This window comes from Sinohyriopsis cumingii, chromosome 10 (genome assembly GCF_028554795.1).
Source record: "Sinohyriopsis cumingii isolate HCF-2022 chromosome 10, ASM2855479v2, whole genome shotgun sequence".
NCBI lineage: Eukaryota > Metazoa > Mollusca > Bivalvia > Unionida > Unionidae > Sinohyriopsis > Sinohyriopsis cumingii.
In genome coordinates, this window is record NC_142970.1 from 109,762,582 (window position 1) to 109,834,670 (window position 72,089).

Sequence of the window (72,089 nt, forward strand, 5' to 3'; positions counted from 1 at the left end):
ACAAAAAGGAAAACGAAAAAATGACCCGGGGAGATACGTTTAGCAATATAAATACCCCAGAGGCACACAGAGCCCTTCAGACTTGTAGTTGTCACCTGCAGAAGGCGTGGTGACTAGCGGATGGTAGCGTTGTTCCATTTTTAGTGTATATTGATAATTTGAATAATGTTATTTATTTCTTGTTGCTGTTGGTCTTAAACGTAAAAAGCACCAAAAAAATTAAAATTACTTATAAAAGCAAGAAATACATTTTTCTGTTAATTAATATATTTCCTTAGTTTATCCCTAATTTTCCCACTCTTAGTAGAGACACACGGATTTGTGGGGAATTAGTATGGAAAAACTCTAAAATTCGAAGAATTATTGTGAGCGTTACATTTGAGGACAAGAACGAGGACCTAAAACGATGGAGGAGATTTATTCATGTGAAAGGACCCCATTTGGCGAGGATTGGTGGTAAAATGTACACTGTTACATCCAGTGACAAATTCTACAATCCACAGCGATTCCGTCAAGGATTTAGTGTACATAAGGACTGTTCACCTTTCCGGAACGTGGATTGAAGGAAGGATCACATCACGAAGAAAAGATTAGTATTGCTATTATTCATTTTCCTTTTCATATTTTCACACCTTTTTTCATATTTGTCGCACATTTTTGATAGTTTCAAATTGTTTTTATCACGATATTTGCTGCAGCTCCAAAATTGTTATTGAATACACTTACAGGTAAAGTAATATTAAATTTTACAGTTCAAAGAAACAAACAATTTTTATTCACGATAAAATAAAACGGTCAGTGACGAAGTTCTAACGGAAACAACTTTCGGAGTTCCAGAAATCCAAATATTGAAGTTATCGAGTTGTTTTTTCAAATTATTAAGGCTTTGCATCATTTAAACGTTTTGTGACGGCAAGCAAACGGCGAACACAGGACACAAGGATTTGAAACACAGGTTTCCTATGTGGACAGGTTTCTTAAACCGGCCCAATGGAACCCAAGACACTTTTATAAATTGCAAAACTTAAATAGAACATGGGTAACCAAAGTCGCTCAGACATTATCGAGAACGAATTTCGGAATTAATGGGGAAGATTGCTGGCTACAGCTTTGCGGACTGGAAGATTAAGGCTCTGTCGCACCGGGCACATAACTGGGCGAACAAGAATTTGACGAGAAAACTTAAACTGGAAACTATCCAGGAATTTCAGTCAGTCTTTAAGACACCCCTGCCGGGGATTCCTAAACGAAATAATAAAATAACTTCGATTTCAAGCTTGACATTGATTCCCCAGGCATCATCCAATCTGACAAATGAACCAGGCTGGACTTCAAAAAAGCCCGAAAAGACCCAGCCTGAGAAAATATCCATTGGAACCGACCGTAGTGACGATTACGCTCATTAATCGCTTTCTACCCATTCAGCCACTTACTACACAGCCGATTAGAGCACCTTTGAAGTGGGGCATATCACACTCTCCCGTACTTGGGACTACAGAGACCCAAAAACGACAACGTGATCCCACGCCAGATAAGGCACAGAAATATCTAGGCGATAAGTTTGCTTCATCAGCGAAAGGTCCTGAAAAATCTTTAATGTTATGCCCTCTGTGAAGCCGTTATAAAACACGTTTAAATGTATGTCTTTTCCATCCATCCCATCTTTAGTTTGTAAACTAAGTTCAAGTTCACCTTCCCCGGTTCGCCGCTCCCTTTCACCGAGAAACTCACCTTCGGGATCACCCACGATCCCCAACCAAAGATGTGCGATGGTGGTAAATGCTCCAAGAAACTAGGGCAAATTACCAAGCACCAGCGTTAATAAACGGATAGGGCAATCCCGAAAATTACCTTTCTAACCTTGGTAATCGGAGATTCAAACATCGCCCGAATAACCAATGTTGACGATAAACATATACAAATAAAAGGGTTCCCGGGAGAGAACATTTCGCACGTCATTCAGCTGCTCCAAAATTAGAGATACGAAGACAAACCAAAGAGAATTGTCGTAACTCTAGGAATTAATAATAGAGAGAATGTGAATACAAATAAGACTTAGCAGAAAATGAGGCAATAATGAAAAGTTTTCAAATTCTGAAATTGTTGTGGTCAAAACACTCATCTCGGAGCATCGTCAGGTAAGAAAGTCGAAGCAAGCTTGGAACATAAAAATTCTAAATGCAAACCTCTCAAAAATGCAAATAAATGGAGTTAAAGTTCCCAATCCAGGGATGGCGAACGAGGCTTCGTTTCATCAAGACTAGATTTACTGGCCTCCTCGATCAGATAATATGATTTTGAATGACTGGCCACAACAAATTGACTCAGATAAATGCGATTTTCCCATAGACAAGACGATACACGAAAGTATATAGGACAAGAGATAGGGAGAACGGTCATTAACCTTACCAGTAGGAGACTTACGCAGGATGAATATGATTTCCAAAACAAGGGGTTAGAAAGCACGTACACAAATATTCACAATAAAGAGGGCTTGAAGGCGGTGTGGAATTGCTTTACGAATAACCCTGACCCGAAGAGACCGGATAATGACATTTTGGAGTTATTGAAACTGGGTTTAGAAAATAACGACTCTGAATCCAATGTTGACTGGTATTTCCAAATTTCTGGGACAGCCATGGGCAAACAATTCGCCCCGAGCTATGCTAAAATCTTTATGGCGAACTGGGGAAAGAAATGTCAGTTTCTCTCTATGGTCTATTTTAGATTCCTAGACGATATTTACCTCATTTGGACTTATTCAAGGGACGTGTTAGATAGACTTTTCGTGATTTTAAGTAATTTGCATCCCTAGATTAAACTAAAGGCAACTGTAAAGGAAAATATCATTGATATTCTAGATACCATCTTTTCTGAAGGGGTCGATTTCGGGAAGACCGGATTTAGACACTAAACTCGTTTTTAAACCCACGGACACGCACCAACTACTTCATAAATACTCCTTCCATCCTAAACACGCGTTCAGTTGAATTCTAAAACCCCAAATTATTAGGTTTCACAGACCTTGTACTAGACAGGAAACTTCTGAAAGTGCGACAAATACAGTATTTAGATCACTTCTCAGAAGGGGTTATTCAAGGCGATTTCTGAGAACAATTAAAATTAACACAATAATGGGTTTTCATCCGCACACACATACATTCAAAACAGATAAAGCCTGCTGCAGCAAACGTTACAATAAGTGCCCTGTTTATGGAAGAAACATGCCAATCAAACAAAAATGGTCCTGCAATTCGACAAACGTTATTTACCTGATCTCGTGCAAAAAAAGTGGAAAACAATATGTTGGGCAGGCTACTCTCACACTAAGAGGCCGCTTCACCAGAAATAGATTCGACATTAATCTCGAAGAAAAAGTCAAGTCAAGTATCCTCGAGTTTTTCGGTACAAACTTGTTACAGGATACCGGTAAAATGAAACCCTATGTGATATACTTACTAGGAACAAAATAAGGATCGCAAGTAATTCTCCCTAGGCCAATGCTCCTAGTAACCTTATTAATTCCTACATTATATTCCGTTCTGCCTAACCCTAACCCTAAACCCTACCCCATAACCCTAGCGCTAACCCTTTTATTTACGACAATGGCAAACGGCCAGGACCGAGGTCATTAGGGAAACAACTTTCGGAGGTCTAAAAATTCAAATGTTGAATTTGTCAAGTTGTTATATCAAATCATTCAGGCTCTGCATCATTTAAACGTTTTTAGACGGCGAACACAGGGCAAAAGGATTTGAAACACAGGTTTCCTATATGGACAGGTTCATTAAATCGGCCCAATAGAACCCAATACACGTTTATAAATTGCAAAACTTAAATAAAACCTGGGTAACCAAAGTCGCTCAGACATTATCAGAACACTATCGAAAACAAATTTCGAAATTAATGGGGATGATTGCTGGCTACAGCTTTGCGGACTGGACAATTAAGATTTTGTCGCACCAGGTGCGTTACTGGGCGAAAAAGAATTTGACGAGAAAACTTAAACTGGAAACTATCCAAGAATTACAGTCAATCGTGAAGACACTCTCGCCGGGAATTCCTAAGCAACAATTTCAAACAATTTCGATTTCAAGCTCGACATTGATTCCCCAGGCACCTATCAATCTGACAAAAGAACCAGGCTGGACTTTCAAAAAAAAACGAAAACACCCAGCCCGAGAAAATATCCATTGGAAATGACGGTAATGACGATTACGCTCATTGATCGCTTTCTACCAATTCAGCCACTTGACACATAGCCGATTAGAACACCTTTAACGCGGCGCATGTCACTCTCTCATGTGCTTGGGACCACATAGACCCAAAAACGAAAACGACAAGGTTGCCCCGCTTAGATATGGCAAGGAAATCTCTAGGCGATAGGTTTGCTGCATCAACGAAAGGTCCTGCAAAAATCTTTGATGTTATGCCGTCTGTAAAGCCGTTACAAAACATGTGTTTTTGTTTGTCTGTTCCATCCATCCCATCTTTAGTTTCTGGACTAAGGTCAACGTCACCTGCCTTGGTTCGCCGCTCCCTTTCCATTAGAAAATCACCTTCGGGATCACCGACGATCCCCAACCAAAGCTATGCGACGGTGTTGAAATGCTTCAAGACACCGGGGCAAATTACCAGGCATCAATGCCAAAACACGGATTCGGCAATCTTGAAAATTACCTTTCCAACCTTGGTGATCGGGGTTTGAAACATCGCCCGAATAACCAATGTTACCGATAAACAAATTCAAATATATGCGTTCCCGGGGGCGAACATTTCGCATATCATTCAGCCGCTCCAAAGTTACAGAGACGAAGAAAAAACCCATATAATTATTGTAAATGTTGGAATAATAATTGGGGGAATATTAATACAAATAAGACTTAGCAGAAATGAGGCAATTATAAAAAATTACACAAGAAAAGTTTCCAAACTCGGAAATTTTTGTGGCGAAAATACCCATCTCTTAGCAACTACAGGTAATAAATTCGAAGGAAGCTTGGAACATTACAAAACTACATGAAAACCTATCAAAAATACACATTAATGGAATTAAAAGTTCTTAATACAGGGATGGCGAAAAAGTGTGCGTTTCATCAACACGGGATCGAATAGTCTCCCTGCTCAGCTAATCTGATTTACAACAGACTTAATTAAACGGGGTTTTCCCAAAAACAAGACGATACACGAACGTATATAGGTCAAGAGATAAGTAGAACGGTCATTAACCTTAGCAGTAGGAGACTTACGCAGGATGAAAATGATTTCCTAAACAAGGGGTTGAAATTCGTTCCTCCACCGAGATAGGTAGATGTTTCGACGCTAAAAGGACCGGTTATAGAATTTACTAGAAAATTAATGATTAGTGGCTTTTTCCGTTCGGGCATAAACAGGGAAAACGAACCTTTCGTGGAGAAAATACTTGTTGTCGACCACCCTCAACACTTTCTTAAAAAATTAGACAAATAACCGATAAGGTGATGGTACAAATCTCTAAAATGCGATTTAAACGAGAATACCGAATCTCAACAAGGAAGAAATAAATGCTATAAACAGTCTTAAACAAGATGAATCCATTGTTATTAAAATCAGATAAAGGTTCGACAACAGTGATTATGGATAAGGAAGACTACATACGGGAAACTGAAAAATTGGCAAACGAAAAGCATTACAGAAAAATAGACAATTCAATCTTCCCAGAGACTAGTAAAACGTAAAAGAAGTTGTTAATCGATTGGTAAAGAATAAATTTATTAATAAAAAACAAGCGGTGTACTTAACAATGCCAGTAAACCCAAGACCTAGGCACATTTACAAATTGCCAAAAAGACATAACGGTCCGGAATTGTGGTGGGTTCCTTTTAAAATTTCCCCTGGAAGGCCGAAAATACCAGATGAGGAGTGAATCTTATAAAATATCCGAATATGTGGATTGCTTTCTAGCGAAATTAGCAACGAAACGTCCATCTTATCTCAGAGATACGAACAATTTTTTAGATAAATTAGAAGCATCGAAATTCCAAAAAGTTCATGTCTAAACTGCTTTACGTTGTATAGCCATTCAACCCATCCCTTATCATTTGGGAAACAAAGACCATGCACACAAATACCATAGAAACTAGAGGCCCTATGATTTATTTAGCAACCTTTTCTGACTCCAAATTTATGTTCTCTACTTTGTCTTCTTGAACGGCTACCCTTCTTAAAAGGTGCGAAAATGGTCTCTTAAGCTGGGAGTTGCTTTATTTCATGATGCGGATCTCTTGGTTTATCAATTTAAGCAATCATAAATATCAAAATGCATCCTATGATGAAAATATCTGCTTGTGCTGAAATTTTAATTCATGTGACCATATAAAATATAAACATGCTTAAACATGTATAGCTAAGAAGTGTTCCATACAAGTGATATACTAACAAATATTCTCAACGTCTATATACCCTATTTACAATTTAAGTAATACAAGATGGTGACAACCACAGACGTATAATCATACTTTGGTGTTTAGAGATTAGATTATACTAAGTAGCCTGATTACGGTAATCACCTGTTCAGAGGCAGAAAACTGAATGCCCAATAGCTGAGGCAATTAAAATTATTGTTCGAACTATTAAATAAAATGTGAAGGAATATTTTTTTCTTTCTTGAATTATTTCATGTTATTCTAAATTCTGGACAAGTAAGACATTTAAGGAGTCTTTAAATTTATTTTTCTTGTACGCCTTCATGTTATTTTAAATTGTGGCAACAAGACATTTAAGAAGTCTTTAAATTTAATTTTCTTGTATGCCTTCATGTTGTTCTAAATTGTGGAAATAAGACAGATAAGGAGTCTTTAATTTTATTTTTCTTGTATGCCTTCCTGTTATTCTAAATTGTGGCACTAAGACATTTAAGGAATTTTGAGACCTGATGTTTATAATGATAATACATACAGAGTTTTATCTTAACATATTTTGGGATATTCGAAATACTCCTGAAGGAATGCATCAAGTTTATAACAGAAGAATAATATTGTAGTCATTACTTTACGACACACACACACACACACACACACATTATATATATATATATATATATATATATATATATATATATATATATATATATATATATATATATATATATATATATATATATATATATATATATATATATATTGTTAAAAGCCAAAGATCTTTGCTTGACCGAGCGGTGTCAAACTCTGGCGCGATTCCCGCTAGAAGTCATAAATAAGTTTACCCCAAATTTCCAAAGACTTCCATATAACTTAAGTTGTGAATTAGAACGACAGACATGTCCGTACTATAAATAAACTTTACTCGTATCAATGCAAGACCACAAATCAGACAACCTGCTAAATATATATCAACCATACATTCGCATGGTTCCTCTTCGCTAGGTTTCAGTACCGCCAGGAATTCACGCGGTAGAAACTATACAACTATCCTTGAACACAGAGAAATATTTTAACTACGCCACCTTAGGCCAATATATGGTTTCCAGCCACATTTTGCCAAAACAACTGAATCACATTGGCCACCATGGCGACATAAACGGTATCTTCCGATTCCCTTCTTATTGGTTCCATTATGTATTTTACCGGTTTCCTACCGTAAATAGTGCCACTGCAGTCACACCACCAATGTACACCACTAGATTTTAGTAGGGACTTTGTTATTCCAGGGACACTCATTCGGCTTTGACCTGAATTCACTACTAATGAATCATGGAATCATGGCCACTCACTAACACTTTCCTACGTGACATTTGCTCCTTGTAATTGGCATATTATTTCGGGCAAAGGAATATTTCTATTGCACCGAATTCCAATAATCAGACAAGTAATCACAAAAAATCTAAGAATTCCTTAAAACGGGGTGCTATAACCTAATGCGCATATTCCCAATTTATTACAATATATATATATATATATATATATATATATATATATATATATATATATATATATATATATATATATATATATATATGAAAATGATTTCTGTAATAAGATTTTTCTTGATGCAATGAAAATTCTGAAAGTTCTTTAATTCTCCCAATAAGTTGTTTGCATTCCTTGAGCTTGTGAGAACCTAAGCTTACACTTTCATGTACACAAAATGTATCACAAAAAGGTACTTAATAACTATACAGGTATATGTGCTACATTACACAGCTGCAATTACACACATTTAACAAACGAATGTTAAACTTTCCCTCTGTCAACATAAAAGCGAAATACTGTATACATTGACACAAAAATTGCACAACTTTGGTAGCTAATATTAATTTCCAGGATGGAGAAACAAAGACTGATATCTGATGTAGTTAAATATTGTTTGGAACGTTGGAGTTTCCATGGTATTGTGAATTTAGATTAAAAGATTTCGACATAACATGCATACAGGGATTTTGTATGCTGATGATCTTAAAACAAATTACAAGATCTAAAAAGTGTGGAAACACAGGCCGAGGGATCTTTCCTTACAGATTTTTAAGTCACACCTCAGCTTTGTCTTTTATGTGTTGTAGCCAGGTCCATGTCACTGTGATGGTTATCGTCCAGCATCCAGCACCAGACAGCATGTGTGAAAATGTACGGAGATGCTCCCAACCCTTAAGAAAAGGTGTGTTGGGAGACACGGCACTGCATATTATTTCATCGGGTAATGAATATACAAGCGTTTGCGTGGAACTTGTTCTGTCTCATAATGGGGTATTCATAATATGATAAAGAGGATATTTAACGTGATAAAATTAACGTGGACCCTCTTTTAATGCATTTTCTCTCGTTTATTTAACAATTAACTGATCGAATCTTCACTAAGTTTTTGTGCATTGTTTTAGCTTATAATTTGCCACATGAAATAAGTTTCATGATCTTTGCAATGCATACAATTATATACACGCAGCAATATTGTTCCTTTAATATTCATTCAACTCAGTCAAAATTGAAATTAAGTTGTCAGAAATACAAATTATATAATTGGGATGAAGGTATTCGATTGCTATTGTTTGCTGTTATGGAATCAGTTAAAATAACCTTTAGGGTTTAGTCCTTTTGAAGTAGTTGTTTTTTAACACAATCTCTGACCAATTAAAGCTATCAGACGATAAATTTCTTTCCAATGAAGATTCCAAGATTTATCTATTTGACTTTGTTCCTGATCTCAGATACAAGCTGTCAAATGGTTGCGAAATGGCAAGAACTAACTCAGTCAAAAATGAGATGACAGAAATACAAAGGCAAAGAACGTTCAGCCTCGTGACAGAGTTCCGACTCACTTCTCAGTACCTCAATATCATCTAAACTGTATGAACCGTGTGCAATTAAAAAGAAACAAAATGACTTAAATTGCATCAATAACATTTCTGGGAGGTGGAAGCGGTAATATCGTTGCCATATAAATGTCAAAGGAGTATTTTGGTAGATAGGCCTGCTAAGATGCACTTTTTAAAAGTCAACAGTTTCATCAGATTCATTTCGAATGCCAAGAACAGATGATTCCATTAACAAAATTGGATATCAAAATATTTCAACGAGTTTGACATTTGAAAATGATTTTCGGAAATTTAACTCACGAAACGAGCAAAGGAAATTTAGGCATTTTCAACTCCAGATGGACTTTATCAATATAAAGTGAAGAAGTTCTCTACGAAAAGCTTGTCAGCATTGTTTGATGATCATATTATCTGGTCTATATAAGTGTGATTCGTACATCTTTGACGTCATCATCTACACCAATAACTTTTAAGATCACTTGAAAAAATATTCGATTCGACAACTAGTTAGGTAACTGAGTTTTGTTATGCTAATGTCAAATTTTGGGACGTGTTGTGGGGCACAATCAAGTTAAACCTGTAGACGTTAAGGTATGAGCTATCTCTGAACTCAGTAAAAACTCAACTAATGCGATTTTTGGGTATGGCTGGATATTATCGAAAGCTGTGCTCAATTTGTTTCATAACAGCTTAAAACTTGAGACATTTTGTTGAGTACAAACTGCAAGTTTCATTGGTCTGACAAATGTCAAAAGGCTTTTGATTACTTAAACAACATACTTAAGAGTTCACCAGTTCTTTCAACTCCAAATTTTCAATAAATTATTTAAAATATTTCTTGGTGTTGGGTTTCATGGAGTATAGACTGAAGTAGACAAGATTGGTGTGGATTATCCATTGTGTTATTTCAATATAAAAAAGCTGAACGTGTACCAGACAAAATATTCCACAATCTAGAGGGAATGTTTGGCTTTGATGCTGACTTTGCAACAATTTCAGGTGTCTATTATTTCAGCTCCTCCGTTTAATGCATTCGATGATCGCAATTCCTTTACATTCAAGAACGAAATGAAAAACAAAATTCAGAGATTGTTTGTGGTAGAGTTTGATGCAACAGAAATACAATATTGACGTCAGACACACCAAAGTTAAGATGATCTTATTTCAGATGAACTTTCATGTGTATACAAGCACTATATTGCTTTATATGTCATTCATAAGACATCTGCATATATATATATATATATATATATATATATATATATATATATATATATATATATATATATATATATATATATATATATATATATATATGACATGTAAATAAAGCTTTATAAATCTTTCCTTTTCTTTATAAAGGGGGGGTGTTATGTATATTTATTTATATTGTATGCTTGACATTTGTCCGTGGTTGACGGTAGAGCTTTTGCCTACCTATTTTTAAGACTTTTTGGGATGTTTACTGCAACTAGACTTGAAGGGCCTGGATTTTCCCTTGGGAATTATCTCGTGTAAAGTGAAATAAGCATATATAAGTTTTGTAATGAAAGTCTTCATTCATGTTTCATATCCGTCCTTGATAATATGTGATCAGAGGTTTTAGTTGTGTTCAGATATAATTTGAGACGAATGTTTTGTTTTTTTTAAATTATTCATTGGAATTACAGTATTCATTGACTATTTGGATTAAAAACTACGTTGGGAATCACTGAATTCATCAAAATACATTAATGATTACATAACCTGATGCATCACGATTAGTCATACAGTAACACAGTCTAGCCTACTGGTATATCAGCATATTCAAAATGTTCATTACATCCGCTCCCATCGACTGTATCCTTGAATTTTATACGTAACATACATTTGTTTAATATTTCTTTATAAACATAGCACGTGTAGTCCACTCCCGATACTCCTGTCCATAACATTTGTTTCTTCTGGGTTCTTTTATATCTGCATTGGTTGTGTTTGATTTTCGTGATCATGATTGTACAAGATGGCTGTTATATCGCCCCGTATTTTTCAACCGTTTGAACGCATCAAGAACCTCGTCTGGTATATCTTGCGGAATCTGAAACCCTATTTCTGCATAAAATTGTATTCTCTGCAAGTCCCCTATTATTATTGTTAGAACTCTTTGAAAATCCCCTGTGTCCTTCGTTGGGAACTCCAAGAACGTTACTTCGGGTGACGTCACATAAATTTTGATACCTGAGGTGTCGCCTGGCCATTGTTTCATGAAAGTGGCGAGTGTTCTTCTTTCCATGTATGGCTTCTGAACAAGAATTATGCTTTTTGGCCTAATACCTTTTTCCTCTAAAATTTTAAATGAAAACTGAATGTTTTCTCCAGTATTGGTAGATTCATTTTCTATAAGAATTTTATGAGATGGAACACCCTTCTCCAATGCTTTGTCTCGAAATACTTCTGCTTCTGGTTTCGACCAAACAGCTGTTAAAAAAAAAACATTTTATTATAAATTTAATCCAGTAGGGATTGAAATGAAGCAAATTATACATGGGTACAACTGAAATTGAAATGGGACATCCGGAAAAATATATGGTGTTTACTTAAGACAAACGTTTAAAATTAAAATATGACAAGCGGTAGAATATATGGTGTTCACTTAAGGTGAACAAATGTTTGACTTTTATTATAACGCATATTGGTCATTATTGTGCAGCCGAAAGTCCTCTCAGAAATATCTGCATATTCAACCACTGAGGTGATATGCACATATATTACTTATATAATATTAAGTATACAAAAGGTCGTAAATACTTGTCAAGTTTACCCCGACCCAGAGTAGCCCCAGTTTGAAACATGTATAATCAAGGTAATTCTGACAAGCCATTGTTTGATGTTAAACATTGCCGCAGGCTAGCACTAATCCCTTACGTAAGATTGCCGTGGTGAGAAGTGGAGAGCCAGACCTAGGAGCTGCGAGGCCGCCAGATAGTCATTTATCACCTAGATGTGGAAACGTTGTTCAGATCAAAAGAAGTTGCCCGAAGAAGTGGGAGTGTCTTAACTTCTTTTCCCTGCAGACAGACAGCCAGGTTGAACTGGCCGCTAAGACGATTGGACAGGGTCACAGCGCCACCCAATCAGAATCGAGATACGGGAGAGACCCTGATTTGGCTAGAATGATATCTCCGCGTCTTCCGGCAAGAATTAGTTCGCTAGAGAGATTGTCCAGAGGAGGATAGCGTAACTCCGAACAGCCATTCGTTATTGGCGGGAATATCTTAGAACAGGAAAATCTAAGTACAGACAGCTTCAAATAAGGTCAGTGAGCCAGTTGTTCGGTCTTTGCGGAATGCGACTGCATTTTAATTGTAGGTCGTATGTATACTTTATTATTACTAGAATCGTAGTACGAAGAATTACTTTGTGGTGGTAATATGTTTGCATATTTTGAAGAAATGAGTTGATATTTGTAAGAATTATATAGCTTGCTAGCCGTCGTAAGAGTTAATATTGTAATTCGCTATGTGGGTATTTTATAGTAGACTAGCACATGTGTTCATGTGATTATATACTTTGCCATTGTTGAATATTTGTGTACGCTTGTGGGAGTGTAATGTACAGACATGCGTCTGATTGTTGTCATATTGTAGTACAATGAGATTAAATATATATGTGTATATACTGATGTGACGCAATGTATTGATGTCTATATGACAATTCGCTGATACCGTGTTATTACGCCATTGTTTACCCTGCAAGAAGTGTGTGGGAATTTCGATGTGTACGCATGCGTGACAGAAACCGTAATAGCCTTATCTGATGATTAATTGTTGATCTAGTGTGAGGTTAGATTCGATAAAGCATATGTTAACGCCTTGTGGTTTTTCACAGGAAGCTTTGAGGGAAAGACCAGTTACAGTTTGGTCCCGTAGTCTCAGATAGAGAGACGGAGGAAAGGAGAAGAAAGGAGAGAAGTCAGGAGAAGTTGAAGTCTATGAGGAAATTGGGAGCGAAATTGGAGGAGGAGATAGTCGAGAGGGAAACGGAGTCGAAGGAGGTGTTGGAGGAACGGAAGGAAGGAATTAGCGGGAAAGAAAGAGATGAGCAGACAAGGACGGGGGAAAATCGAACTCACACTGTAAGTCACGGGATGAATTAGGCTGTCACTTGGTCGAGGGAAAGACGGGTGATTGAGAGTTTATCGTTTTAAATTATCGAATTTATTAAATTGTTATTAATTGAATTTCATCTTCGTGTTCTCTATAATTTAACCGTCGGCATTGCTGACTGGGGGCTCAGAGCTGTAAATCTTCCTCGTCACTAATTTAACTTTCTAACCCCACGAGCCCAGGTGGAACTTTCATCATAATTTAATTAATATATATTGGAAGAACCCCACCCCAATGCATGCAACCGTCACAATACTTTTATTTTACCCACTTTTCTTGTCATTAACATTTCTGCAGTTTTCATATATACTATCCCTTGATAAAGGGGATACTCACATACAAAGGACATCTAGTCATAAATAACTTCATTTTAATGAATTTTTTCATCGAATTTGTACCCGCATATAAGGAAAACCCGGTATGGTCTCAAGAGTTAAATGCTATAAAGTCATCTTTACCAAAACTTTAATTCGGTTTTCTTGGAAAACGAAATGCAGGTTAATTTTATATTAATTTTGAATAACAAACCAACGAAATAAATACATACATATTGATCGTTTTCCGTTTTTACCGGAAAACATCAGTTTATCTCCATAGCCTTGCAGCCAGAGGTCAGATGCGCGGTCAGCAACACGGATGTCATTACAGCCCAGAGCAAGAATGAGGTCACTCTGAAGAAAGATATAGTAGTATTTCAAAAAAGGCATCTTACTTTCTAATTACACACACACACATACACACACAGAGAAATACATAAATACATACATACATACATACATACATACATACACACACACACACACACACACACACACATACATACATACATACATACATACATACATACATACATACTGTAGTTGGCAGCCGGGACGGATAGTTCCTTTGGCACCCACCACAAATACTTTTAAAATTTAAACACTATGTTTGCAATTAGAGTTTTAAACAGTACAGTGCTACCATAAGCAAATTGAACGTAACTTTTGCTTTGGCGAATTTTTCATTTGGTTTGAAAACTTGTACTGTTATTTCAACTCTCCCGATGGCACACACACACACACACTCCACCTTCAGGCTGTCACCCGGGGCCGACTGTCCTTATCTCACCTCCCTTGGTACGCCACTGCATACATACGTACATACATACTTGTGAACGTGTTTTTTTTTTCTGTGAAATCGTATTGCATATTTAAATCAAACGATGAAAGCACTTAACAGCTAACAAGTTAATGACATCTTTTTGTTAGACTTCTTGGTTGGAGCAACGATATATGTATGTATGTACGTACGTGTGTGTGTATATGTATGTATGTATATGTGTGTTTGTATATATGTATGTGTGTATGTATTGTTACGAATCAAAATATACTAGTTTCATGTCCAGATGGGTAGTTTGAGACTGTTAAACAAGATGTTATGCCAAAGAATGGTCTGTATCATTTATATTATGACAACGTTCTATAGGTTTCACGATGTCCACCATCTTTGTTTTGGAGACAATTTATGTATTGTAGGCACCTCCAGTGTGTCATATCATTGGTTTACATTGTTTCAATGCTGTAAATCACACGTATAATAGTTTAATGTACAGATTGATAATCTGACACTAAGTTATGTTCGATGTATTACAAAACAAATGTTGTGTATGATTGATATTACGTACAACGTTAAATGTATTTCACAATGTCCGCCATCTTTGTTTGGAGGAAGTGTATGTATTGGAGGCACCTCCGATTTCCACTACGTGATGTATACAATTAATATTGAACACCAATAAACCGTTGACATAGTTTTTACGTAAAAATAATTTATGCTCAACAATAGAATAATGCACATACCGTCTCCTGCATGTACAACGCATCCGGACAGCGCATGTTCTAATTTTCCCGCACCAAAACCTTGTTTGGAGGCCAATGTTTACTGTTTATACGTGTGACACAATGACTTTAGTGTCTGATCATACGTTTGTAATTAAGAGTGTAATAATACAATTAGTATTCAATATTTGTTTCGAATCTCAATATTTTATCGATATTTAATATTTATTTAGTCTTAAATACTTGTTAGCAATATGTACTATTTTGGCGGAGTATTACACTGTGTAGTACCACCGAAGGTTACAAATACGACTGTCGTGCACACCAGTCAGTTTCCCTTCAACCGGCATCGGGTTCGTATGCAAAAGCAATACATACGGTATAGTCGGCTTCTATAAGTGATAGGGAATGTTATCATTCTCTAAGTAGAAATTAACTGGAAATAATCATATTAGAAAACATATGTTCATTTCTGCAATATCAAAATTTCATAGTAAATTTCTGTACAAAGGAAAATCAAAGCCAAAGATAAAGCGTTGAGTACTTTTATGTAGGGATATAGGGCCTCCATAACGCTATTTCAGTAAATTTGTATGACATTATATTTCTATCGTAACAGAAATGGTCACCCGTTTCGCCTGTTAATTCTATTTATTTGAATCCGTGTGTATTGGGATTCTAATGTTACCCATATGAATATTCTTAAATTATTATAATAAGTCTATTTGATCAATATTATTATTTAATACAAATTGCTGAGACCGTTGGTTATAATTATATGTACATTCTGTTATATTAATTTATTTATTCACTAGGAAGAGAATATGTGAATTACATTATTCTGATTGTTAATTATTGACATGTTAAGGCTAAAATAAATCCTTTATTTTTCTCATTCAGATTTTATGTTGTTTATATACTTAGATAATAATTTCCCCACATATAAGTAGCTAGTATAAGAAGAGTAGTGAAGTGGGATACTATAGGCTCAATGGGAATTAGCATTAAAAACACCCTTGGGAACATATAGCCTCAATGGAAATTTAACATGGAGAAAAATCGTGGGAACATATAGCCTCAATGGGAATTTAACATAGAGAAAAATCGTGGGAACATATAGCCTCAATGGGAATTTAACATAGAGAAAAATCGTGGGACGATATAGCCTCAAGAGGAATTGAACATGGGAATTGGGACTGTATAGCGTCAAAGGAATTTAAACAGGGTGGGACTGTATAGCGTCATGAGAAATTGAACATGGGAAAAAATAAAAAAAGGGGTAGGCAATGGAAAGGCTATCTCTTTTCGAGAAATATGGGGGCCCTGAAAAGGGCCTTTGGGTTTTCTTCTTCTGCTTCTAATTTCTTCTTTTCCTCCACCAACTTCTTATTTTATCTCCAACACTTTTTCTCTTCTTTTCTTTCTTTTTTTTCTCCTCCTCTTCTTCTTTCTTCCTCTTCTCATTTTCTTCTTCTTTTTCAATTTTTTCGTTCCATTTGCGTATTCTTATTCTTTCCTCTTCATCCTCCTTCTCCTCCTTTATCTCTTTCATGACACCACTAATCTTGTCCTTTGCTTTTCTTAAGTTATTAATTTCCATCTTTACACGATGGGGACTATAGGAATAATGGTCTTCAACGAGTCTTATTAGCATCTGTTCCATTATTCCTAAGTTGTCTAAAACGTCTTGCAAGGTTTGTATTTTGTCCATTTGGTTTGACGCCATCTTCTTTTTATTCTTTGCAGAATGGTTTGAACGACGAATACTGTGGGTTCTTATACTTAAAGCGCGTACGTGAAGGAAAACATCCCCCTAAAAACATAAAATGGATCTTACCTAGATCATGACCAAACAACGCGCGGACGTGAAGGAAAACATCCCCCTACTTTTTCATTTCATATAATATAACCCAAACTATACTCTCCACAATTGCTAAGAAACAATAAAGAAACCCATAGTCTACTATTCTCACAAACATACCTTTAATCTTACAATCACAAACACACAAACACATACCCTCACATTTTTTTAAAAAAGAGTTAGTGTTTATATACACATTACTCTACCTACACACATTGGCAAATTAATAGTTATTTCTTTTCTAGAGTATTGGGTAGCCCTGAAAAGGGCTGTTGGTTTTTTTGAACTCCTGATGCACCTATCTAATGGTTGCACCTTCCTGGCCTGGCGCCACACACGCATCTTCTTCCCCAGTCTTCTTTCACCTTTCTTCTGGGGAGCGCAGAGGGAGGATGATTCGCTTCAACACCCCAATCCTCTGTCTCGGGAATATTGAACGACATCCTCTCTTCTCTTTTCTTTTCCTCTTCTTCCCTCTCTCTTCTCTCCTCCTCTTCTTTCTTCATTCTTGCTTCTTCTACGATAGCCTCCGCTGATAGTTCGTTTACTATGCGCCTGGCATATTCCAGGTGCATCTGGAGTTCTAGCAGCTTCACAATCCTTGTATTCATTGTCTTGCTGTTAACAGGTCGACGATGGGCCAAACTGACGATTAGTTTTTAATTTATACTGAAAGCGCGGACGTGAAGGAAAACATCCCCCTAATAACATAAAATTGATCTTACCTAGATCATGACCAAAAACAACAACGCGCGGACCTAAAAGAAACACTCACTCACTTTTTATGCTACCCATCACTATTTCAAATTTTTTTCATAAATCACTTCAATAGACTATCCACATACGCAAAGCAATCCAATCTAACCCCAAATATACACCTCAAACACCAAAAAAGACATCATTTTAATCTACTATCCACACCAACTTACGTGAGCTCTTACAAACACAAACACACAAACTCACAAACACATACCCTCACATTTTATAAAAAAGAGTTAGTGTTTATTTTCACACTACTCTACCTACACACATTGGCAAATTAATAGTTATTTCTTTTCTAGAGTATTGGGAAGCCCTGAAAAGGGCTGTTTTTTGTTTGCTATGGCATTCTTTTTTAGTTTCTAAGAATGCGATGTCCTCTGAGGATAGACTTTCTGGCGATAGGTCTGCGTCTTCGGAAAGAGAAGAAGAACTCTTTGGTGTCGATACGGCAATCGACAAAGCCTCTGTCAGCTTCAGGTTGTTGCTGCTGCTGTTGCTGCTGTTGCTGCTGTCTCTGAAGTCTGTACTTCTCTGTCCATTCTTCTTTTTCCCTGTTCATTTCTTCTCTGAAGAGCTCTTCTATCAGGTCTTCAGTGATTTTTAACATTCTCACATTCTCTATTTCTTCTGGCTTCGGTATCAGACTGTGTCTGACCCTATGCAAATTCACGTAGGCTTCGTTGAGCTTAGCTAGTTTGTAGCACATCTTCGTAGGAGGATGAGTCGACAATGGATGGTTAGACTTGAAACAACCCCGGTTCTTAAAGTCAAAGCGCGGACGTGAAGGAAAACATCCCCCACACGGTTTTCGAGTCGCAACGTTCAGTGAGTGTCATGAGAGGGATAGTAAGAAATGAAAGAGCATCAATCCAACATTCTTATAGCTAAACAAACCACAAAGGCATTTTTTTTCAAAACACAACATTTTTTATTCAAAAATCACTTAACACTAAACAGCAACTCTAACATTTTTAACAATAATCCAACACTATAACATCAAACAATTTTTTTCAAATCACAAACATTTTTTCTCAATTCACAATCTACTTTGAACAGGGCTGACAACGTTGTGAATGAAATTGTGATTTCCACTGTTGGAAATCATTAGGCCATTGATGGACACTACGTTTCCTAGCTTGAGACAAAAGATAAGCATAATGGTCACAAAACCATCGATCTACTTTCACATCATTTCTAGCAGAAGAACGAGGATCAAAATGAGTCACTAAATGTTCTAAGGAATAGCCCAGGCTGCGACGATGCAGAAAATACACACAGTACTGTCCACACACCAAGGAATCTGTGCCTTGCAATTTCACATTATTGAATCGGGTGGTCTGAGCATTTCTTCTCATAAAGTCAATGATATCGTCTTCCAAAGGGGGCAATCCGTACGAATCGAAATATTCCACACATCCTTCTTGAGGAAAGTAAACGGCTACCCAGTGGGTTCCTGGGAGATGACTGTCGTCCGTGTTGATCACGTAAGCTTGATGGTCTTTAGGTTTGCGATGAGGGAGTTCATCTTTAGCACAGACGACAGGATTCCAAGAAGACGTATACGAACTGTGGTTCAAAAGGTAATAAAGTTCCCAGGTATCCATTTGTGTGGTTTTTTTCTTCTTCTTCACAGGTAATAATAAGTCGTCAATTCGATCCTGACTTTTTGCTTGAAAATGTCTGACGAATAAACGGTTATTCGTTCTGTTTCCTCACTCTGATTCAGGAGAGCTTCGATACGATAGATCTCTTGAGTGGTTAATGGTGGACAAGAATGTTCACGCAAGTCTTTATACCACTGGTGCAACACGTCTTAGTTCGAGATGAGACTCCAAGCTTCGTCCAGATACTCGTCCAATTTTTCTTCTTGACTTAACATCAGGCATTTATCGTGTTGAATTTGACTGGGATGATCGTTTTGACATCCATAACAATTTTTCTTGATCAATTCCGTCATTTTGTCGACCAAGTGTTTGGCAAAACAGGAGACTAAATGGGCTTCTTGTTCTGGCCATCTTGACTTCATCATGATCACTTCTTCTTCCACAGTCTCCTTACATTTCATGTCCAAAGTTTCTTCACTAGGTAAAGAGGGATAACAGTCTTCCATGGTTTCTAGTAATCTAGAATGACTTCTCTCAAACTGTTGATTTCTATGGTATTATCGAATTCTGCATACAGGATGACGTTCACTGTGTTCCCTGCATCCAGTGGACTCGCAAACTGAATTTCCACACGAATCTGGCCTGATTTTATAGGGTGGAAATGTCCCTCGTCGCTGCCTTGGTCTGGAGTGAAATCAAAAGCCCACAAAGCGTAGCCTCCTGCATAATCGTCGTACGTAATGCCGTGACTGGTGTTGGTTCCTAACTGTCCGGTAGCTTTGTACAGGGACAAGTACGATCTCAAATAATTCTTTGCTGCACCAAAGTTAGGCTCGAAAGGTCGGGTACACAAGGTCTTGCCATCGCGACTGACTTCGATCTTGGACACATTGTAATGCTTAAACTCAAAAGGATTTTCGTTGTAGACACCATTGAAAGCTGAATTCTTGACGATACCAACAATCAAACGTTTGGGTAACTGTCCTTGGAACAGATGATCTTCGATCATGGATCGCTGTACAGCAGCAATGGTGAACGTTTTCACTTCTACGCGTCGTATCGGATAATTGGCGGTTGTTCTGCTCAATGTCTGACTGATGTCGTTACCTACTTTAGGTAACACTTCCACACGACGCACGTAGAGTCTGGCTTCTTGGATGATGGCTTTGTAAGTGGCATCAGCAGCAGCCATCAAATGGAAAGCAGCGCTACTGCGATTCAGTCTCAGGCGGACATCCACCCCGTTCAGCAAGTACTTTTCTTGTAACCACATGTCCAAATGCAAACGATCCATCAGTTCTAAACTACGACTTCCAGCAATTTTCTTTTGTCGTTCTACAAATCCCGTTGGATTTGAAGCATCCCCAGCAAGTGTAATGCCGTTGAATTTAGTCGCTTGGTCAGGTTTCCATACCACGCAAGCATCCAGATGAGTGTTCTTGGCTTCTTTTCCGTACGTCAAGAGATTTTCCAGGTACGCTCGATAAGGGTAAGTATCCATGCTGCTGCTGACCAGTTTGTTATTCAAGTACAAGTCCACTTCGCTGAACAAGGAATGCATGAAATTGTTGACGGGAGCTACTGCTTCATCAGCGTCTATGTTAGCGGGAGGTGTTCCTTCCATCACTTTCACTTTCAAGTACAAGTAACTGCTATTCAGATCGATGTAATCTTCGGGCTATCCTTTGATTTCAAACTCGATGGGAGCGGAATCGGTCAATGAGGAGACCGGGTGAAATTCCACCCACTGGGATTCTTGCATCGTCATCATGGTGGGGGCATGGCAAACATATCCAGTTCCGTCTTGGAACAAGCACATGACTCTCGGTGCATCATTTTTTTTTGTTGCTGTGTCTCAATAATCGAAAACGTCTAAGTCTCGAACGGTTCTTCTTTTCTTGGCCTTTCTAGCTTGAAGTCTGGTGAAAGGGTGTTTTCTTCGTCGTCTCTTTCTGCCTTGTCCTTGCTGAATGCCTGACTCGGTAGCGTGCAGGGCATTTATAGGTGTGTCTCGTCGGCCTAAAATGTCTTTGCCCGTTTGCAGCAAGACATTTTTGCCTGCCCTCATGAAGGCCTCTTTAGGGTTTTGTTTGTCGATGATGACATTTTGGAGAAATTCTTTGCCTTGCGTCAGTGCCGCATCTTTCAAGGCGTGCAATCCGCGTGTCACCATCGGTTTCAACACCGGGGCCACCGAACGAAAGGCCGATTTTAACATATCTCCTAAACCGTGTCCTCGCTGTCGAGCCACCCCTCGGTACACTGGATACATGACTTACTTACGAGTCGTGAGAGAACCGTTTTCGAAAATGGAGTTTCACCGTGACTTTTCCTTTGGTGAATGGAATATTTGTCCCAAATCTCCTTTTATAGTAATGTTGACCGTGTCCAAATACGACTTGCTGACAGGCAAATAGTGAGGATGGACAAATTCGCGGTGGACGTGGTAAGTGTTTCCACCTTCCTCGTCAGCGTTCGCGGCAGAGTCCACTTTGAAAGGAATGACACGCAGTAACGGCACAGAGGTGTGTCCCACCACGTTATACTCCACCACATCGGAGTACACGAACATCAAATTCAGTCCTTGGTTCAGTTCTACCGGGGTACGAAAATACTTGGCAAAAGTATCGTTGTCAGAAATGACTAGTAATTCGCCTTTTTGTTGTTCTACTATCTTCTTCAGGTTCATGTCACCGCCCAACATGTCAAACAATTCAGGACAAAATAAGAAATATATTATTTTAGGCCCCTCAGGAAATTTTATCAGGAAGCGACGAGCTGTTTTGTGGTACTCCAGGGTGACACTTTTTTTGGTACTTTCCAAAGCTTTCAGAAACACACCATTAAACCTGGTGGCTATGGTGTTGACCAAATGTTGACCACTAAAATAATAACCTGGGGGAATGAACAAGTGATAGTCGGTCCAGTTTGAATTTTCTTTGTTACGGGTTTTCTTGTCATATTTGCTATGGGTATCCATCCACTGTTGCACTTGCTCGTCATGAACTTGCACCGTAAAAAAATTTTGATTGGGAAGGACATTGAGGACTTGGGTCGGGTGAATCATTTCTACCAAAGCCACTTCCCAATGGGCTTCGTGATCTAAGGGGATGGCTTGAGGTAATTTGGCCGTGTAACAGCACAACGTGTTATGGGGAAACACCTCCATGGAACTGTCACTGGGTAAGGTCAAGTAAAATTGGTTTTGGTGACTCATAATTCTAGAGTTCTGTGGCTGTCCGAGGGGATATTACTGGACGTCAGAGGCGTGTCTCCGCCCAAAATGGGGTTCTGATTATGGTTGGACTGGTGACTGGCACTGACACTGGCACTGGACACAAGGTTCCCGTTCGAGGAGAATTTCAGGGAGGGATTAGGAAGCAGGTAACCGATGCAACTGCTCAATAAAATAGTCCACAATTGTTTGTCTCCTTGTTGCAAACTCAAATTGGCGATGGCTGCCCCGATGACACAATACACCACGAAGATTTGGCAGAAAAAGACGATTTGCGTTTTAGGCACACGTTCTCCACACCACACCCACAAGGGTTGTTTTTGTAAATCTTGCACAGAAGAACTGGGTGAAGAAGGAGTGGTCGACGTAGCTGCGTCTGATGTGTGAAAGGGCATGATGGTCACTTCTTTTTATAGTCGATGACTTGTGAAGCGTCGATCCAAGAATCGAAACTGGGTGGATATCCTTTCCAACGTACTTTGACTTCTTTGATACGTCGTTTGCCCACTTTACGGGTTCTGCGTTCGAGAATGCTTTCGATGTCGTACACGTCGTCTTCTTTTTTGGTGACACGTTGTAACTCGGGCAAATAAAACGTTCCTTTGAGCACTTCTCCGTTCATGTCTTCCAATTTATGGACGGCAGGATGACGGCCATGCACTCGTCCAGTGACGCGAAACAATTCGGTCGTCCAGTTAGGTAAGTAACCTTTGTCGAAAGTGCGTTTGGTTTTGCCAATGCGCACCCAATCTCCTACGGCCAACTCTCCACTTTTCTTGGGGACAGCCCTCGTCGGGGACGTACCAAACAGACGCTCAAACACCAACACTTCGTTGTCGGGAGTCACGTCTGGTGGGGCACGTCCGATGCTTCGACGGTAAGATTGGTTGTACGCTTGCACCAGGTGCGGTAAGATGTCGATGTACTTCAGAGTGTGGTGATGCGTAAAATATTTCCACATGCGTTCTTTCAAAGTGCGTTGAAAACGTTCCACGATGCTGGCTTTGGTTTCGGGATTCTCGGTGGTAAAAAAATGAATGTCACGTTTCTTTAATTCTTTTTGGAAAGCTTGGTTCAGAAATTGGGTGCCTTTGTCCGTTTGCCATCGAAGAGGGTGACGACCGCTTTGTTTCAACACCCGTTGCAGGGCTCGCACTAACTCGCTGCTCGATTTGGAAGTCAAGGGCACGACCCAGGCAAATTTGGAAAAGACGTCGATGACACAAAACTAATATTTGTAGCCACGATTGTGGCTGGCCAAATGAGAGACATCGGCTAAATCGGCTTGCCATTGATGATCGATGCCTTCCACTCGGGTGCGACTTCTGGCAAACTTGCGTCGAATGGGTTTGTGTAAAGTGTAGGTAGCTTGTTCTTGTAACCATCGTTGCACTTGAGGTAAACGGAGACTTTTCAGTCGCGTTTTGGCAGCACGATACAATTTTTGAACTCCTGCGTAACCTGCAGGATGCGAGGGATCGTAGTAAATGCTGGCTAAGACTTTTTCCATTTTTTGTGTTGATTGGTGTCTTAATAAGGCACCCACTCTTGGAAGAGGCTACTCTTTTTCTCTTGGGGTATTTTCTTGGATTGCAATGCTTTGCGTGTGCGACCGGCAATAGGTGTTGAAGAGGAGGAGGATGTCTGAGCGGGGGATATCGGTTCTTGTTTCACTTCTGTCTTCACTTTCTTTTTCTCTTGTGAGGAAGAAGGGGTGGCCATCATCTTTTTAATCCATCCGATTCTGGAGGTAGGTGGTGTTGTTAACTTGCGTACTTTTTCTGGTGGAGTTTGAAACCCTTCTTCTTCTTCTTCTTTTCCTTTTTCTGTCTTGGTCACTGGTACTGGTACTGGTGATGGTGCTGGACTTTTCATCAAGGTCTTAAAATCTTTCAGAGTGGGTAGAGCTGTTTCGTCTAAAGCTTTCTGGTGAAAGAGTTGCAGTCGTTGCAAGAGTTGACCGTACTTTTGCGATTTTTCTGTTTCGGACAAATCTTGGCGATCCATCAAGGACTGCAATTCGTGTTGTAACTGGGACATTTCGCTCAAATTGGGATTGGGAGGTAAATGCGGGGTGCGTTGTTCTTGCCACCGATGGTATTCCATCCATCGTTTGTAAGGCACTAAAGCTAGTTTTCGTCCTTCCATGGGGTTGTCAGGGGTCGATTCTGAGATCTTGGAACTTCCGAAGGCCTTTTTCTCTTGCTCCCACTAGTCCTCCCAACATGGTTCCCAAGACTCCTTTCAGTATGGGGCCTAACAAGAGAGGCAAAATGCCTCCACGTTGCACTAACATCTTCTTTTTTTGACGAATGGGAATTTTCTTTCGAACCATTTGGCGAAGAACGTGACGATGTTTGCTTAAGCATTGTTTCTGGTGTTTGGACAAAGGAATCGTGCCTTTCAAAACGTTCAAACAACATTCGCACACGGTATCGATGACCTCTTTGGAGGCCGTTTGAATGAGTTTTTTTCGTAGGGGTGGAGAAGCTTTGGACAGGACAGATAACAGGTCCCCATGTTTGGCTAAACGTGGTGGCAGTCCCTTCCTTTTCTTTCCTTGGGGTTTTCTGGAGGGTGACATCTTTGAGTCTTTAGGAGCACCTAAAAAAACACTGATACCCAACTCGGTCACAGGCCTTTTTTATACTGGAACGCGTCGCCACTGATTGTCTTTACGTTTTATCAGTTTGAGGACAGGCATGACACGTCGTGCAGGGGTACGTAACGGACTAAATCGAGCCAGTTCTTGCTTGGACAAATCCAGTAAACTCTGTAACATGCCCGATCTTTCATGGACTTTGATTTTGGGAGAAGGTACTTTGTGAGCAGCAGCCACTGCCACTAAATTGGAGGGTCCTGCCACTGGGGAAGTTCTTTTGGGGGTCATCAACGGAGAAGTTCTTGGTGTGATCAACGTCTCCAAGTACTCTTCAGTTCCTGGTGACATCAACGGAGAAGTGGATAAACGTGAGGCTGCCGGAGACGCAGTCACCGCTGTGGCAGGTCGTGGTTTGCGAGTGCAAGGTTGCGTCCTGGCCGAAGTGCCTCTCTTGCGACTAGTTTTCTTCTGTGGACTTTTCTTTTTCTTGGGGCTTCTTTTCTTTTTCCGGGGTGGTGTCTGGTCAGAGGAGGGTCCCGCCACTGGAGAAGGTCTTCTCTTTGGGGTCTTTTTCTTTTTCTTCTTGGGGCTTCGTTGGACTTTTGTCTTGGGGATAACTTTGGGGGCATTAGGATCCCATCTTAAGAGTGAGCGAATGATGACCCCTCCTAGAGTACCGCTCCCTCCAGGTTTCAAAATGATTTGTGACTAGCTTCTAAGACACGAGCTCGTGTTTGTGGATTTTTTTCTCGACTGATGCCATACAAGGCACGAATCAATTTGACGGGAAGATGCGACTGAAGGGACGTCATGTTCACACTGTGTGAGACAGACGAAAAAGGGTCTGAGGTTTTTATAGATTTTTTGATGGGGAGTGAAATGAAGTCGAGGACGAAGACGTGTACAGGACAGGCCCTCCGTCTTGGCACCAGTGGTGAAACAAGTGGGTACGAAATCGCAAATCCTCGGGGGTCGTAGGTTTCAAATCGACGAGTAAATAGGCGTGTGGCGTTTGAGTGGCATCGTCGTACGCCTGAGTCAGCCAAGGCGTTCCTAACTGTTTGGCTAAGACTTGCACTTGCGATTTATCTCGAGGGCTTTTAAACAAGACCACGTAATGCGCATTGAGACTGATGGTACGATGGGCTTTACTTTGTTGAAACAAATTTTGGGTGATGTAAACGACACTGGCATTACGGTGATGCCCTTTGCGCGTAAACCACAATTTAATTTCTTCTTCGTCTTCTCCTAACATGTCGTCGAAAATGACCAAATGGGTTTGACGGGAGTCAGAGACGATGCCGTCGTCTTCTTTAGGAATGCCTTCCACAAACACGATGGAATCGCCTTGACTTTCTCGCAAGAGGCTGTACGCCGATTGCCACTCTTTGTAACACCACACGATCCGTTGAGGGGGCCGATCGATCAAATGATGTTTATGTTCGATCAAACGTTTGACGAATTCGGTTTTGCCAGAACCGCTAGGTCCAGCAATGAGCATGTTAAAGGGATGGCGAAGGTACAAAGCCTCCCAACTGGCACGATCTAAGTGTTCGTCGATGACTTTGACAGTAGAGGAAGAGGGAGCAGAGACAGTAGAGGTAGCCATGGTGTCAGAAATGTCACTTGTGACACGAAAACAAACAAGACAAGAGTTTATATACTTTTTCAGAACACGTTTATTGAATGTTTTTTATCAAACATGAATACGAAAGACAAAAATACATAAAAGCCAAAGGCTTAAGTACAAGGATAAAAGGCACATGATAACGATGAACGTGGAATAAAAACAAGTGTCTGTACAACATGTTTTGGGTAATGTTCTAACCAGTTCTATAGTAGGGGGTAAGGTCACACAAGTGTCCTCCCGAAAGGGTCTTTCAGGCCTGTCCACGACAGTCCTGTCCTGGGTGACGGGTTCTTCTGGCACCGTCACTAACACGGGTTGAAAAGTAACTTTTTTCCTTGAACAACTCTCGTGCACACTGGGCCACTTCTTGGATCCAAGCCTCAAAACCCCATTCTTTCCAGGCACGGACATCTGTCCAATGGGGATGTAAGTCACAAGCTACACACACATCGTCATACACGTCTTGGGTAGCTAAAAGTTGACGAATCTTTTTTTCCTGTTGAGGTCGAGAAGTATCCAGATGAAAACGCAAGGCTTTGAGCAAAAGGAGTTTTTCGTGACCATTTAAGGCCATTGAGGTGGTAAGTACTGATCGTAAAGAGTCCACAAAGAATCGGCTGGTAAACGAAATCCCAGAAAACAAGTCACTAAGACACACACCACTTGTCGTCCCAAATTGAATGAATAAAATTCTTGTAATAATTGATGGTAATGATCCACGGTTTGAATATGGTCATTGAGTTCCTTCCACGGAATCTGTTGGATGACATGTGACATAAACCGTGGCATGGCAGCCTGTTTTTATATTCTCTTTTTTTCGGATGCAATACACGTACTTTCTAACCAGAGATCTTCGTTCTCCAGTAGGGAATCTAAATCTTGCATACTGTAACCGAAACGTCAGAGTTCGTTTAGGTGTTTCATCTTCCGCTAAGCAGATTCCACGTAACAAATGTTGGTAATCCTTTAACTTGTCTTCCTCAATGCGTTGCACTAGGTGAATCTCGAAGTAACCATAATTATGAACATGTCGATCATTAGCGACCTCAAAGTTTTGAACAATGTCTGACCATTGAAAGAATTTCTGACGAATCAGTTCTCTTATACCATTCAGGTACCAGTGGTTAAAGATCTGGTGACGTATCGGATGCAATTGTTCTTTACGGTTGACTTGTATTTTGACCAGCTCTCGGTAAATGCGTTCTCTCAACTCCACAGGCAAAGCACGAATGTTCTCTTGTAAAGTATCCATGAATAGGTCATACTAAATCCTCTTTGGTCTGACACAAGAAATGTACTGTTTGCACAAACATGGTTTTAATTCATTGTCGAATCTAAATCGTTTCACCACTAATCTACACATTACAATTCGTTCAGAAGTTTCCTCTTTCACCAAGTTGACATTGCGTGAAAGATGTTGGTAATTCGTTAACTCTTCCTCTGGAATTCGATGCAGTACGTTTACAATGTAGTAGATTGAATCGTCAATACCAAACCATTCCTTTTTATAACCAGGAGGTCGTTGATCAATGTCTGCCCAATGGAACACTTTCAACTCAATCAGTCCTTGTATAGCCTGAAGGTACCAGTGGTTCAAACACCGGTGACGTAACGGATGCAATTGTTCTTTACGTTTCACTTGTATTTTGACCAGCTCTCGATAAATGCGTTCTCTCAACTCCACAGGCAAAGCACGAATGTTCTCTTGTAAAGTATCCATGAACAGATTATTATGGTAAGAAGTTACTTCAATGTCTCGGTCCCACTAAAGGTAAGTAATGACAATTCGGTGACCATCGAGCATGTTCAACGTAGGCCGAATCTTGCGGTTCCCAGTGGTGAAGTGACACACTGCAACTGAAGCACTTGACTTTATCTCCTTCGCCCAAGTAGAAAAATCCGGCTCTGGCTAATTCTTCAGGGGTCGGTCCTCCCAGATACTTTGGCCATTTTCCTTTGAACGATTGAAGACGATTTTCAAAGTCGCAGTATTCCGACAAACGCACAGGAAACGAATATTCGTCTTTCACAGGTTAGTTTCGATGAGGGTTGGGTGACATGAACAGGAGTTTGCTCAGGGCTGGATGACATCCGTAGGGAGGTAAACGTGAAGGTCGACATTCCCCTTTAAACCCGGTAAAATGTCTAAGAGGACGAGCGGCATCGCTTTCGCATTCCTCAGGTTTGACACGCACAGCATCACTTTCCAGTGAGAACAAAGTTCCCATGATGCTTTACGGCATCGCTCAGGTCACAAGGTACAGCATCGTATCCATCGCAAGGCTCACAATCGCACTCGTCTGCAAACTCCGTTACGCAATTACAATGGTAACCACATGGACAATCGCAGTTTCCTTCCGGACATTTTCCGTCGCAATGCATGGGTCTTATCCATCCAATATTAGTCACACTAGAGGAAGATACAACTTTTTTACAATCCCCAAACTGGAACGATGTCTCTTTCAAAGTATTCATCTTGTTCGCTCGGTCTTGGTAGTCACAATGAACTATCGATCTTGACCATAGCCCCTTTTTATACTAGTCTCAATGCAGTCTCCAGCTTGTACATCTTTCCTTTTTTACGTTTTTTATGTCCTGTTCTGGAAGGTACCGTCTCTAAGGTACCGTCAACATTGTACCGTAGTGTGATGGGTGGAAAGGCCATAGAAAGGTAAGGGCAGTGCGGAGACCATCGAGTATGTTCCAGAATAGCTGAATCTTTATAGATACATAGATCCATTCGTAACTTCAGTCCGCAAGCGAAACACTGTACCTCGTATCCCAATCCTGACTCAGGTCCCAAGTAGACAAATCCTGTTCTAGCTAAAACATGCGAAGAAGGTAATCCTTCCCTATCCGTAGGCCATTTCTGAAACGTGTCCAATCGACGGGCACAATCACAATAGTCAGGTAAGAAGACTGGAAAATGGTAGGGTTTGAACTTGGAGTTCTCATCGGGTTTCTCACTCGATTCTTGCTGTGGCGAAGTCATCTTTCTAGTGGGGTAACTATCCTCTTACAACCAATGTTTTATACCAACGTGTCCATACCGTAAGGTGAAATGATTGGGAAGTCGAACTCGCTTCTGGTACACGATTTGATAGACTTTTTCCAAGGGTCGACTGACGATGTGGTGAGTGGGTAAACGTACAATCTTGTTCGGTTGGTGAGTGGTCACTTTAAAGTTTCCATCCTCTCCCGATTGCAAGGCTTCTTTCAATACCCCAAAGTTGACCACACGACTGGTACGATAATTCAGAGTCAGTCCTTTCACTTTGCACGTCGTGTGCACTTCTCCTTGTTTGTCCCGGTATTCGTAGCCGTAATTTTTGGGACCGCCACTGACGAAACTTAGAATCTTGTCGTCGGGATGCTCGCCTGTCCAGGCTCCTAAACGGCCTCCTTCGATGTTAGGGTGATGTTGAATCGGGTGATGGATGTAAATGCAACTGTCCGTGTCAAAGTACAGGACGCGTTCCCCTAACAGTTCTAAAGCTTCGTACAATTTTAAGCGAGCATGGGCTGTCACGTAAGCCGCAATGATGACATTTCCAAAAGGGTCGTCTTGTACAAAGTCCAGATCTTCTTCGTAATTGACCAAGATCAAATTCTCTCGAACGACGTCCACGTGTTTCATGTATTTGGTTTTGTCGTGAATCATCTGGAAGTAGCGGGAAGGTTCTGTCAAATATTCCGTCTTGGGTAAACACGGTCGTTGTGCCATTTTACCCCACAAGCAATTTAACATCACTTTGGCAAACGATCGCCTGCCTTCGTTTTTCTCGATGTGGTCTAAAGAGATGCCTTCTTGTTCGTAGTATTTCTCTTTGAATTGTATTTGGTCTTCGGGAGTGTGACACCAGGAAGGATAGCCGCTGGCTTCTTGCTTCAGTTTCAAAAAGGCATCCACGTAGTCGGCGAAAATGCCTTTCTGTGTAGGGTCACCCTTGTGGTATTGTTGTGTCTTGGGAAAGTGGCAAATTTCGTACACTTCTAACAGTTGGTATCCCATGTCCAGACCTTTGAACAATTCTACGCTGACCCAGGTTCCCGTCAAGGCACGTTCTTCCTGGGTGTGCTGACAAGGCTGGTCTTGGTTGCACGTTTCGGCACAAGTACGGCACAAGGGAAACATCAGTTTGCCTTGACAATGGTGAGGTAAGACGGGATGGTATAGGTTAGTGGGAGGCAAAACTTTACACTTGATCAAGCCTTCGTATTGTCGAATGTTTTTCAGGTCGATGTGTTCCGTCAGCAATTGCGGGTGCCCTACAGGAAAGCGACAATATTTGCACACGTAGGGATACAGCGAACACACGTCCAAGTATTTGATTTCTTCTCCTTTCTCTTCGTCGGCTTGGTACAGCAAACAGGTGGCATTGGTCCTTCCTCCGTACAAACTATCCCTTGGGTTCAGCGGGTCCATGAACTGGTAACTTTCCACGAGGCGTTTAAACTCGGGATCGGTTTTCATACGGTGATCGTACTCGTGTTCCCACATTTCCACCACTTGGTATCCTTGCTGTTCTAACTTTAGGCGACGCTGACAAGTGTCCTGGTACAAGTCTTCCATGGTTCGTTGCAAAAACTGATTTTTAGTGCTACGGTCAGGGTAACAGACGGGACATCCGTGAAATAAGCAACCGTTAAACTCGTACACGATCTTGGGGTTTTCTAAGTCCCAGCCATCGACCGAATACGTTCCGATGGTCTTTTCGCCCCCTCCGTTGCGGGCATGCTGAATCCACTTGTCTTCCTTGTCGCACAAGTAATGTAACCAACGTAGGGCTTTGACCGAGTATTGACGTTTGACAAAGTTGGTCGTTTGAGGACTGATGACAGCCACGGTGTTTTCAGGCATGAATCGTTGCCGATACACTAAGGAACACGCTTTGGCAATGATGCAAGCTTCTTTCAAAGGATCGACCCCTCCGTGTTCCATGAACAGTTCTCGAAATTTTCCACAGCAACGCCGTAAAATGTCCACGTCGGAACGACAATACTTTAGCATTTGTTCCTGAAAGTCGAAAGGGTCCCAGGCGTGAGCCTGGTACCAAGCGTAGAAAGCTTCTCGTTGTTCGGTACGCATGTTGTCGGGGTCGTAATAATGAGCCTCAGGTAAATGGAGTAGAACGGCGTGTTGATTGGCTTCCGTATTGAAAAAGTGTGGAAAGTACCCTTTAGCCATTTCTGTCATTCCAAACGTTTTAGGCATTCGACTCAAAGGCATGGCCAAATAGCTCATCGAATCTTTAAACTGTACTTGTCCCACTTGCATGAAAATGATTTTGGCTCCGTTCAAAGTCACTTTAGGACGCTCGGTGCATTGTTCCGTATAGTATCTGAGAAGAAACTGTCCATCGTATCCGGAGAAATTGTGAGCCATCACCGTGGCATGGCGATGACAATCTCCGTAACGTTCGATGTCCTCTTGGCTCCACGTCTTGTCGACGGGGTCTAAAACCCATTGGGCAAAATCGGCTAACGTGTTCGGTCCTCGAAAGATTTTTTCACGCCCTCCGGGAATCTTGCTGCAGTGAGGGCAATGACTGAAGATAGGTTCTTGAATGCACTTCTCGCACGCTCGATGAGCCACGCAGAAATTAGGAATGTGAATGCCGGTTTCTTGCATGCATTCGAAATCGAAAAAGATGAAATTGCCTTTCTTCTTGTGACCGTCCTCTTTCTCTGGTGGGGGTTGGTATTTTTGCACGTAACATTCGTGTTCCAAGTCCACGATGTGGTGACAAATGTGACATTTTTTCTTTCCTCGACATACGTGTGCCTTGGCATTGTTGGTAAGTATCCCTTGTCCACACGTAGGGCACAATCTCAGGAGTTGACAAGCACATTTCTTCTGTGAACCTTGTGTTTTCAAATGTTGCTGGTAACAGGCAGGGCTGACAAACGTGCGCAGACAAGTTGAACAAGGCACTGGCTCTTCGCTCAGACAGGGTGGAGAGGCCAAACATCCTGGGCATTTCGATCCACAATGCTTGTGTTGCTCTCGATTGTTATAACCATAATCACATTTCTCACAATAACCGTATCCTAGGAATCCGGTGATACTGGTAATGGTATCGAAATGGTCATCGTGATGATAAACATGAATGTATTTTCCGTCCTTAAAATCTTGGCCTCGAAACAACAGAGGCCCACGCACTTCTTGAGGGTGCACTTTCAAGGTGTATCGTGGAGCTAGGGCATCTTGCAATTTTTGCATCTCAGGAATGCCACAGGGTGTGTCTTTGGACAGACCAGCTTGTTGCAACAGGAGTTCTGCTTCGTTTCGTTGTTTGGCTCTGTCCGATTGTCGAATAGTTTTCCAGGTTCTTTTCCATTGTACCGTGTCGTTCTTGTTGGCATAGGTTCGTCCCACCACGATGGCACGGGCTAAACACATCTGGTCATGAGGGTTGCGAATTCGGACGAGACTCTTTTTGGTGTTGCGAAGGTCGTCCACCAATAACATCTTTTTGCGTCCAGTCCCTTGAGGAGGAGAGACGTGGGTCATGTCCAGTGTGGCTTTACCATCGGTGATGTCAAACTGGTCATTAGATTGTTGCACGTGTTGAATCTTGTCCATGACTTTGGAAGCAGTCAATTCTGCAGGGGTGCTAAACTCGATCCAAACAGGGGATTTCAAACCGTCGTGTTGTATGGAAAGTCTCAAGCGATCGTCTTCTTTGGGTTGACATTGTCGCTTGAGTGCAGTGAGCAAAGAATCCCACACCCCAGTGATGAACACTTCTGCTTTCTCTAACGGCACTTCAGCCTTGAAATCTTTAAACTTCACTGTGTATTTGTAAGCCGTAGTTCTAAATTTTCTAGAGGAGCGCTTTTCCGTCTCTCGAATGGAATAGTACTTTTCAGGGTTAACTAAGGGTGGTGAACTTGGTTTAGAGGGTTCTGATTCTGGTTCACTCATGTCCTCTTCAAAATCACTGGCATGAATTTGTGCCAAGATTTCAGCCCTGGTACGAGGCGATAGATCACGTTTCTGCCTCTTACTTTCTTCTTCTTTCTTCTCGAACGAATTAGATCGTTTCATCTTGAAAGCAAAAAGTCAAATGACTCAAGTTCAAACACTATGAGCTACTTTATAGTCATAGCAGACCAGCGTATATAAAAGGGTGTGTGTCTTATCCTTTCACTATTCATTTCACTCTCAAGCCGAGCACAACGATGGAAGAGACTAACCAGATGGAACGTTTCGTCAGAGCTTTGCCAGGGGTCATTAGAAAATTCTCTTCAGACCAGCCTACGGACTACTCTCCTTCCTTTCGAGATAAAAGTCAAGATACTTGCTATATCTGTCAGAAGAAAGGGCATTGGTCTTTAGAGTGTCCAGACCGTCAAAAAAGAACAAAAACATGGACTAAAAAAGACAAAAGTCAAGATACCTGTTATTATTGTAAAGAAAAAGAACATTGGTCTCCAGATTGCCCAAAAAAGAAACAAGAGGAGTCAGAAGAAAAGAAGGATTCTTCAGAAGAAGAGAGGGATTCTTCGGAAGAAGAGAGGGATTCTTCAGAGGAAGAAGAGGAAGAAAAAAGACAATTCTATTTACAAGAGGCAAAGAAACAGGAGAAGAAGAAAAGAAGGAAAGAAAATGAGGAAAAGACGGTGAAGAAATTCAAAAAACAGAGAGACTAAAAAAGGAGAAAGAAGAAGTCAATGAACTTTTTATTAAAGTGTTGTGTTGTGAATTGTGAATTGGATTGTAAAAAATGGATAAAAGAATAAATGAATGATATATGGTAAGAGTCTTTTAGTTCTGATTTTAAAATAAGAACGTACACTCACGCACTCATACACAGACACGTACTATAAGGGTAAAATGGGTGGGGTTTTTTTGAGTTATTGGCAAATTGAAATTGTATTTCTTTTCGAGAAATGTGGGTGGCCCTGAAAAGGGCCTTTTTCTTTATGGTGAAGGGGTGAGTTTAAGCAATCAAATTTAACTGCCTTAAGCCTTTGCCACGGCCAAGGCCTACTTCTGGACTGCGTAATGTTGATGATGATGATAATGATTGAGTTGAAATCACTAAGGGTGGTACGGTAGGCTTAGTCACAGGGTTGACGTGTTTAGCTCGGGAAGGTCGTATTCTCTTCGGTCGTGATAAAGAAGTCTGATACATTTGTTTCAGACTTCTTAACTCCGCTAAAATGTCCAACAGTACCGTGACCGTTTGATTTTCACCCTCTTGTTTCTTTGCTGCTACTTCTTCTTGCTGCTGTTGCTGTTGTTTTTTTCTTACCTCTTCTTCTTGTTGCTGTTGCTGTAGGAGAAAAGCCTGTTCCGCTTCCTTTTGTCGTTGTATAAATTTCTCCAATTCTTCTTTCTGTCTCTGTCTAAAATTCTCCACTTGCGGTAATGAAGAAGGTAACGAAGGTTCCGGAACAAATTCTTACGAGGAGAGAAAATCCACAAAATCCCAATTCACCTCTTCTGAAAGTAAGTCCGGGTTCCCTTGGGCGGTCTCCCCTGCTGGTGCACCCCAATGGATCGTTTTCTGAGTTTCCGTCATGTTGAATCACTGTCGCATAGATTGACTGCACACAAGCGCTAGCGAATCTATATAGACTACGTGACGTCACAGACTGCTCTCTTCGAATTGGATGCGGGCTGACTGAATTCTGTAACGCGTGTTCGGATTGGTGAATGAACTCAATCCGTTTCAATCCTACCTATGCCTATAAATAAGCGCAGTTCACTGCATTGATTCACCTGTTCTCGTCGCTTCAAGATGTGGACCACAGTTGAGTCATCCACCCTTGTGTCTTCCATGATGTTTAGGACAGACATGCTCATGTATGTCCGATCCAAGTGGACCGTTGTCCACAGGACAAACACCAGCCTGTGGATACGTAGGATCTACGTTGAAAGACAAGGATGCCTGAAAAGAGTGCTAATTTACGGGCCAACAGTGAGACGCAGCCTAAGGACAAGAAGAAGACCAATGCGGTGCCCTTTATGTTAATGAATACATTAACATAAACCCAAAGGCCCTTTTCAGGGCCAGCCATATTTCTAGAAAAGAGATAGCCTTTCCATTGCCTACCCCTTTTTTTATTTTATTTTATTTTATTTTTTTTTAAAAAATCCCATGTTCAATTTCCCTTGACGCTATACAGTCCCACCCTGTTTAAATTCCTTTGACGCTATACAGTCCCAATTCCCATGTTCAATTCCTCTTGAGGCTATATCGTCCCACGATTTTTCTCTATGTTAAATTCCCATTGAGGCTATATGTTCCCACGATTTTTCTCTATGTTAAATTCCCATTGAGGCTATATGTTCCCACGATTTTTCTCCATGTTAAATTTCCATTGAGGCTATATGTTCCCAAGGGTGTTTTTAATGCTAATTCCCATTGAGCCTATAGTATCCCACTTCACTACTAAGAAGCCATTATTTCTACAGGGATTTCGTCTGTTATCAGACGACTTTCTATATACTACCAGTACATTATAATATTGCAACCAATACAAGGTCTCAATTTAAGAATTGCCGAAGTTTCACAACAGGAAGAAATTTTCTAAATATAAGTGAGCTTGCGCTGAGAAGTTAAACTGGGGTGAGCACGTTACAGTATGTATGTATGTATGTATGTATGTATGTATGTATGTACGTACGTACGTATGTATGCATGCATGTATGTGTGTGTATGTGATTTGGATTTTTAACGTAGCTTTAACAATTTTTCAGTCATATCGCTACGATGTCTGCAGTGTAGCAGTTTATAGTGGTGTCTAGTACTGGGGTATCATGCCGCAGACATGTAGCATGATGTCCCACCCAGTCACATTATCCTGTCACCAGGCCGACCAGAACTAACACTAACCTCTTATTGCTGAGCGCCAGGCGAAGCAGCTGTTAGTACCATTTTTGTAAGTCTTTGGTATGACTCGGCCGGGGATTGAACCCACGACCTCCCGCATCCGAGGCGGACGCTCTAACCACTAGGCCACTATGTATGTATGTATGTATGTATGTATGCATAGGAATCAGCGGCACCTCAGCACTAATACTGACTATAAGGTTTAGATTTTAACAAAGATTTTACAATGTAAAATAAAAACATTAAGAAGATAAAGCCTTTGTCAGTTGATGAACTAATGCTTTTTTACAGAACCAGGTATCCAGCACTATCAAAAATTTAGATTGCAGTAATGTTCATGTATTATTAACATGGACCACACGTCAGTGTTTCCCTTTAACTTCATTTGTGTATCAGAGACACCGACATTTTTTAATTTGACCCCTAGTTTTGACACAAAGGTTTGATATTTAATCAGTCTGATCACAAGTTCTGACACTAAGGTGGTTTTTTATTCTCAAGTTCTGCATCCATTGGGGACACACTGCATGCTGAATCTTCATTCAGACTAACGGGGAGGGGGGGGGTCACTGATATCGGGTCAGCAAGAATGAACATTTAATCTCTCTGTACCGTGTGAAGCATGCTTTGTAGCCAGGAAAACAATATGATCCCGTTCACATGAATTCTTTTTCACTAATCTGAGAACAGGATATTCAAGATACAAGGCGAAGTAGGGACAAAAAAGACGCTTAGTCATGGAGCTGAAATTACAGATGACAATCTCGCGTCCAAGGAAGCCTTTAAGTCTTCCTCACCACAAAAAGCATCCAAAAACTGCAGTCACTATCCAAAAGAACAAACAAAAGGCAAGGGCGTTTTAAAACCATTTACTGACGCAGCCAGTGCGAAAATAATATGTACTCATGCATAGATGTACATGCATAAAAGGTAAATAGATATGTTACACTGACTTCACATAAAATTTAGAAATAAAAGAATAGTCTTGACTATTTTTTTTTCGAACAGAAACAAAAAGGTTCATACATAGTACTTATTTAATATTAATAAGTTTACCAATGCACTGTTAGCTGAGACATGAAAGTTTTATGGACAAATTTAAATGGAAATGGCAAGTTCCATTACTATTCTGAACTTTTAAATATTCTGGAAAACTTGCAAACTAAAAGACTTTATCTAATGCATCGCTTCAACAACGGTGATAATAACGGACAATAAACTGAACTGCAGATATAAACAAACAATCAAACAAAAAAACTTGTGAGAATTGTTTCATATGCTAAGTGTAATGTACCAGAGCTCAAAATTGATTAATATTTATAGGAAATGATAACTGTTTTCTTAAAATGTTAATTTTCACTAGCTGGACAATAATTGCCTCATAATATGCGACTTCTGATGATAAAGCACGGCAAGTTTAGCTTGATTTTGTTTTTAACGATTATTATTGATTTTCACAATTAGGTAAAATAAATAAATCAATAAATGCCGGGATAGCTTCCAATACCATTAAAAACTGCATAAAATCCATTCGGGTTGGGGTTGGGACTCCTAGACTTCACCTAGCCGCTGCACTTGAACGGCAAGAGGAGGGTGTATCCCCGCCTCCACCACCCCACCCCACCCCCAGTCATACAATGCAAGGCATAGCACGTTATTTTTGTTTCAGTGCCTGACGCCCAAAACATAAATATCAGCATCTTAGTCTTACATGTAGGACTACACACCTAACCCCCGGACCCCCACCCATATTCAGTCTCGTTTGTCTAACAATTGTCAAATATACTGTCTTCGAACCTCAAGTTATGCCGACGGAACATGACAATTAAGTGTGCTACGTGGTCCCAAGTCTCCTCTTTATACAAGAGAAACAACTGCATTAGACTAGTAAGTTTAACAGTTGTGTCCCTTTTATACAACAGCTCACCTTTTCAATCATCCCACCAAGTTTTAGATAATCCCAAATGATCTGTCCATCATCCATATCCTCACGAGGAAGAGTGCGATACGTTTTAGCTTGGGCTTGGATTGTAGTGTCCATTTTTTCCCTGACAACTTGTACAATAAAAAATATATACGTTCCCTTTGAAAACCTAAACAGCTGTACACACTTTAGTGTAACTACTCCGAATCCGGATGTATAGGATTTCGCTTCCGGTTTCGTACGGTGGACAGATACGTTGACGAATTTTATTTAAAGTCGGAAGTGCATTACATAATTAAAAGAAAAATAGCTCGTTAGGGCTATTTTACCGACTGTAAACAATAATATAATAATTAATTCAACACCAGACATAGCACTTACAGTTGCTCGTTGTTGTTTTTTTTATTAAAACAATTCCATGCGTAAAAAAGTGCAATTCAAATCTAAACTGTATACCCCTCTCCCATTTTTATAATTAATATTTTAATAATAAAAGCAAGAAAATTATTTTACATTAAATGATTCCACTCTCATTTCATTTACATGCAGTGTTAATATACATTACGTGATGAATGGCCAATACCACTTAAGATTCCCTGCGCTACTTGCAATAATTAGAAATTTTAGTATTCACTTATATCAAGGTACTAAAGATTTTTTATATATATACAGCTAGTAACCTTACGAAACTGGAAACGATACCAGACATCCATAGTCGAGTAGATACAAAACATCGCTGCAATGTAGATTTTATCGTGAATGTTCAACCTGAAGAATGCTAATTTGGCAAGAGGCCCTAAGGGGGTAAACAGATTGATTATTTAGTTATCAACAGCAGTTAATTTTATAATTAAAAAAAAATAGAAGTACTCAAAATATTATAAATGCGAAGAGGAATGAGCGCGTTTTAATACTGAATGCAAATTGTTGCAATATACACCAGTAACTGTTAGTAGCACGAAGGAAGGAAGAAATTTGATAACGTTTAGTTTCGACAATACTTCCCAGTGTTCATACTTCTTTATCAAGATAGTGTGACTATTCTTAGCAATATATAAAGAGAACTAAATTCACTGAACCGTATCTACTCATACATATATATGATACTCTTTACAAGGGAACAAATCCGTTTTAGAGAGGTCTACAGAACTGTGCTAAGTAATCTTCAGTCAAGAATGAATGCAATTATATCGAATCTCAATATCTACGTAACAGTCCTAGGGACCAACTATTTGATTTTTGAAAAAGGGAGCTTGAGTTATCTTTCAAACCAGGCTATTACTTTCATTGTCCCTCAAGATACTTTATTTTCAATTAATATATTTAATATAAATAGGTATTTCTTTACAAATTAGATTAAGAATATTTTTTGAAACCGGATAATTTTTCGAAAGATTCTCGATCTGGCAGCAAGAAAATATAAAATGGTCGGTCTGTTATTTTCGATAGTATTGACGGAACCGTAAGTCGTGAAACAATCTACGAGTGGAAAAAAATAAATATAAGGAAAGTCTTTTATATTAGTCCTCATTAGGTATAAATTGAATGCGCATGTAGACTTGGAAATGGTTCGAGATCAATTAAGGCGAATCAGGGTAAAGATTATCAATCTCAAAAATAAACAAAATGTGCTGCCTAAAGGAAAAGATAAAGGGAGTTGATAAAACCTGGACCAACCCCAACCCACCTCTGTAGATTATCCCCCAAGGTATGAGAGATGATAGAAAAGTAACTGAATTAGATAAATTCATGTAGTCAAAAGTCTCCGTAGAAAGAAAACCAAAAGTCTTGGTAGAAAGAACATAAAAAAGGACTTGGTTCGCAATGCATCTGGATACTGGCTCAGTTGCTTCTTTCTTCTGGTCTATCTAAAAAATATAATGATTGTAAAATAATATTTTATCTAAAAGTAATTAAATCTATGAATAACAAAAGTATAGTACTACATCTGACAAAAACGAAATAAATTGTGATTGAAAAAAATATCTTTGGATCTTTTCTTTAAAAATGTATGCATGATTTTATCGTTCAGAAATGTCTGAAATGATCAGTAAGACTATAGTATTGAGCAGCTTGCAGAAAATGCGTCCAACTCATAAATAATACCAGATCAAACTCGATGAATGAATGAATGAGCACTATGTACGTGAGTCAGAATAAAATTAAATATTGAAGAGAGCAGGGGTAGTAATAAAGTTCATGTTATATAAAAAATTACGTTCCTATGGTCATGTTTTACCTTGGAAAATGCAATAAAAATGATAAATTAACCATTTTGTTTAACACAAAACGTACAAGTTATTTAGATTTCAACTCATTAAGGCATAGAGCTTCTTTACATTGTCGCTTAAGACTTTAGAAGAAGTTTCCCTCTTATTCCCAACTGAATCAAAGTACATTGGATTCAGTGGACCTGTTGGATCGACATTTGCTCAGGTTGTTTCAAAACATTGTTTCTATAGCATTTTGAGTAGAATCTCTATGTTAACAGTTTTCTCTAGTACCATTCTCTTGGGTCTGACATGAACTGTAACAGGCCTCGATGAAGGGTACTATTGTTTCAGCCTACATACTCGGCAGCTTGTAACCCCCTACGATTTTAAAAACGAAAAGCATCAAGGATATCGTTTTAAATGCACAACACGTACCAATTTCATTCATAAATTTATTAGAATAGCCAGGCTGCCAATAACATTCCCTAACATTGTCGGTATCATCGTGTTTCAAACCATGCTGACGTTTTCAACGTAAACAAGGAGCCTGCTCACTCATTTTCCGATTGCTGGACGTTCATAAAAGATGAACACTTTGTCATTTGCATCCAATGTACGCAATGTTTAATTTCAACATTCAAAGCAAAATAATAATCCCTTACATCTCCAAGTTACTGAAATTTACGGAATTATCCGGAGGTTACGGAACACTGAACTTCAACACTCACGTTGGATGAACAACACATATTCACCTATGTAAATATGGACTTCGTGTAAGTATTGAGATTCCGTTAGGCTTGTAACTCGAAGAAAGTGACAATGTAGGGGACCATTTGGGGGCAGTCGAGTTAGAAAATTAAAATCGTTGAATGAGATGTGCATATTTTTATATCCTTCGTGCTTCTCGTTTTTAAAATTGGTAGGCGGGTTCGAGCTGCCGAATTAGGTAGGAGGAAACTGCACCTCGTGACTCAAACTTATTCAGTTTTTTGGGGGGCATTAGTGATGAAGTTTTTTTTTTGTAATTTCTTATAAATTGTATCAGAGTGACGTTTAATTTTTGAAGAAACAACAAAACAACTTTTATACAATGTAATGGAAAGGTGAAAGGACAAAAAGCAAGAAATATTCCAATTATGTGGATCCATGAAATTTCTCAGTGCTACCTTAGCTCGTTATGGCTGGGAGCTTAGATTTTTTTTCTTCAATTAAGATGTGGGCAATACATTCTTAATGGACAAAAGTTTCATGTTTGGCAACGAAATATACATACGAAAACTTGCTTGACGTAACGTTAACCAGATATACATGAAATATAAACATAACACAACTTTACAAATTTATTTTAGAATAAATTTAAAAAATTCCACTTTGAATTTTTGTTATTTGGTGTTGCAGTCGATTCATAATGGTGTATCATTAGTTTATATATCATAAATCAGCCCGATGTAAAAATTTCACGAAGATAGGAAGACCTACATATCTTGGTGGGACAAAATATTGATCATTTCAAAACGCCAAAACATATTGTATGTTTGTAAACTTTATTTTGTATAACTCCGTCAAAAACGTAAGTGAATATAAAACAAACATAAACATATTAAAAACGTGATCAGCATGAAAAAGAAAGTTATAAGAGCTGGATATAAAAAACGACGGAGTCAAGGTCAGGTCGAGCAAACGTTTTGGAAGATAATTAAACAGACATCTGCTGGTTAAAGATTTGTAAACAATATTAACACAATCTCAGAAAGACACTGAACCTAGTGATAATTCTGATTTGCACATTGACGTCAGACATGACGTTCTTTAAGACCCTTTTACTGAAACTGACGTTCCAGAAAACGTTTTGAATCTAAGTCAGGAAAATCAGATGAACCAGTCGGTATTATAGTTGAGATGATTGTAAAGGATATGTTTACTAGATTTGCCGTTTTAAAAAATTATATTACATAATATAACTTGATTCCAGTTGTTTCCATTAACAATATAGCGAATGCGTTTTCTAACCACTGCCTGAATATGTTCTTTTGATGACTGTAATACCGTGTCATATTGTTGATAGATAATTTTATAAAATGTCTACAAAATTTGTACTAGTATTTTGAATGAAATGTCAGTTGATGTTAAGAATCAAAAAGCTATTATGCTTAGGTGGATTTTTGGACAGTATATTCGACTATAGTTATCTTTAGGCATAGGCAGTGGGATGTTGGATTGTATATGTTGTTTGTTTTAATTAATTTTCTAATGCTTTTTGACCCTGTAAGTCAGATCAAATTGCTTACTTGCCTTAATGACAAAAGAGTTGGTGGAAAACTGTGCAAAGTTCTAGTATCAATGAATCAAAACTTACTCTAATGACTGCAGATGAATGGAAAATATACATATTTTTCATGTATTATTGGTGTCCGACAAGGTTATGTACTGAGTCCTATGTTGTTCAGCTTTTTCGTAAATGATTTTGTTTCAGACCTTGACAGGAAATCTTGTACTGGTATTAACACCACACGTGAAATATATGTCACATTGCAATAAATGATCACACCTCACTCTGACCAGCTGATACGGATGTTTGTATGTAGAGATGGCTAAATGTGATTGAAATGTACTGTTTAAATAGTGGAATGAGTAATAATCTGGGTAAGTCTAACATACTAGTATTTACCAACTGAGAACTGGCTTGATATGTAACGCAAAATGGAATTTCCAGGAAAGAACGGGTTGAAACTGTATCTTGATACAATTGTATGGTACTTTAATTTAAAACTGTATTCGGTTGTATGTACGCGTGAGAGTCCACTTCAGATTTAAATTCATTCTAATATGAGTATACGGGACTCTCCTTTATATTTAAACTTATTTGAATGTAAGTATACTGGACTCCTCAACTAAACACATTTATATATTAGTATATGATATATTGCTTCACACTAAACTCATTTGGACTTAAATATATGGGACTCTAATTCACAACTTAACTCATTTTTCACAACTTAACTCATTTGGGCATAAAACTAGAAGACTCCAAGCACCACACTTAAACCCATTTAAATATAAATATATCGAACTCGGTATGTTATGCATAAACTTATTTGGACAGATGTTTGGACAGATATAACAATTCAAGCCAAAGATCATAAATTGAAAACAAGTTAGGCGTTTCAATGTGATTGAAAGGTGTTTATGTTTTTTTGCGGTTTTGCTGTGAAATTCATTTGAGAGGTTTTTGCACCAAATACCTAAATTTACATGTATACTCTAAGTAACCTGTCGTGATTGTGATGGAGTAAAGAGAGGCGACCGCACATCATTTTTTTGGGCGGAGAGAGGAAAAATATAGTGGTCAGCTATTAAGTTTTACGGATTTAGGCCAAATCATGTTTAGAGGTGAAATGGTGAGGACCGCCCCTATTTTTCAGCGCCCATGAAAGTACTACTCTTTTTTTAAAAACCTATTATTGCAGATATATCAAATATTGAACAAGGTGACTATAAATTCCTTTTAAACAACAGCTTCGAGACAATTTGCATATATTGCATTAGCTGGCACTTTACAGTTTCGCATTTTGCATAAGAGACTTTAAAAGAAAAAGAATTTCTTCGGCATTCCTCACTGGTTACACTGGCTATTTAAAAATGACCTTGTATATCTTAGGTACAGTTCAAAGAACTTTTAATTCCCTTTATTTTAGTGCATGATTGATGTGTTTACTATGGGTTATAGAGTATGCGACTTGGCCTGATGTGTTTACTATGGGTTACAGAGTATGCGACTTGGCCTGATTGATGTGTGTGCTATGGATTTTAGAGTATGCGACTTGGCCTGATTGATGTGTGTACTATGGATTTTAGAGTATGCGACTTGTCCTGATTGATGTGTGTGCTATGGATTTTAGAGTATGCGACTTGGCCTGATTGATGTGTGTACTGTGGATTTTAGAGTATGCGACTTGGCCTGATTGATGTGTGTACTATGGATTTTAGAGTATGCGACTTGGCCTGATTGATGTGTGTACTATGGATTTTAGAGTATGCGACTTGGCCTGACTTCAGATGTGCATCTTTCAGAAAACTGCTAGTTCAGCTTGGTCATTTTCACTTTCTGGACTTCAAAGGTAAACTGCAGCAAAACAAAAAGAAGCAGAAAACTTTGGTTTTACATTTTATTTATTTGTTATTTCATTAATTGCACTTTCAGCAGCTGGTATTGTCTAGTCTGGCAAAATTCATTTTCTCTGTTTTGATAACTGCTAAAGATAGTTACTTCAGACGAAAGGTCTCAAGCACGTGGCCCGCCAAACTTTATTTTCTAGCCCGCAAAATTATTGGCGTCACAAGGTGTCATGAGAGATAACAAAGGTGGTACGGCCCTTGTGCTATCGAACATGCCTTTATGCGACCCTCAGGATGGTTTGAGTTTTAGATCCCTGCTTTAGACTAATTGATTCTGATTTCTGAGCACAAGGGATGAGCCACTTTAGTTCGCTGTGTGCTTAGATTATGTGCAGTTTCCACAACTACAATATCTAAAGAAACTTTAGCAACAATACACAAAATTAACATAGAGGTGTACCAACCTTCTCTCCACTACGCATGTCGCAACTGTAAACAACTTCACCTTACACACGCCACCATCTCAGAAGTTCGTAATATATGAAGAGCGCTCCCTTAGCTGTGTGTAAATTCCACACAATTACAGAAAAAAGAAATATACAATTGTTGTGTTTAGCACTATCTATCCATTTTATAAAAACTCTGGATAAATTCAGGTGTTTTGCGCACGATCGTACTATAATGAAATAAAAACGCATCAAAGTACCACACAACTGACGTATATACACGCTACGATAGAGAATGAATTTCATCTTTTTTTTGTTTGTTTTGTTTTTTAAAGTCAGTTGTTCTCTGATATCTGTAATGGTTACAAACGAAGGATTTGACATCGTTGTGTCGATGAGAAAGATATTTATCTCCCATTTCTTCGGTATGGTGTAACCAAGTATGTTTTGAAAGTGCCCTTAAAACAACGGGGTGGTATGGGGTGGGGGATTTGTGCTAAGAACAATCACAGCGTTGAAACTTGTAATGTATTGAACTCCCAACCTGTACAATATGTCATCTTGCAATAGCTTGAACTAATAATACTGTCTGCATAATTAAAATAGTATCTTTATTTTTATTTTGGTTTGTTGGGATTGTGCATTGTGTATTTCAATTTTTGTATTATTTTTCTTAATATGTAATTCTCATTTAGTTATAATGGTTTTGAGTTTGCAGTTTATGAATTATATCCAAGCGTGCTTCACACTTCAGATGTTTTATGATTTATTATATTAGTATCAGCTGGTGCCTTTATTATCATATAACTTGTGTCATTGTAATTGCCAAATTATTCATTCCACCTATTAACCATCAACGTCATCATAATCATCATCATCATCATCAACTATAATGTGGAGTTAGATGATGAATTTTGTGTAACATAAGAAGTGCATTATGAAAAGCCAGTAGTCTGTAAATTAACAAATTATATGATATTGTTTTTCTTTTCATTAATTAAATAATTAATTAATTACAGTTGTCACATGGGGATTCCCCTTGAAACCTCTCAACAGGAATGACACCTGTCTATTTATAGATCTGCCTTTCGACCAATGAAATTGATTGTCTAGGAAGCAACATTGTTTTCGGAACGTTTCTTATATCATCATGTTCTGAAATGACGGTTATGATAGGTAGGAGACATACTATCGTATTCCATTTATACTTGTTGTCTTGATGGCAACAAACTGCAGTTGTGACTCTTTTAATAATGGAAACTTTGAGTGCTCGAGAGAAACTTTTCCAGCTCTGGATGATATACAGTTCCAAGGTAATGTAGTAGACTCTAATATAGTGTGATGCTGATTCACCCACTCACCCCATCCTCCTTCGGAATCAAAGTAGACCGCTTCCGCTTTTGAAGTTTCTGCATGATAATCATTTATTCTTGTGATCAGTGATATAAAAGATCAAAAGGCAACCAGCCTAAGCGTTCACGGTGTAATCATTGTGGAATGCTTGATAACTGTTGCTTTTAATTTTAATGTCGACGGAGGGTCAATGACCCACCTCCCCCTCCCGCAAATTGCCCCCCCCCCCACTCTCTCTCTCTCTCTCTCTCTCTCTCTCTCTCAGAATCGTTATTTTTGCATATACACTTTGGTTAACTGTCATAAATTTCTTAGCTCCGCAGCAAGCGGCTCAGATATGCAGTGTAAAACCTGTACTTCGACAACAACCATAGTCCCTACCTCGGGACGGGACAGTTGTCATTTCCCGAGGCCTCGTTGATGGAGAGTCGACATATTAGAGTGATTAAATACAGGGATCTACAGCTAGAACGAAAAATAAATATCTTATCTAACTTCATTAAAAAGGAACTTTATGCATTGCTTGATGTCAGCAAAGTGACTGTTAATTATAATCCAATACTCTGACAAATTAAATGGTGCCTATTTGCAATAATAATGGAATATTCCCTTCCTTGGGGTCATGTATATTGAATTTTTGTGATTATGTATATAAAAAAATGAATCAAATATCATTCATGTTCAAAGGCTAAGGGAGTCAGAAATGGCACTTAATATAATTGACCTCATTTAACACATGTGGAAGGTATCAACATGTGGAAGTTCTTTTTCTTGGTTATGGGATTGCAGGATTTGGTTTAATATTTAATCAGATTCTGCTCTTGGACACCTAATTCTGGGATTCATACAAATTTCTAAAACATTGTGCAGAAAAAAATCATCCTAATGTGTGATGGTCAAACGTTATATCCGTGAGCCCTACTTATATTTATCGGTTGAATCACCATGTTTTTTTAAAACGAAAGAGTGGATGGGGACTCAACTGTGAATATTCTTGAAAGGACACTTTGTAATGGGGTGGTAATTTTGTCTGACTATTAAGTGACACTGTAACTGGTGAACCCCAACATTTTGCAACAGATCATGTACATATTCAGTAAGGGAGTAATGATATACCAAGATGTCATTAAATTGCAATCAAAATGCCTGATATCGTATATTGCGATATGATTATAGAAATACCAGTATACCAGGTTTTTTCTTAACCTACAATAGACCTTCAGAAGACCATTGTCTTCCATTAAGCTTAGCATCATACCAACATGGCAGCTTCTAAATATGAGTTTATGAAAAACCCAAGAGCATATAGTTCTGTTGGAATAATTTGTCACTAAAAAGGGAGTTTGGCACCAACACACACTGTCTTTATCTGCAAACTGCTGTACCATGTAGACAATTTCTCTGAGAAAATTGTCCCAGATATGTATTTAAAAGTGTAAGAGGACATAAAATCATGCTTGTCCCTTGCTTATAAATTTGCATTTACAACAGAATGTTGTTAGTCTCTCAGGTTGTAACCAAACGTGGTTGGAATCATTGATATTACTAATTTACTACATCATTCATTAATTTGTTAAAATCAAAGCAATACATTTGTCAGTGCGAAAATTTATGATTTCATATATTTTTACTTACTTTTGTTCCTTGACATGATTATACTGCAATTATGAACCTTTTAATCATTTTAGTTTGTTGACCAAAATACCGTTCTGATCAGGCAAAATAATACTGCAGCTATTCAGCAAATTTTTGTTTCCTGCTGGTAGAAGTTTTCACTCATGTTGATGTGTTTATTGTTTGTCAAATCATTTAAGTAATTATTATATCTAGTGGGCAGGCTTGGCCAATGTGGGTATGTGAGAGAGCTTGCCAGTAGCTTCTCATGGGTTGGTGGTTCTTTCCAGGTTTTCCCTGAGTTCTTCCTCTACCATTAATAACTGGCCATCATGTATAGCCTATCTTGTGCTGAAAAATGGCGTTAAACCCTATAACAGCAACAATATCTAGTGGGTATTTTGGTGAAATAAAAAGCAGCATGATTTTATTTTCCTAATATTTTATTACATGCAAGGAAGTTGCTCATTATTACAATACATTATATGCAAAATTAACATTAGAGTCATAAACACCGTCACTTTGTCAGTCACCAATATGTATTGATATGTATTGCAATATGAACATGCTGTATTGCAACGTTTTTACCTTGCAGTACTCACCTCTTATATTCAAACCATTATAACTTCTGCACTATTGTCATGAAATTTTGACTATGATAAAATATTATCCTCAAATAAATGGATACAATTTTGAAAGGAAACTCTAGTTTTGAAGAAAATGCTATGCTAAGTACACTAGTACGCGTGATTATCTTAGATTTGATGATTCATCAATAGCTTCATAAGTAGAAGACCACTAACAATAATACTTTTTAAAATAATTTTAAAGGTCTGCAGATAAGATCATATTTGAATAGTTGTTTCACAACTAAAATTCTTCGACAACAAAGGTTTCAATATTTGCATTAACATTCACTAGTTGGGGTGTATGTGATTGAGAAGCACATTTATTTTGGTAATTTTGGTAATTAATTGTAGCCTGAAGTACAACAATAACAAATAGGAGAGAGTTATCATGTTTGATGTGGTGTTTTACTTTGAAGGCAAGAGTGACTGAGAATGAGAGATTTTTAAAAAATGTAGCTATTTGGCATGGCTTCCATCTGTTATTTTTAATTTTTGTTGCCAAAAATATAAAAAAAATATATGCAATACACTCTTGGTTGTCCAGTTGTTGATTTGCTGTGCTTTTTGAGATGGATAGAAACAAAAAATTCCTAGAAAACTCAGACTCTAGATGAAGAAGCATGTACCATTACATATGCCATAGCTTGGGACTGAACCCAAAGTGTGTGCCATTACATATGCTATAGCTAGGGACTGAACATTAAAAATGTGCCATTAAATATGCCATAGCTAGTGACTAAACCCAAAGCTTGTGCCATTACATATGCTATAGCTAGGGACTGAACCCAGAAAATGTGCCATTAAATATGCCATAGCTAGTGACTAAACCCAGAGCATGTGCCATTAAATATGCCATAGCTAGGGACTGAACCCAGAGCGTGTGTCATTACATATGCCATAGCTAGTGACTAAACCCAGAGCATGTGCCATTAAATATGCCATAGCTAGGGACTGAACCCAGAGCCTGTGCCATTACATATGCCATAGCTAGTGACTTAACTCGGAGCTTGTGCCATTACATATGCCAAAGCTAGGGACTGAACCCAGAAAATGTGCCATTAAATATGCTATAGCTAGGGGCTGAACCCAGAAAATGTGCCATTAAATATGCCATAGCTAGTGACTAAACCCAGAGCATGTGCCATTAAATATGCCATAGCTAGGGACTGAACTCAGAGCTTGTGCCATTACATATGCCAAAGCTAGGGACTGAACCCAGATCATGTGCCATTACATATGCTATAGCTAGGGACTGAACCTAGAAAATGTGCCATTAAATATGCCATAGCTAGTGACTGAACACATATCATGTGCCATTACGTATGCCATAGCTAGGGACTCAGCCCAGAGCATGTGTCATTACATATGCCATAGCTAGTTACTGAACCCTAAGCTTGTGCCATTACATATGCCATAGCCACTGACTTAACCTAGAGCTTGTGCCAGTACATATGCCATAGCTAGGGACTGAACTTTGAACATGTACCATTACACATGCCATAGCTAGGGACTGAACCCATAGCATGTACCATTACATATGCCATAGCTAGGGACTGAACCCAGAGCATGTAACATTACATATGCCATAGCAAGGGACTGAACAATGTACATGTACCATTAGATGTACCATAGCTAGGGACTGAACCTAGTACATGTACCATTAGATATGCCATAGCTAGGGACTGAACCTAGTACATGTACCATTAGATGTACCATAGCTAGGGACTGAACCTAGTACATGTACCATTAGATATGCCATAGCTAGGGACTGAACCTAGTACATGTACCATTAGATGTACCATAGCTAGGGACTGAACCTAGTACATGTACCATTAGATGTACAATAGCTAGGGACTGAACCTAGTACATGTACCATTAGATGTACCATAGCTAGGGACTGAACCTAGTACATGTACCATTCGATATGCCATAGCTAGGGACTAAAGCGAAAGTAGCTGTGGTGTAAAGAGTATGTTATCCCGACTCTTGGGATCCTAAATCTCATCCCTGATCTGTATCCCTTCCCCGTGCCAACCACAGTAATTACAAAGATGAGTGAGCAGTATATGGCAAAATACTAACTCTTGACGTTAACTTATTTTGATAACAAGTTGTATGGTAAGAAAGCTTTGGTCATGTTATGAGGTCTAGCAATATATTACCATCTGTCTGAACCCAAGGAATGATTTTCCCACTATCACAAAATCCTTGCATGATATTTTAGATAGCTTAGTTTATATATTGATATTTTAGATTGCTTACTGTGTATTAGCCATGGAAGGTACAACAGATGTTATTGCATGCCAGAATATTTGCATGCTGCTGCTGAAACTCAGTCAGAAATATCTTTTGTTGATAAAGCAATTGATCTAGTGTTGAAAATTGTGTGTATTTAGTCCAATCATTCTTTCATTTTAAAAGTCCTGTCAGCATCATTAGTGAACTTATTAACCCCTGGAGCTTTTTGTCATTTTTGCCTGAAATGTGAGTAGGAAACACATTTGCGGGCTATTTCTGAATACATTTTAATTTATTGACTTCCAAGAATTTTCCCATTAACCTCACGCCTAGTTGTGTTAGAAACATCATTTTTCATTGGCAATTTCACTCATGCATGAGCAGAAGGGTAAAAGTTGGAGTTCTTTTTTTTTTTGCTTAACAAGCCCATATTTAGACCACTCTCTATTCCAAATATTTAGACCACTCTTTATTCCAAATATTTAGACCTAGACCACTCTTTATTCCAAATGCCCAGCTTATCCTACTTTTTGCAAAGGTTCAGCTGTCTGTGTGCAGTTGAGACCGGTCTGCTTTAGATCTGAGGTCTTAAAATAAAAAATCTGGACACAAAATTGGATTCTGACCACAGGCAAATTTCGGGTGGAAAAAAATTGGGTCCAAAAAATTAGGTTTTTCCCTCTGTATTTTGTAGTGCAACTAGAACATCCAGATTATTTGGTACCATTATAGAGCTAGATCTGTCTACCTTTCTATAACACCACCCACTTTAGTGTATCTTACGTGACTTGGATGCTACAGAGCTTGGCAGTGGGCTACTACCCCCTGCCACATAAACGTGGCACCAGGGCTTAATGACTTAAATTGTGACTGACAAGCACTTCTTTCCCTACAAACCCACCCCATTTTTTCCCCCGTTTTCCTACTGCTGTTTTTGTTCCATTCATTGTGCATTAAGATTTCATTTGGTACCAAGTCTTGTAAACAGTATCTCAATGTTTTACTGTAAATTATAAGAAAAGAGTTGCTTACCAATTGCCAGTAATCAGAGATAATGTGTGTTGTTGTATTATATTGCTAATCAATAGTGAGGCTTTTGATTCTTTTGTAAAATGGTGGACTATTATAAATGAACTGAATGTGTACTTAGTTGTTGAATGTTAATGGTCCTTATTTGAGAGAAACAAAATTAATGAAAAGGTTTCAAGGATAAACACATTTTAGCAGCCATATTTATTATACTCTTGATCCCATCCCAGCAACTTCATCTTGCATGACATGCAGTTGGGTTTTACAAAATTAAGTTTCCTGCAATAACCTTTCAGGGTTGATAATTACGTTAAATAATCAGTGTATATTATTTCCTCAATGCAATGTTTGACTTATTATTATTGAGGACATATCGCTTTAGTTAAAGTGAGGACACATGGATATAGTTAGAGTGAGGACACATGGATAGAGTTAAAGTGAGGACATATGGATATAGTTAGAGTGAGGACATATGGATAGAGTTAAAGTGAGGACATGTGGTGAGGACATATGGATATATTTAAAATGAGGACAAGGTTATTGTTAAAGTGAGGACATATGGATATAATTAAAATGAGGACATATGGATATATTTAAAATGAGGACATGGTTATAGTTAAAGTAAGGACATATGGATATAGTTAGAGTGAGGACATATGGATAGAGTTAAAGTGAGGACATGGATATATTTAAAATGAGGACATATGGATATAGTTAAAGTGAGGACATATGGATATATTTAAAATGAGGACATGGTTATAGTTAAAGTGAAGACATATGGATATAGTTGAAGTGAGGACATGGATAGAGTTAAAGTGAGGACATGGATATATTTAAAATGAGGACATATGGATATAGTTAAAGTGAGGACATATGGATATATTTAAAATGAGGACATGGTTATAGTTAAAGTGAGGACATATGGATATAGTTGAAGTGAGGACATGGATAGAGTTAAAGTGAGGACATATGGATATAAAAAAAGTTAGAGGTATTTGTTGTGAGCAGCTTAGATTGTCTGTTAAGGAAGAACATACATGTATATCTGCTACTGTGGGATAAAAGGGACAAAATAAATATTCTTTGAAATGAAAAGTGATTGCCTCAAGAAATTATAATGAACACGGTGGTCATCATTTTCTTGTCTGGCCATATTTATATGGATCCAGATGTGGAAACTATTCTCTTGATTGACATTCATGTAAAGTACATGTAATCATATTCTTATTGAGGAAATAAGTATAATATGCAACATGTATACAAGTATACTACACAGACTATATATTAGTATAATATGCAGTCAGTAGTATACAGTCCTTATACAAGTATACTACACAGACTATATATTAGTATAATATGCAGTCAATAGTATACAGTCCTTATACAAGTATACTATACAGTCTATATATTAGTATAATATGCAGTCAATAGTATACAGTCCTTATACAAGTATACTACACAGACTATATATTAGTATAATATGCAGTCAGTAGTATACAGTCTATATACAAGTATACTACACAGACTATATATTAGTATAATATGCAGTCAGTAGTATACAGTCCTTATACAAGTATACTACACAGACTATATATTAGTATAATATGCAGTCAGTAGTATACAGTCCTTATACAAGTATACTACACAGACTATATATTAGTATAATATGCAGTCAGTAGTATACAGTCCTTATACAAGTATACTACACAGACTATATATTAGTATAATATGCAGTCAATAGTATACAGTCCTTATACAAGTATACTATACAGTCTATATATTAGTATAATATGCAGTCAGTAGTATACAGTCCTTATACAAGTATACTACACAGACTATATATTAGTATAATATGCAGTCAGTAGTATACAGTCTATATACAAGTATACTATACAGTCTATATATTAGTATAATATGCAGTCAGTAGTATACAGTCCTTATACAAGTATACTACACAGACTATATATTAGTATAATATGCAGTCAGTAGTATACAGTCCTTATACAAGTATACTACACAGACTATATATTAGTATAATATGCAGTCAGTAGTATACAGTCCTTATACAAGTATACTACACAGACTATATATTAGTATGATATGCAGTCAATAGTATACAGTCCTTATACAAGTATACTATACAGTCTATATATTAGTATGATATGCAGTCAATAGTATACAGTCTATATACAAGTATACTACACAGACTATATATTAGTATAATATGCAGTCAGTAGTATAGTCTATATACAATTATACTACACAGACTATATATTAGTATAATATGCAGTCAGTAGTATACAGTCTGTATGTAAGTATACTACACAGACTATATATTACTATAATATGTGGGGCCCCGAGTGGCCGAGTGGTCTAAAGCGCTTACCATTACGGATCACTGCCATCTCACCTCTGTTTGCGTGAGTCTGAGTCTCAGGCTCAGCTAACGTGGGTACGTGAGAAAGCCTGCCAGTAGCTTCTCGTGGGTCGGTGGTTCTTCCTGGGGTTTTCCAGGGTTCTTCCTCCACCAATTATACTAGCCACCATGTATAGCCTATCTTGTGCTGAAAAATGGCGTTAAACCATACAACAACAACAACAACTATAATATGCAGTCAATAGTATACAGTCCTTATACAAGTATACTACACAGTCTATATATTAGTATAATATGCAGTCAATAGTATACAATCTATATACAAGTATACTACACAGTCTATATATTAGTATAATATGCAGTCCCCCGAGTGGCCTAGTGGTCTAAAGCGCTCTCCGTTACGGATCACTGCCATCTCACCTCTGGCTGTGTGGGTTCAAGTCTCGGATTCAGCCAGTGTGGGTATGTGAGAAAGCTTGCCAGTAGCTTCTCGTGGGTCGGTGGTTCTTTCCGGGGTTTTCCTGGGTTCTTCCTCCACCAATAATACTGGCCGCTATGTATAGCCTATCGTGTGCTGAAAAATGGCGTTAAACCCTAAAACAACAACAACAACAACAAAGTATAAAATGCAGTCAATAGTATCCAGTCTATGTACAATTATATTATACAGTCTATATATTAGTATAATATGCAATCAATAGTATACAGTCTGTATACAAGTATACTACACAGACTATATATTAGTATAATATGCAGTCAGTAGTATAGTCTATATACAATTATACTACACAGACTATATATTAGTATAATATGCAGTCAGTAGTATACAGTCTGTATGTAAGTATACTACACAGACTATATATTAGTATAATATGCAGTCAGTAGTATACAGTCTATATATTAGTATAATATGCAGTCAGTAGTATACAGTCTGTATTCAAGTATACTACACAGACTATATATTAGTATAATATGCAGTCAGTAGTATGCAGTCTGTGTACAAGTATACTGCACAGAATATATATTAGTATAATATGCAGTCAATAGTATACCGTCTTTATACAAGTATACTACACAGACTTTATATTAGGATAATATGCAGACAATAGTATACAGTCTATATACAAGTATACTACACAGTCTATATATTAGTATAATATGTGGGGCCCCGAGTGGCCTAGTGGTCTAAAGCGCTTTCCGTTACGGATCACTGCCATCTCACCTCTGGCTGTGTGGGTTCGAGTCTCGGATTCAGCCAATGTGGGTATGTGAGAAAGCTTGTCAGTAGCTTCTCGTGGGTCAGTGGTTCTTTCCGGGGTTTTCCTGGGTTCTTCCTCCACTATTAATACTGGCCGCCATGTATAGCCTATCGTGTGCTGAAAAATGGCGTTATACTCTAAAACAACAACAACAACAAAGTATAAAATGCAGTCAATAGTATACAGTCTATATACAATTATATTACACAGTCTATATATTAGTATAATATGCAGTTAATAGTATACAGTTTATATACAAGTATACTACCAGTCTATATATTAGTATAATATGCAGTCAGTAGTATACAGTCTATATACAAGTATAATATAAAGCCAGTAGTATACAGTCTATATATATATATATATATATATATATATATATATATATATATATATATATATATATATATATATATATATATACAAGTATAATATCCAGTCAGTAGTATACAGTCTATATACAAGTATAATATACAGTCTATATATAAATATAATATACAGTCTATATACAAGTAGAATATACAGTCTATATATAAATATAATATACAGTCTATATACAAGTATAATATACAGTCTATATATAAATATAATATAGTCTATATATAAATATAATATACTGTCTATATACAAGTATAATATACAGTCTATATATAAGTATAATATACAGTCTATATATAAATATAATATACAGTCTATATATAAATATAATATACAGTCTATATATAAATACAATATACTGTTTATATATAAATATAATATACTGTCTATATATAAATATAATATACTGTCTATATATAAATATAATATACAGTCTATATATAAATATAATATACAGTCTATATATAAATATAGTATACAGTCTATATCTAAATATAATATACAGTCTATATATAAATATAATATACAGTCTATATATAAATATAGTATACAGTCTATATATAAATATAATATACAGATATAATATACAGTCTATATATAAATGTAATATATAGTTTATACAGTGTTTTATCTACCCATGCATCATGCGTCAAATACAGAAACGTTTCAAAAAATTTGATACACAAAAATTGTCATGCAATGAAAGAACAATTTCTGTTCACTCATTTGTTTGCCTTGTGTTGTTTCAAGACACCTTCAGCGTTCAGCTGAAAATGGCATCAAAGGCAAAATAAAATCAAAATAGATTGGAAACAAATTATCTTTACAACCATTTATGACCGACCAATGATGACAGTAATGTTATCAAACCAGTGGAGCCATCATCATCCAAAGATAATATAATGATTACTTGTAAGCTAAAACATAATTTTGTGCAGCAATGGATGAAAACATACAGCTGGCTACATTTTCAAAAAGAAGTCGATTCTCGGTCCAGAACAGGGATCTTAACCACCTTTCGGAATAGGCATGTGATTGAGAAACGGAGAAATCTGACGCTTACCAGGATTGTTGGGGAAGATAGAAGTACATTGGGGAAGATAGAACAAGTACATTCAGTTTTGAGGAAACTTTGAAGAAATGGAAGAAAACAGAAGAGAGAAGACTCTATGAACTTAAAAACATGAAATGATTTGTTGAATTGTGAACAGTTTATGGAGTCAGAGTTACATTCAGAAGACTTCCTCATTGAAGACACGGCATGATGTGTGGGATCAGCTCTTCTCTGCCTGCTAGTCAAATTAAAACATTCTAGTCACTGCTACCTAGTGTAATGTTTTCTTGTGTAAAAATATTTAGAAAACATGCCTTGGCTTTAGTTACATTATATAACTAATATTTTTGTTGTGTATTTAAACAACATAATTAAATTTTTAAAAACTATTGAAGACTGATCATCGGCTTGAATAAGACTCATAGGTTTGGACTTTGACTCACTAGGTTTTGCCTTGGTGAGTCAAATGACTTACATGAAGCCATTTGAAAACAAAACACTGTCTATATATAAGCATAATGTACATTACATATATATAAGTATAAATGTACATTCCATATGTAAGTATAAATTTACATTCTGTACACAAGTATAATATACAGTCTATATACAAGTATAATATAAGTCTATGTACTAACTGCATATCCATGATATAAATAAAATCTCAGTCAAAATAATCAAATGTTTTACATGGTTCAAAGTCTGTCAAAACATTTATTAAAAACATAATTGAGGACTGAAAATAAATTTTATCTGATGAACTATGACCATTTCAATTTTAATACACTTAAATGCACAGTAGCAATGCATTGTTTAACAGTGTTCTTAGCACAGCACTGCTATCAAGCAATATTGTTATTGTGTAAAGGGTCTATTGATCGTAAATATGGATTTGTACTTTGGGAAATCTGAACTGATTAAATGTCATTTTATTTTTGTAGGCATATCTACTTTTGTGTTGAATTTTCACTGATATAGTTCAGAAATGGAAGAAAAATCAAATGACATTTTGTTATATTGCCATCTATCTGAAAACTACACATTTGTTATAATGATCTGTCTGAAAACAGTATATGTTTGTTATAATGCCATCCGTCTGAAAACAGTATGCATTTGTTATAATGCCATCCGTCTGAAAACAGTATATATTTGTTATAATGCAGTCAGTCTGAAAACAGTATATATTTGTTATAATGCCATCTGTCTGAGAACAGTATACATTTGTTATAATGCAATCAGTCTGAAAACAGTATACATTTGTTATAATGCAATCCATCTGAAAACAGTATACATCTGTTATAATGCCATCTGTCTGGAAACAGTATACATTTGTTATAATGCCATCTGTCTGAAAACAGTATACATTAGTTATAATGCAATCTGTCTTGAAACATTCTATATTTTGTTAAATTGCAATCTGTCTGAAAACAGTCCACATTTGTTATAATGCTCTGTGTTCCCATGCCCTCCTGATTGAGGTCCTACAATCCAGCTGGAATTTGAATTCAGTAGGTTAGTGTCCTGGAAACCTACTTGAAAATTTCTATTTGTCATAACATATCCTGGAATTTGATAACAAGGCATAAGCTAAAAAAAAATTGTAAATGTTCTTTTTCTACTGCAACTTTGAAGTGAACTATTTTGCAACAATCAATATGTCTGTAACCATGGTTGAGTCTGGTAACTATGAGATTTTTTTGTACACATGCCTTCAACTGCAATATCGTGTCTTTTAAATTAAAGCATCATATTTTAAAAATGACTGCTGCAATTTGTCATTTTCTCCTTAAAATCTGGAAAACGCCAGGAAAATAAAAAATCTTTTGGTGCAGGAACCCTGAATGCCATCCATCTAAAAACAGTTTACATTTGTTATAATGCCATCTGTCAGAATGTAGCATATACTTGCTGTGATACTAAACATTTGTCCACAAACAACTGAATCACATTATAACAGGTTGTTGGTATAAGGGGTTCTAAGAACTTTGATGATATTAGAATTGTACATAGGAAACAAGTTCTCGTTTTTGCTGATATAAATAATCAGTGAACGAATGTGCCAAAAGGATTTAAAAAATAGCATAGAATTGGCAATGGGGCAGATTCCAAGGCACAAGTTATGAGCAACCTTGTTAATTTGTACAAAGGGATTGGGTGTTCCTTTAATTTCAATTTTCACTCCCAGAAACACGTGTCTGTGTCAGCATCAGTTGTTTTGCATCTGCAAGAAGTACATCGTGAAGGATTTGGTTGTTAATGGCTGTTTTCAAACTTGGACTTGTCCTAGATAAGATTTTCCTTGAATGAGGAAACCACAATTTCTTCTCTTTTGAAGATGACATGATGATGCCTTCCATATATAAATGAGTACATGAAATTAGTAATGTTTTAAAAACATTCATGGAGTGCATGGTGGCCATGATGAGTCCTGTACCTGATCACGATGAGATGGCCTACAGGAAACAAGTACTTTGTTTTGGAAGACTTGAAAAAAAAAATCTCATGAAGGATGAGAATGGTAATTAAACAGATAATACGTCTGTCTGCAATCTGTATAATGGAAATACAAGCAATATGTCAACCATCCAGCCACTGAGAGACCTTCTAAAGATGAAAGTGACCATCAAGTTGATATGTGTATCAATAATATATCATATCACAGGCTGTGTATCATGAATCTTATACTTTGGAAATGCATCATTTAACCTATAATGTATATTTTCTATCAACAACGCATTTTGAAGGATTTATTACCATGCACATGAAGCAATTAATGAATGATGAATTAGTTGGTTATATGAAGAAGACAGTCATTGTAAAAAAAGGCATTTCTGCCAAAATTCTATGCAGGCTGATGGCACTAAAAGAAGGCAGCACTATGATTTGGAAAGTACATAGCTGGAAATCTATTTTGGGAAATGTTTTGGTCAGTGAGGGTAGCAGTATACTGCAAGGCATAATAATGGGTGCAAACTGTATCTAGTTATGTTACTGTATGTTCATGAATAATTTATCTCAGAATGAAAGCTAGCATAAAAACCGTAGGAAGGTGTGGTGGTGGGAGATATTGGCATTAGTTGCCAATGATGTTGGTTGAGGACAGAGTGATGAGTGGTCATTTGAAACAAACAGAATATAGTACTCCCACATTATAATACTGTTGATGGACAATACATAGTGATACTGTAACTGAGTATAGTGAACTACATTAGTCATAAAATTTCAACACTGTAATGAAATCATATTGATGACCATACCTGCCTTATAATATAAACAGTATTATAATGAAGGGTGGTTTAGTGAGGGAATGGTGAAACTGCTTGCTTGTGACTAGCATCTCTGTGGTTGGCTGATTAAAGTTAATCAGATTTTATCCCAAAGTTTTAGTTGGGGGTGGGTCATGCTGTGATGATATCCATTTGTCTGTCCATCTGTCTGTTATCACATGTCCTAATTACAGATAGGGTTGGCTTCCTCCCCAGGGCTTCCTATGAGAGGTTAAGGATCAAATGCAGTGACATATCTGGCATATTTTATATGTCTTTCATTGGTCACTGTCTTGAGGATGTGATGTGTAAATGGAGTGGGTGCTGGAAATATGCAGTTAGAAGTGAAGAGTTTTTTTTAGTTTACGTTTTCTCTAAATATTAATGTAAAATTATCACAAAGATCCGATTCACTTATATATATATATATATATATATATATATATATATATATATATATATATATATATATATACACACACACATGTAGCAAATACAGATTTACATGGTTATACAGTGTATATCCTATAAGCTTAGCAGTTGTTAAAAATCAGTACACATTTATTTTAGAACTACATATGAACATTTGCAGTACAGGAAGTTAAGTATTTCCAGATTGCTTTGTCAGTAAGGTTACCAGCTGTTTACATTAAAACCAGACATCAGTACTGGATGATTCATTACCCTCCACTTCTGCCAGCTAAATTTGTTATCTAAAGAGTCGAATTGTGCCAAAGATTTCAGAACAGAGGATATTGGAAATATACACTTTACTGTATTTTGCTTGTTTGTTTCACTTGAAATTAGATGGGTCTGGGTTTTTGTTTTTGTTTCACTTGAAAATAAAAATGAAGTTTACTAATACAGTCAGATGGGTCTGATTTGTGTCTTTGTTTCACTTGAAATTAAAAAATAAAGTTTACTTACAATCAAATGGGTTTTGGACTTTGTCTTTGTTTCCATTGAAATTAAAACATAAAGCTTACACAGTCAAATTAATCTTGGCTTTTATCTTTCTTTAAGCTGAAGACCACTCCAGTGGCCTAGTGGTTAGAGCATCTGTCTTGGATGCTGGAGGTCGCAGGTTCAAACACCAGCCAAGTGACTGAGACTCAGTCATATGGTCTAAATTACTCATCTGGGCTTTTGTCTGAGACTACATGTATGTGGCATGATGCCCCAGTGCTAGACATCACTGTAAACTGTCACATTGCAGACATCATTGCGATATAACTGAAAAATTGTTAAAGCTACATTAAAAATCCAAACCACACACACAAACATTATTTAAGTTGAAATTAAAAAAAATAAAGTTTACTTAGTCAAATGAGTTGGTGTTTGACTGAGACTCAGTCATATGGTCTAAATTACTCATCTGGGCTTTTGTCTGAGACTATTACAGTAAGCAGACCTTAATTATGTTTTTGTATTAGTATTTTTACTACACAGCAGCACATGAAGGTTATTTAGTGATGAGACGATTGAAGCAAAACATTTAGTATAAATGAGGTTGCTTAATCTTCTTGAAAATATCTAATATTTATTTGTTTCCATTTCTTCATTTCTCTTTTTTTTTATTGCCTTGGGAATATAATATATTCAGATGTTTGCTGAGTGTAGGTGCACATAGATTTAAAAAAATAGATCAAATACTTATTTTTATATAGCTTTACTGGTGATGGACCATTATGTTATGGGATGCCTGTTAATTGTCACTCATTGTCCGTCCATCATTGATCATCTGTTTTAAGCTTATAGAGGAGAAGAGATTATGGAATTTTTTCTTGTCTGTCCATCATCTGACATCTGTCCATCCATTAGTATAAGCTTGTTGTCACTGCTACTTCTAAACATCTGGGAGGATTGCCATAAAACTTCACACAAAATGTTCATCCCCATGTCTAGTTGGTCCCAGATGAAATTATTGCTGCTTAGACATCCAACATGGCCACCACAGTGCCCATCTTGCTAATCTTGTTATTGACACTTCTCCTAGCTCTATTGTCATTACAACATTGGGGTTTGACTAAAATACTTCTTAAGATGGTCCTAAATGAAACTTTTGCCAATCTAATATGCAACTTTTCCTTCTGACAGGAAAGTCATATGTTGATGAAGTTTTGACCAGAATGCTGCTGATGATGTTTTGTGGGACCTAAATGAAAAGGAATCTTTTTTGATATCCAGTATGGCCATCTTGAAAGTCATATTTTCCCTAAAAGTTTTCTTTTGATGTCAAGCTGGTCCTTGATTAAAATGATGATCTTATATCCAATATGGCCACCGTGGCAGCCATCTTGAAACTATTGCCATTGCTACTTCTCTTGATTGGAAAGTCATATCTGCATGAGGTTTTCACTGGAAAAAATTTTTTATGATGATTTTTTATGATGTCTTGTTAGTCCCAATGAAAAGGGTGCCACATGGACATCCAATATGGCAACCATCTTCAGAACCTTACTGTTGCTGCACTGCCTGAATGGATAGTCATATTACTATTAGGTTTTTGCTAAAAGACTTCTTAATATGTCTAACAGGTTATAAGTGAAGATCTTATTATCATCAATATGCATCCTAAATGGAAAGTCACATCAGCTTAGGGTTTTCACCAGACTTCTTCTGGTGTCTGGTTGTATTAAACAAAATTGTCTTGATTTGATAGCCAATATGGCAGCTACAATTACCATCACAAAATCATTATTGCTAATTCTCATAGATGAAAATCATGTCAACATTGGGTTTTCAGTGGAAGACTGTTTATGATTTCTAGTTAGTAGTAAATAAAAATGATGCAGATCTACATCAAATAAAGCCAGCATTGCAGCCATCTTAAAAATCGTGTTATTGCTATTCCTTCTTATTAAATGGAGAATCATATCTTGATGGAGCATCATATCTAGATGGAGTTTTCATCATAAGATTATTCTTAATATCTGATTGGTCCTGAATGAAAATGATGGTGATCTGACCTACAATACGTTTTCCACGATGAACACACTGCAACTCTTAACACTAATTCTCTGGAAGGAGGAGCATACCAGCATAGGGTTTTCACCATAAGTCTTCTAATGGTGCCTAGTCAGTTCTAAATTTGCTCATCTTGTATCTCTGGCTGCCACAGTGGCTAATTTGAAATTGTTATTACCTAAGAATATGAAAAATGGTTTCAACACTCAGTAAATAAGAAATGGACTTGTGTAAGATCATGGAAGTTCTTTTCAACAGTAAAGCATAAGTCCCTTTGTGGGTCTCTTATTTCAGTACATTTTTGCAAGCTAACAGTTCAGCCCTAATTATTTCCAGCATGATGAAATTTTGTCCAGTTGTCTTAATCTTTATTTAATATAAATATTTTTTTTTTTTGCAGAATGACAACAGCATATTCAGTGACTTTATCCATTCCTTTATTGAAGCTTACCAAGAATTTATTGATTTGGACTACAACCATTTGAATGAGGGGTAGGTTTAAATCTTTGTCATTGGGGTATTACCATAAGCTCTTGATTACCAAAAGCTCTTGATTAACTACTTATTATGTCAGTATATGTTCCAGGTCCTTCAGAGACTTGTGGTTTGACGTGTTGTTATCTTACCATAAGCTCTTGATTAACTACTTATTATGTCAGTATACGTTCCAGGTCCTTCAGAGACTTGTAGTTTGATGTGTTGTTATCTTAACATAAATTCTTGATTAACTACTTATTATGGGGTATTACCATAAGCTCTTGATTACCATAAGCTCTTGATTAACTACTTTTTATGTCAGTATACCTTCCAGGTCTTTCAGAGACTTGTGGTTTGACGTGTTGTTATCTTAACATAAATTCTTGATTAACTACTTATTATGGGGTATTACCATAAGCTCTTGATTACCATAAGCTCTTGATTAACTACTTTTTATGTCAGTATACCTTCCAGGTCTTTCAGAGACTTGTGGTTTGACGTGTTGTTATCTTACCATAAGCTCTTGATTAACTACTTATTATGTCAGTATACGTTCCAGGTCCTTCAGAGACTTGTAGTTTGATGTGTTGTTATCTGATTCAGTTTCTGGAAACATTTCTGCCAGCTCATTATATTAAAAAAAAGCTTGCTTGCAAATTTCAAACACTTTAGTCATAAGTTTTCTCGATATTTCTTTTTGTAAACAAATTCTTTGTATAACCCATCCTATATAGACAAATATTAAAACCCATTTACCTGCCGTTTTATGCTAGAGCATGCCACAGCATACTTAGTTATAATTTCCAGCAAGTAACTAGAACAAGCAATGGACAAATGTATTAAAACCAAAGAAGAAATTGACAGCTTCACTGTCAAAGAGCTCAAATGTTACCTTTGTTGACCTGGACAATTGTTAGCAGGTAACAAAAAAGAATTGATTAATAGGGCCAAAGGTGTTATAAAGTTGAAATTGAATGATTTAGACGAGTTAGACAGAGAAGACAGGTGTGAGCAGAAAAGAAGACCATGTGATAAACTAACAACCCCACTAGCGGACAAAATTCCACAGAGACACTTGGAAACTGTCAAGTGATGTTTCAGCTCTACCAGGGTTTACAGGCAGTGAAATTTACAGTTACTTGGTGCTTACTATGAAATACAGACACCAGGTAAGATGAATAGTCTATATGAAATGCAGACACCAGGTAAGATGATTAGTCTATATGAAATACAGACACCAAGTAAGATGAATAGTCTATATGAAATACAGACACCAGGTAAGATGAATAGTCTATATGAAATGCAGACACCAGGTAAGATGAATAGTCTATATGAAATGCAGACACCAGGTGAGATGAATAGTCTATATGAAATGCTGTTGTTGTTGTTGTTGTTGTTGTGGGGTTTAACGCCATGTTTCAGCACACGATAGCCTATGTATGGCGGCCAGTATTAATGGTGGAGGAAGAACCCGGGAAGAACCACCGACCCACGAGAAGCTACTGGCAAGCTTTCTCACATACCCACATTGCCCGAATCCGAGACTCGAACCCATGTAGACAGAGGTGAGATGGCAGTGATCCGTAATGGAGAGCGCTTTAGACCACTCGATATGAAATGCAGACACCAGGTAAGATGAATAGACTATATGAAATACAGACACCAGGTAAGATGAATAGTCTATATGAAATAGAGACACCAGGTAAGATGAATAGTCTATATGAAATACAGACACCAGGTAAGATGAATAGTCTATATGAAATGCAGACATGTGTGCTTCTTGGAGTATAACAGTATTTCAGAGGAATGCAGCCACTGTATCATCAGATGCAAAGTGATCCTTCCATCTGCACATCAAAACAGAGACAAAATACTGACCAGGATATTTGGGTTTGTTTGTCGAAGATCAGTGGTACACTCAGCCAGCTGTAATTCTACAGTAGGGTACGTGATTTTTCTATGTTTTTAAAAACAAATCAGTGCTTGAATATGACAGGATCAAAATGCAAACTATAATTTAAAGGATCGTGCTGGTCACTGTCAATTTACAAGCATCAAGAAAGGAAGACAATAATTAGAAACTAATTTTAGCATGGGATGGGGAGACTCATTTTGCCTGAAAAGTATTGTTAGTTGCAAGGCATTTTAATTGTAGACTTAACAGTAAGAACTCAGTATCGTGAAGATTCATTCCTTCTAATGTGCATAGGATTTAGTTTAATTAAAAGAATTCAGGACAATCATGACCCCCATTGTTTATATAAAAGCATGTAATTCTGAACAGGTTTCAGTATATACATAAAGAATTTAAAAAAGATGTATTTTATTATTTTACTAGAAACAATAACACATGTACATGTATATATGCATTTGTTTCATAATTACAATATATTCTCTTTTATTAAGAAAAAATTTAGTATAATGCTTATTTGCAATTTCAACTTTTTCAGCAAAATTGAGGAATGTAACCACATTGGTGCACTGCTATTTGCCCTCAAAGAAATTACATGGAAGAAAAAAGGTGGCACAGTTTCAGCTACATTGGGGCAATGCAAATGGAATGAGCCTTGAAAAAGAAAATGAGCCCCATGAAGTTCCAAGATTTGAAATTTAAAAGGCAGATGTTACACGCGCAGAAGAATGACGTGGAAATTCCTTTCATTAAAGAAAATACCTGCATAAAAAAATCAGAAAATTCAGCTTTCACACCAACAATTGATGAGAACCACTTCAGACTGAAACTTCTGCCTGCACAATCAAATGCTGGCTGGCTGCAGATTTTCCAAAATATATCAAAACCTGAAATTCCCGAAGTAATGAATGCTAACTTTACTACTGATCATAATAAAACTAACTTTCAGAGTACCAACTGCCAAAAGCATTTCCAAATTACACTCCAACAGCTGGCTGTGTCTGAGGAGGACACGATAAAGATGGAGAGAAATGCAAGAGGGCATGACAGGAATGAGTTGTGGGAGAAAGCAAGAGCAGAGAGAATTATTAGTTTTGTTTTGGCTCGGTCTGTAGGAGAAGAGATTAGCAAATTAAAGAACTTGATAGTTTATTAAGTCTGTGTTTTCCTTTTCATTATTGGATGGTGGTGTTTTGTATCAAGTATATACGAGTAGATTGGTATTTCTTTGAATGGTTAAATGGTAAGGTTGTATAGATGAGACATTTTGTTTAATCAAAGAAGCCATAAAATGGTGCAACTCATTTATAACAAACATATCAGATTAAAGATGGTAACTGCATGCTTGGGTAATATTCTTTTCACGTTCTGAGTGAATGTAAATAAGCTAGATGTGCATGATTCATATAGAAACAAGATCATGTAATGCTAACCACAATTTAACTGTCATGTTTTCAGCATATATATATATATATGAATAAAATTAAATATATTATGCACATCGTGAGTTTGTCAGAATTGATTTTTAAGTTAATGTATTTCCAGCAGTTTTAAAAGCACAGTAAATATATTTTATGATGCAAGATATCTACGCAAAAGGAGTGTCTTATCGACCGCTGTGTATCAGAATCTCTTGCTAATATTTTGGTGTACTTGCAACATACATTGCCTAGGATAAACAAGTCACTGAATTTATTTTACCTAAATGTCAGCAGATTACTATTTTGTGAATGCACAATTATATTTCTAAACTCTAATACATTCCCGTGACATGCAACAACAAAAAATACTGACAAGAGCTCTTAATGATCCTAGTAAATAAGCAACTGGAATAATGTGTATTCCGTATGATTTGTTTATATTTTAAGTACTAATGGTGGTTGAAGATTATTAAGTCTTGCAAAAATTTTCTATATTTTTGATGACTGATTGGCCATGGATATTGGCATCACACGCTGCAAGAGTCTGAAATTTTTTATCCTCCTTTTTTGCTGTTTCAGCGTGGTTCTGTAGATAGCAATGATTTTAGTATGCTAAACTTCATGCCTTGGATCTTCTTATTACTTTTAAATGGAGGAATAATAAGATCTGTACCCTTAGGTCTGGTATAAAGAAAACCTTATCTGCCATAATGGCATCACTTTTCTCACATAGCCCCAAAATGACATACAAGGTAGTTATGTTTTGCTTGTCCTTGTAGTTGATGATAATGCAACAAGTTGGATATGTTTTCTTAATGAATGAATGAGGCATATTCTCTTCAGCTATCTCTTTGCTTGGCCATTTCACTAAGAAACTAAGCTATTTATCAAGGTATTCAATCCGCTTGGCCATTTTGCTAAAAAACTATGCTATATATCAAGGTAGTCAATCGACTTGGCCATTTTGCTAGGAAACTAAGCCATAGTCAAGGTAGTCAATCCACTTGGCCATTTTGCTAAGAAACTAAGCTATATATCAAGGTAGTCAATCCACTTGGCCATTTTGCTAAGACACTAAGTTATATATCAAGGTAGTCAATCCACTTGGCCATTTCACTAAGTCATTAAGCTCAAGGTAGTCGGTCCACTTGGCCATGTCGCTAAGACACTAAGCTATATATCAAGGTAGTCTATCCACTTGGCCATTTCGCTAAGAAACAAAGCTCAAAGGTAGTCAATCCACTTTTCCAGTTCAATAAGAAACTAAGCTATATATCAAGGTAGTCAATCCACTTGGCCATTTCGCTAAGACACTAAGCTCAAGGTAGTCAGTCCACTTGGCCATTTCGCTAAGAAACTAAGCTATATATCAAGGTAGTCAATCAACTTGGCCATTTCGCTAGACACTAAGCTCAAGGTAGTAAATCCACTTGGCCATTTTGCTAAGAAACTTAGCTATATATCAAGGTAGTCAATCCACTTGGCCATTTCGCTAAGACACTAAGCTCAAGGTAGTCAGTCCACTTGGCCATTTCACTAAGAAACTAAGCTATATATCAAGGTAGTCAATCAACTTGGCCATTTCGCTAAGACACTAAGCTCAAGGTAGTCAATCCACTTGGCCATTTCGCTAAGACACTAAGCTATATATCAAGGTAGTCAATCCACTTGCCCATTTCGCTAAGAAACTAAGCTATATATCAAGGTAGTCAATCCACTTGGCCATTTCTCTAAGACACTAAGCTCAAGGTAGTCAATCCACTTGGCCATTTCACTAAGAAACTTAGCTTTATATCAAGGTAGTCAATCCACTTGGCCATTTCGCTAAGAAACTTAGCTTTATATCAAGGTAGTCAATCCACTTGGCCATTTCGCTATGAAACTAAGCTATATATCAAGGTAGTCAATCCACTTGGCCATTTCACTAAGACACTAAGTTATATATCAAGGTAGTCAATCCACTTGGCCATTTTGCTAAGACACTAAGTTATATATCAGGGTAGTCAGTCCCCTTGGCCATTTTGCTAAGACACTAAGCTGAAGGTAGTCAGTCCACTTGGGCATTTCGCTAAGACACTAAGTGATATATCAAGGTAGTCAATCCACTTGGCCATTTCGCTAAGACATTAAGCTCAAGGTAGTCAGTCCACTTGGTCATTTCGCTAAGACACTAAGCTGTATATCAAGGTAGTCAATCCACTTGGCTATTTTGCTACGACACTAAGCTCAAGGTAGTCAGTCCACTTGGCCATTTCACTAAGACACTAAGCTCAAGGTAGTCAATCCACTTGGCCATTTCGCTAAGAAACTTAGCTATATATCAAGGTAGTCAATCCACTTGGCCATTTCGCTAAGAAACTAAGCTATATATCAAGGTAGTCCATCCACTTGTTAAATATTGTTCCACATGTCTTGATGGAAATTCTGAATCTAACAGCAAATCTTCCAACAAAAGTTCATGGCTCAGTCACATGAGCACAAGGAAGAATTCATCAATCAGCCTCAGTGACCGAGGCCATCAATTAGCTTCAATGACCGAGGTCATCAATCAGCCTCAGTGACCAAGGCCATCAATCAGCCTCAATGACCAAGGCCATCAATCAGCTTCAGTGACCGAGGCCATCAATCAGCCTCAATGACTGAGGTCATCAATCAGCCTCAATGACCAAGGCCATCAATCAGCCTCAATGACCGAGGTCATCAATCAGCCTCAATGACCGAGGCCATCAATCAGCCTCAGTGACCGAGGTCATCAATCAGCCTCAATGACCGAGGTCATCAATCAGCCTCAATGACCAAGGCCATCAATCAGCCTCAGTGACCGAGGTTATCAATCAGCCTCAATGACCGAGGTCATCAATCAGCCTCAATGACCGAGGTCATCAATCAGCCTCAATGACCGAGGCCATCAATCAGCCTCAATGACCGAGGTCATCAATCAGCCTCAATGACCGAGGTCATCAATCAGCCTCAGTGACCGAGGTCATCAATCTGCCTCAGTGACCGAGGTCATCAATCAGCCTCAATGACCGAGGTCATCAATCAGCCTCAATGACCAAGGCCATCAATCAGTCATTGGTATAAAAATTTGCCAATCCTCAGAATCATTTGCAACTCAGATGCAGTGCTTGTGCTGCTAGCATGGTTCTTCCTCCCTCTTTGTTTATTAGCATCTTCTTTTACTTCACCATTTCAAGTAACATTGTATCCCTGTAACCCGTTGTCATCATCATCTCTGATATATCACATAAATGTTGGTCTATCTTTAGTGCCATGAAATACACTTAAATCTGTGCATTAGAGTCCCTCGACCATGCATCAGTTTCTGTTTAGGTCTATATATCCCTTATTGACTTTAAAGCAGGTCTTGGTCTCATTTCAAATATTCATTACCTCTGAAACTGCACGACAATAGTTGCAGCATTACTGATGCATTCAAAGAGCTGACAGGTAGAGGTACTACTCCAGCTTCTAGTTCTTCATCAGATGAAACATTGCAATGAGTTTCTTGTGGATCATCCAGTGTATTCACTGACTTGTCTGACACTGCAAGCTTTCTTGTGGATCATCCAGTGTATTCACTGACTTGTCTGACACTGCAAGCTTTCTGGTGGATCATCTAGTGTATTCACTGACTTGTCTGACACTTCAAACTTTCTGGTGGATAGCTAAGTACCATAATGCTACAGTGAAAAGAAACAAAATGGCATAAAACACACAACACAAAGTCATTCACATGTTGTGACTGAACAGTGGAATATTGTTGTGTATGAATGATGTAACGTCAGTGCCTTGGCCTGCATGTTGAGCCTTCATTACAGTGTAACTGGGTCCATAAACCTGTGATAGGTTACATTGTTCACAATTACAACAAAATCAAAGGATATTCATTTGCATGCATGCATGTGCGTGCAAACACACACACACACACTTCTATGAGACTGCTTTACTCTATCAAAGACAGGTTAAAATGTGATCTGGCTTTATACAAAGTATGCATGTTTATTTTGGGTTTTTTAATCGGTACGTGCTAAGTGAAAAGATACATCACAATCACTTCTGACATAAAGGAGGGCTTCTAATAAAAGTTATAAATCATGCTTTCACATTCATCTATAGAATCATTGCATCTAGTTATCTGTCCATTACATTCATCCTTCCATCCATCACACAATCTTTTGAATGCCAGTCCCATACTTTTTTATGGATTGCCATGAAATTTTAGTAAACATGTTGTTGTTGTTGTTGTTGTGGGGTTTAACGCCATTTTTCAGCACGATAGGCTATACATGGCGGCCAGTATTAATGGTGGAGGAAGAACCCGGAAAACCCCGGAAAGAACCACCGACCCACGAGAAGCTACTGGCAAGCTTTCTCACATGCCCACATTGGCTGAATCTTAGACTCGAACCGCCGCAGACAGAGGTGAGATGGCAGTGATCCGTAACGAAGAGAGCTTTAGACCACTCGGCCACTCCGGGCCCCCTTTAGTAAACATAATGGTCATCACCTGAAGATGGAGATGTCAGCAATCCAGTTTTGTCCCACAGTTTTTAAGAGTTATTGCCCATTCTGATCTGTATCTTAATACAGTCTCTGACAAAATCTTGTGTATGTTAAGTTTGAGAC

At 37.8% G+C, this 72,089-nt stretch overlaps 2 protein-coding genes across 2 annotated transcripts in view; one reads left to right on the forward strand and one right to left on the reverse strand.

The window, feature by feature from the left end:
* Window positions 1-10,166: 10,166 nt before the first annotated feature.
* LOC149791006 (uncharacterized) lies at window positions 10,167-38,972 on the reverse strand. The gene is made up of 3 exons (XM_089972876.1): window positions 38,715-38,972; window positions 13,979-14,102; window positions 10,167-11,743 (listed from the first exon to the last, which is right to left on the reverse strand). Exons 1-3 carry the CDS (start codon window positions 38,826-38,828, stop codon window positions 11,274-11,276), a joined length of 708 nt encoding a protein of 235 aa, XP_089829002.1. The 5' UTR covers window positions 38,829-38,972; the 3' UTR covers window positions 10,167-11,273.
* Window positions 38,973-46,653: 7,681 nt separating this feature from the next.
* Window positions 46,654-72,089, forward strand: part of LOC149791007 (neurobeachin-like protein 1) — a 225,434-nt gene continuing 199,998 nt past the window's right edge. Inside the window, exons 1-2 of the mRNA XM_089972877.1 lie at window positions 46,654-46,799; window positions 64,051-64,142. Coding sequence (XP_089829003.1) covers window positions 46,740-46,799; window positions 64,051-64,142 — 152 coding nt within the window. The 5' untranslated portion in view covers window positions 46,654-46,739. The remainder of the gene's footprint in view (window positions 46,800-64,050; window positions 64,143-72,089) is intronic.

Bases quoted from the DNA above. Each gene is read 5' to 3' on its own strand.
- LOC149791006 (XM_089972876.1), bottom strand. From the start codon at position 38,828: ATGGACACTACAATCCAAGCCCAAGCTAAAACGTATCGCACTCTTCCT. The intron at 14,103-38,714 runs GTGAGCTGTTGT...ATCTTTCTTCAG, and splicing joins TTGGTGGGATGATTGAAAAG to AGTGACCTCATTCTTGCTCT. The intron at 11,744-13,978 runs GTATGTATTTAT...TTTTTTTAACAG, and splicing joins AAACGGAAAACGATCAATAT to CTGTTTGGTCGAAACCAGAA.